Raw genomic sequence first — 72089 nt, 5'->3', positions numbered from 1 at the left:
TGCTTCCAGATGTGCATCGGAAACTACTACTGGTCTTCCAGGGAACGATCAAAGCTTACACTATTTGAGACATTACTACCATTGAGGAATGTGCGCATGGTGACTGTTGTATTAAATCCCGATGCAATTTCTGTGTTTCATCAACACTCTGATAGTCCACAGATTACAGAATGCCTCCAGATGTGCATCAGAAACTACTACTGGTCGTCGAGGGAACGATCAAAGCGTAGACTGTTTGAGACATCACTCCCATGGAGGAAAGTGCGCATGGTGACTGTTGTATTCAATCCCGATGCGATAACTTTGTTTCATCAACACTCTGATAGTCCACAGATTAAAAAATGCTTCCAGATGTGCATCGGAAACTACTACTGGTCTTCCAGGGAACGATCAAAACGTAAACTGTTTGAGAGAATACTCCCAAGGAGGAAAGTGCGCATGGTGACTGTTGTATTCAATCTTTAAGCAATTTCTGTGTTTCATCAACTCTCTGATCATCCACAGATTACAGAATGCCGCCAGATGTGCATCGGAAACTACTGGTCATCCAGGGAACGATGAAAGTGTAGACTGTTTGAGACATTACTCCCATGGAGGAAAGTGTGCATGGTGACTGTTGTATTCAATCCCGATGCAATTTCTGTGTTTCATCAATACTCTGATAGTCCACAGATTACAGAATGCCTCCTGGTGTGCATCGGAAACTTTAACTGGTCTTCCAGCGATCGATCAAAGCGTAAACTGTTTGAGACAATACTCCCATATAGGAAAGTGCGCATGATGACTGTTGTACTCAATCCCGAAGCAATTTCTGTGTTCCTAAACACTCTCATAGTCAACAGATTACAGAATGGCTCCTGATGTGTATCGGAAACTACTACTGGGCGTCCTGGGAACGATCAAAGCGTAGACTGTTTGAGACATTACTCCCATGGAGGAAACTGCGCATGGTGATTGTTGTATTCAATCCCGATGCAATTTCTGTGTTTCATCAACACTCAGATGGTCCACAGATTACAGAAAGCCTCCAGATGTGCATCGGAAACTACTACTGGTCTTCCAGGGAACGAACAAATGGTAGACTCTTTGAGACATCACTCCCACGGAGGAAAGTGCGCATGGTGACTGTTGTATTCAATCCCGATGCAATAACTGTGTTTCATCAACACTTTGATGGTCCACAGATTACAGAATGCCTCCAGATGTGCATCGGAAACTACTACTGGTATTCCAGGGAAATATCAAATCGTATTCTCTTTGAGAAATTACTCCCATGGAGGAAAGGGCGCATGGTGACTGTTGAATTCAATCCAGATGCAATTTCTGTGTTTCATCAACACACTGATAGTCCACAGATTAGAGAATGCCGCCAGATGTGCATCGGAAACTACTACTGGTCTTCCTGGGATCGATCAAAGCGTAGATTGTTAGAGACATTACTCCCATGAAGGGAAGTGCGCATGGTGACTGTTGTATTCAATCCCGATGCAATTTCTGTGTTTCATCAACTCTCTGATCGTCCACAGATTACAGAATGCCTCCAGATGCGCATCGGAAACTACTACTGGTCTTCCAGGGAACGAAGAAAGCGTAGACTCTTTGAGACATTACACCCATGGAGGAAAGTGCCAATGGTGACTGTTGTATTCAATATTTATGCAATTTCTGTGTTTCATCAACTCTCTGATCATCCACAGATTACAGAATGCCTCCAAATGTGTATCGGAAACTACTACTGGTCTTCCAGGGAACGATGAAAGCGTAGACTCTTTGAGACATTACTCCCATGGAGGAAAGTGCGCCTTGTGACTGTTGTATTCAATCCCAATGCAATTTCTGTGTTTCATCAACATTCTTATGGTCTACAGGTTACAGAATGCCTCCTGATGTGCATCGGAAACTACTACTGGTCTTCCAGGGAACGATCAAAGTATAGACTGTTTGAGACATTACTCACATTGAGGAAAGTGCGCATGGTGACTGTTGTATTCAATTCCGATGCAATTTCTGTGTTTCATCAACACTCTGAGAGTAAACAGAATACAGAATGCCTTCAGATGTGCATCGGAAACTACTACTGGTCTTCCATTGAACGATCAATACGTAAACCGTTTGAGACAATACTCCCATGGAGGAAACTGCGCATGGTGATTGTTGTATTCAATCCCGATGCAATTTCTGTGTTTCATCAACACTCAGATGGTCCACAGATTACAGAATGCCTCCAGATGTGTATCGGAAACTACTACTGGTCGTCCTGGGAACGATCAAAGAATAGACTGTTTGAGACATTACTCCAATGGAGGAAACTGCGCATGGTGACTGTTGTTTTCAATCCCGATGCAATTTCTGTGTTTCATCAACACTCTGATGGTCCACAGATTACAGAATGCCACCAGATGTGCATCGGAAACTACTACTGGGCTTCCAGGGAACGATCAAAGCGTAGACTCTTTGAGACATTACTCCCATGGAGGAAAGTGCGCCTTGTGACTGTTGTATTCAATCCCAATGCAATTTCTGTGTTTCATCAACATTCTTATGGTCTACAGGTTACAGAATGCCTCCTGATGTGCATCGGAAACTACTACTGGTCTTCCAGGGAACGATCAAAGCGTAGATTCTTTGAGTAATTACTCCCATGGATGAAAGGGCGCATGGTGACTGTTGAATTCAATCCAGATGCAATTTCTGTGTTTCATCAACACTCTGATAGTCCACAGATTACAGAATGCCTCCAGATGTGCATCGGAAACTACTACTGGTCTTCCAGGGCACCATCAAAGCGTAGACTGTTTGAGACATTACTCCCATGGACTAATGTGCGCATGGTGACTGTTGTATTCAATCCTGATGCAATTTCTGTGTTTCATCAACACTCTGATAGTCCACAGATTACAGAATGCCTCCAGATGTGCATCGGAAACTACTACTGGTCTTTCAGGGAACGATCATTTCGTAGACTGTTTGAGACATCACTAACATGGAGGAAAGTGCGCATGGTGACTGTTGTATTCAATCCCGAAACAATTTCTGTGTTTCATCAACTCTCTGATCATCTACACATTACAGAATGCCTCCAGATGTGCATCGGAAACTACTACTGGTTTTCCAGAGAACGATGAAAGCGTAGACTGCTTGAGACATTACTCCCATGGAGGAATGTGCGCATTTTGACTGTTGTATTCAAACCCGATGCGATTTCTGTGTTTCATCAACACTCTGATTGTCCACAGATTACAGAATGCCTCCAGATGTGTATCGGAAACTACTACTGGTCTTCCTGAGAACGATCAAAGCGGAGACTGTTTGAGACATTACTCCCATGGGGGAAACTGCGCATGGTGACTGTTGTATTCAATTCCGATGCAATTTCTGTGTTTCATCACCACTGCGATGGTACACAGATTACAGAATGCCTCCAGATGTGCATCGAAACTTCTACTGGTCTTCCAGGGAACGATCAAAGCGTAGACACTTTGAGACATACTCCCATGGAGGACAATGCGCATGGTGACTGTTGTATTCAATCCCGAAGCATTTTCTGTGTTCCTAAACACTCTGATAGTCCACAGACTACAGAATGCCTCCAGATGTGTATCGGAAACTACTACTGGTCTTCCTGAGAACGATCAAAGCGTAGACTGTTTGAGACATTACTCCCATGGGGGAAACTGCGCATGGTGACTGTTGTATTCAATTCCGATGCAATTTCTGTGTTTCATCACCACTGCGATGGTACACAGATTACAGAATGCCTCCAGATGTGCATCGGAAACTACTACTGGTCTGCCAGGGAACGTTCAAAGCGTAGTCTCTTTGAGACATTACTCCCATGGAGGAAAGTTCGCATGGTGACTGTTGAATTCAATCCCGATGCAATTTCTGTGTTTCATCAACACTCTGATAGTGCACAGATTACAGAATGGCTCCAGATGTGCATTGGTAACTAGTACTGGTCTTCCAGGGAACGATCAAAGCGTAGGCTGTTAGAGATATTACACGCATTGAGGAAAGTGCGCATGGTGACTGTTGTATTCAATCCCGATGCGATAACTGTGTTTCATCAACACTCGGATAGTCCACAGATTACAGAATGTTTCCAGATGTGCATGGGAAACTACTACTGGTCTTCCAGGGAACGATCATGGCGTAAACTGTTTGAGACAATACTCCCATGGAGGAAAGTGCGCATGGTGAGTGTTGTATTCAAACCCGAAGCAATTTCTGTGTTCCTAAACACTCTGATAGTCCACAGATTACAGAATGCCTCCAGATGTGTATCGGAAACTACTACTGGTCGGCCTGGGAACCATCAAAGCGTAGACTCTTTGAGACATTACTCCCATGGAGGAAAGTGTGCATGGTGACTGTTGTATTCAATCCCGATGCAATTTTGGTTTCATCAACACTCTGATAGTCCACAGAATACAGAATGCCTACGGATGTGCATCGGAAGCTACTACTGGTCTTCCAGGGAACGATCAAAGCGTAGACTCTTTGAGACATTACTCCCATGGAGGAAAGTTCGCATGGTGACTGTTGTATTCAATCCCGATGCAATTTCTGTGTTTCATCAAGACCCTGATAGTCCACAGATTACAGCATGCCTCCAGATGTGCATCGGAAACTACTACTGGTCTTCCAGGGAACGATCAAGCGTAGGCTGTTTGAGACATTACTAGCATTGAGGAAAGTGCACATGGTGAATGTTGAATTCAATCCCGATGCGATAACTTTGTTTCATCAACCCTCTGATAGTCCACAGATTACAGAATGCTTCCAGATGTGCATCGGAAAGTACTACTGGTATTCGAGGGAACGATCAAAGCGCAGACTGTTTGAGACATTACTCCTATGGAGGAAAGTGCGCATGGTGACTGTTGTATTCAATCCCGATGCGATAACTGTGTTTCATCGACTCTCTGATAGTCCACAGATTAAAAAATGCTTCCAGATGTGCATGGGAAACTGCTACTGGTCTTCCAGGGAACGATCAAAGCGTAGACTGTTTGAGACATTACTCCTATGGAGGAAAGTGCGCATGGTGACTGTTGTATTCAATCCCGATGCAATAACTGTGTTTCATCAACACTCTGATAGTCCACAGATTAAAAAATGCTTCAAGATGTGCATCGGAAACTACTACTGGTCTTCCAGGGAACGATCAAAGCTTACACTATTTGAGACATTACTACCATTGAGGAATGTGCGCATGGTGACTGTTGTATTAAATCCCGATGCAATTTCTGTGTTTCATCAACACTCTGATAGTCCACAGATTACAGAATGCCTCCAGAGGTGCATCAGAAACTACTACTGGTCGTCGAGGGAACGATCAAAGCGTAGACTGTTTGAGACATCACTCCCATGGAGGAAAGTGCGCATGGTGACTGTTGTATTCAATCCCGAGGCAATTTCTGTGTTTCATCAACACTCTGAGAGTCCACAGATTACAGAATGCCTCCAGATGTGCATCGGAAACTACTACTGGTCTTCCAGGAAACGAAGAAAGCGTAGACTGTTTGAGACATTACTCCTATGGAGGAAAGTGCGCATGGTGACTGTTGTATTCAATCCCGATGCGATAACTTTGTTTCATCAACACTCTGATAGTCCACAGATTAAAAAATGCTTCCAGATGTGCATCGGAAACTACTACTGGTCTTCCAGGGAACGATCAAAGCGTAAACTGTTTGAGAGAATACTCCCAAGGAGGAAAGTGCGCATGGTGACAGTTGTATTCAATCTTTAAGCAATTTCTGTGTTTCATCAACTCTCTGATCATCCACAGATTACAGAATGCCGCCAGATGTGCATCGGAAACTACTGGTCATCCAGGGAACGATGAAAGTGTAGACTGTTTGAGACATTACTCCCATGGAGGAAAGTGTGCATGGTGACTGTTGTATTCAATCCCGATGCAATTTCTGTGTTTCATCAATACTCTGATAGTCCACAGATTACAGAATGCCTCCTGGTGTGCATCGGAAACTTTAACTGGTCTTCCAGCGATCGATCAAAGCGTAAACTGTTTGAGACAATACTCCCATATAGGAAAGTGCGCATGATGACTGTTGTACTCAATCCCGAAGCAATTTCTGTGTTCCTAAACACTCTCATAGTCAACAGATTACAGAATGGCTCCTGATGTGTATCGGAAACTACTACTGGGCGTCCTGGGAACGATCAAAGCGTAGACTGTTTGAGACATTACTCCCATGGAGGAAACTGCGCATGGTGATTGTTGTATTCAATCCCGATGCAATTTCTGTGTTTCATCAACACTCAGATGGTCCACAGATTACAGAAAGCCTCCAGATGTGCATCGGAAACTACTACTGGTCTTCCAGGGAACGAACAAATGGTAGACTCTTTGAGACATCACTCCCACGGAGGAAAGTGCGCATGGTGACTGTTGTATTCAATCCCGATGCAATAACTGTGTTTCATCAACACTTTGATGGTCCACAGATTACAGAATGCCTCCAGATGTGCATCGGAAACTACTACTGGTATTCCAGGGAAATATCAAATCGTATTCTCTTTGAGAAATTACTCCCATGGAGGAAAGGGCGCATGGTGACTGTTGAATTCAATCCAGATGCAATTTCTGTGTTTCATCAACACACTGATAGTCCACAGATTAGAGAATGCCGCCAGATGTGCATCGGAAACTACTACTGGTCTTCCTGGGATCGATCAAAGCGTAGATTGTTAGAGACATTACTCCCATGAAGGGAAGTGCGCATGGTGACTGTTGTATTCAATCCCGATGCAATTTCTGTGTTTCATCAACTCTCTGATCGTCCACAGATTACAGAATGCCTCCAGATGCGCATCGGAAACTACTACTGGTCTTCCAGGGAACGAAGAAAGCGTAGACTGTTTGAGACATTACACCCATGGAGGAAAGTGCCAATGGTGACTGTTGTATTCAATATTTATGCAATTTCTGTGTTTCATCAACTCTCTGATCATCCACAGATTACAGAATGCCTCCAAATGTGTATCGGAAACTACTACTGGTCTTCCAGGGAACGATGAAAGCGTAGACTCTTTGAGACATTACTCCCATGGAGGAAAGTGCGCCTTGTGACTGTTGTATTCAATCCCAATGCAATTTCTGTGTTTCATCAACATTCTTATGGTCTACAGGTTACAGAATGCCTCCTGATGTGCATCGGAAACTACTACTGGTCTTCCAGGGAACGATCAAAGTATAGACTGTTTGAGACATTACTCACATTGAGGAAAGTGCGCATGGTGACTGTTGTATTCAATTCCGATGCAATTTCTGTGTTTCATCAACACTCTGAGAGTAAACAGAATACAGAATGCCTTCAGATGTGCATCGGAAACTACTACTGGTCTTCCATTGAACGATCAATACGTAAACCGTTTGAGACAATACTCCCATGGAGGAAACTGCGCATGGTGATTGTTGTATTCAATCCCGATGCAATTTCTGTGTTTCATCAACACTCAGATGGTCCACAGATTACAGAATGCCTCCAGATGTGTATCGGAAACTACTACTGGTCGTCCTGGGAACGATCAAAGAATAGACTGTTTGAGACATTACTCCAATGGAGGAAACTGCGCATGGTGACTGTTGTTTTCAATCCCGATGCAATTTCTGTGTTTCATCAACACTCTGATGGTCCACAGATTACAGAATGCCACCAGATGTGCATCGGAAACTACTACTGGGCTTCCAGGGAACGATCAAAGCGTAGACTCTTTGAGACATTACTCCCATGGAGGAAAGTGCGCCTTGTGACTGTTGTATTCAATCCCAATGCAATTTCTGTGTTTCATCAACATTCTTATGGTCTACAGGTTACAGAATGCCTCCTGATGTGCATCGGAAACTACTACTGGTCTTCCAGGGAACGATCAAAGCGTAGATTCTTTGAGTAATTACTCCCATGGATGAAAGGGCGCATGGTGACTGTTGAATTCAATCCAGATGCAATTTCTGTGTTTCATCAACACTCTGATAGTCCACAGATTACAGAATGCCTCCAGATGTGCATCGGAAACTACTACTGGTCTTCCAGGGCACCATCAAAGCGTAGACTGTTTGAGACATTACTCCCATGGACTAATGTGCGCATGGTGACTGTTGTATTCAATCCTGATGCAATTTCTGTGTTTCATCAACACTCTGATAGTCCACAGATTACAGAATGCCTGCAGATGTGCATCGGAAACTACTACTGGTCTTTCAGGGAACGATCATTTCGTAGACTGTTTGAGACATCACTAACATGGAGGAAAGTGCGCATGGTGACTGTTGTATTCAATCCCGAAACAATTTCTGTGTTTCATCAACTCTCTGATCGTCTACACATTACAGAATGCCTCCAGATGTGCATCGGAAACTACTACTGGTTTTCCAGAGAACGATGAAAGCGTAGACTGCTTGAGACATTACCCCCATGGAGGAATGTGCGCATTTTGACTGTTGTATTCAAACCCGATGCGATTTCTGTGTTTCATCAACACTCTGATTGTCCACAGATTACAGAATGCCTCCAGATGTGTATCGGAAACTACTACTGGTCTTCCTGAGAACGATCAAAGCGGAGACTGTTTGAGACATTACTCCCATGGGGGAAACTGCGCATGGTGACTGTTGTATTCAATTCCGATGCAATTTCTGTGTTTCATCACCACTGCGATGGTACACAGATTACAGAATGCCTCCAGATGTGCATCGAAACTTCTACTGGTCTTCCAGGGAACGATCAAAGCGTAGACACTTTGAGACATACTCCCATGGAGGACAATGCGCATGGTGACTGTTGTATTCAATCCCGAAGCATTTTCTGTGTTCCTAAACACTCTGATAGTCCACAGATTACAGAATGCCTCCAGATGTGTATCGGAAACTACTACTGGTCTTCCTGAGAACGATCAAAGCGTAGACTGTTTGAGACATTACTCCCATGGGGGAAACTGCGCATGGTGACTGTTGTATTCAATTCCGATGCAATTTCTGTGTTTCATCACCACTGCGATGGTACACAGATTACAGAATGCCTCCAGATGTGCATCGGAAACTACTACTGGTCTGCCAGGGAACGTTCAAAGCGTAGTCTCTTTGAGACATTACTCCCATGGAGGAAAGTTCGCATGGTGACTGTTGAATTCAATCCCGATGCAATTTCTGTGTTTCATCAACACTCTGATAGTGCACAGATTACAGAATGGCTCCAGATGTGCATTGGTAACTAGTACTGGTCTTCCAGGGAACGATCAAAGCGTAGGCTGTTAGAGATATTACACGCATTGAGGAAAGTGCGCATGGTGACTGTTGTATTCAATCCCGATGCGATAACTGTGTTTCATCAACACTCGGATAGTCCACAGATTACAGAATGTTTCCAGATGTGCATGGGAAACTACTACTGGTCTTCCAGGGAACGATCAAATCGTAGACTGTTTGAGACATTACTCCCATGGAGGAAAGTGCGCATGGTGACTGTTGTATTCAATCCCGATGCAATTTCTGTGTTTCATCAAAACTCTGATAGTGCACAGATTACAGAATGCCTCCAGATGTGCATCGGAAACTACTACTGGTCTTCCAGGGAACGATCATGGCGTAAACTGTTTGAGACAATACTCCCATGGAGGAAAGTGCGCATGGTGAGTGTTGTATTCAAACCCGAAGCAATTTCTGTGTTCCTAAACACTCTGATAGTCCACAGATTACAGAATGCCTCCAGATGTGTATCGGAAACTACTACTGGTCGGCCTGGGAACCATCAAAGCGTAGACTCTTTGAGACATTACTCCCATGGAGGAAAGTGTGCATGGTGACTGTTGTATTCAATCCCGATGCAATTTTGGTTTCATCAACACTCTGATAGTCCACAGAATACAGAATGCCTACGGATGTGCATCGGAAGCTACTACTGGTCTTCCAGGGAACGATCAAAGCGTAGACTCTTTGAGACATTACTCCCATGGAGGAAAGTTCGCATGGTGACTGTTGTATTCAATCCCGATGCAATTTCTGTGTTTCATCAAGACCCTGATAGTCCACAGATTACAGCATGCCTCCAGATGTGCATCGGAAACTACTACTGGTCTTCCAGGGAACGATCAAGCGTAGGCTGTTTGAGACATTACTAGCATTGAGGAAAGTGCACATGGTGAATGTTGAATTCAATCCCGATGCGATAACTTTGTTTCATCAACCCTCTGATAGTCCACAGATTACAGAATGCTTCCAGATGTGCATCGGAAAGTACTACTGGTATTCGAGGGAACGATCAAAGCGCAGACTGTTTGAGACATTACTCCTATGGAGGAAAGTGCGCATGGTGACTGTTGTATTCAATCCCGATGCGATAACTGTGTTTCATCGACTCTCTGATAGTCCACAGATTAAAAAATGCTTCCAGATGTGCATGGGAAACTGCTACTGGTCTTCCAGGGAACGATCAAAGCGTAGACTGTTTGAGACATTACTCCTATGGAGGAAAGTGCGCATGGTGACTGTTGTATTCAATCCCGATGCAATAACTGTGTTTCATCAACACTCTGATAGTCCACAGATTAAAAAATGCTTCAAGATGTGCATCGGAAACTACTACTGGTCTTCCAGGGAACGATCAAAGCTTACACTATTTGAGACATTACTACCATTGAGGAATGTGCGCATGGTGACTGTTGTATTAAATCCCGATGCAATTTCTGTGTTTCATCAACACTCTGATAGTCCACAGATTACAGAATGCCTCCAGATGTGCATCAGAAACTACTACTGGTCGTCGAGGGAACGATCAAAGCGTAGACTGTTTGAGACATCACTCCCATGGAGGAAAGTGCGCATGGTGACTGTTGTATTCAATCCCGAGGCAATTTCTGTGTTTCATCAACACTCTGAGAGTCCACAGATTACAGAATGCCTCCAGATGTGCATCGGAAACTACTACTGGTCTTCCAGGAAACGAAGAAAGCGTAGACTGTTTGAGACATTACTCCTATGGAGGAAAGTGCGCATGGTGACTGTTGTATTCAATCCCGATGCGATAACTTTGTTTCATCAACACTCTGATAGTCCACAGATTAAAAAATGCTTCCAGATGTGCATCGGAAACTTCTACTGGTCTTCCAGGGAACGATCAAAGCGTAAACTGTTTGAGAGAATACTCCCAAGGAGGAAAGTGCGCATGGTGACAGTTGTATTCAATCTTTAAGCAATTTCTGTGTTTCATCAACTCTCTGATCATCCACAGATTACAGAATGCCGCCAGATGTGCATCGGAAAATACTGGTCATCCAGGGAACGATGAAAGTGTAGACTGTTTGAGACATTACTCCCATGGAGGAAAGTGTGCATGGTGACTGTTGTATTCAATCCCGATGCAATTTCTGTGTTTCATCAATACTCTGATAGTCCACAGATTACAGAATGCCTCCTGGTGTGCATCGGAAACTTTAACTGGTCTTCCAGCGATCGATCAAAGCGTAAACTGTTTGAGACAATACTCCCATATAGGAAAGTGCGCATGATGACTGTTGTACTCAATCCCGAAGCAATTTCTGTGTTCCTAAACACTCTCATTGTCAACAGATTACAGAATGGCTCCTGATGTGTATCGGAAACTACTACTGGGCGTCCTGGGAACGATCAAAGCGTAGACTGTTTGAGACATTACTCCCATGGAGGAAACTGCGCATGGTGATTGTTGTATTCAATCCCGATGCAATTTCTGTGTTTCATCAACACTCAGATGGTCCACAGATTACAGAAAGCCTCCAGATGTGCATCGGAAACTACTACTGGTCTTCCAGGGAACGAACAAATGGTAGACTCTTTGAGACATCACTCCCACGGAGGAAAGTGCGCATGGTGACTGTTGTATTCAATCCCGATGCAATAACTGTGTTTCATCAACACTTTGATGGTCCACAGATTACAGAATGCCTCCAGATGTGCATCGGAAACTACTACTGGTATTCCAGGGAAATATCAAATCGTATTCTCTTTGAGAAATTACTCCCATGGAGGAAAGGGCGCATGGTGACTGTTGAATTCAATCCAGATGCAATTTCTGTGTTTCATCAACACTCTGATAGTCCACAGATTAGAGAATGCCGCCAGATGTGCATCGGAAACTACTACTGGTCTTCCTGGGATCGATCAAAGCGTAGATTGTTAGAGACATTACTCCCATGAAGGGAAGTGCGCATGGTGACTGTTGTATTCAATCCCGATGCAATTTCTGTGTTTCATCAACTCTCTGATCGTCCACAGATTACAGAATGCCTCCAGATGCGCATCGGAAACTACTACTGGTCTTCCAGGGAACGAAGAAAGCGTAGACTGTTTGAGACATTACACCCATGGAGGAAAGTGCCAATGGTGACTGTTGTATTCAATATTTATGCAATTTCTGTGTTTCATCAACTCTCTGATCATCCACAGATTACAGAATGCCTCCAAATGTGTATCGGAAACTACTACTGGTCTTCCAGGGAACGATGAAAGCGTAGACTCTTTGAGACATTACTCCCATGGAGGAAAGTGCGCCTTGTGACTGTTGTATTCAATCCCAATGCAATTTCTGTGTTTCATCAACATTCTTATGGTCTACAGGTTACAGAATGCCTCCTGATGTGCATCGGAAACTACTACTGGTCTTCCAGGGAACGATCAAAGTATAGACTGTTTGAGACATTACTCACATTGAGGAAAGTGCGCATGGTGACTGTTGTATTCAATTCCGATGCAATTTCTGTGTTTCATCAACACTCTGAGAGTAAACAGAATACAGAATTCCTTCAGATGTGCATCGGAAACTACTACTGGTCTTCCATTGAACGATCAATACGTAAACCGTTTGAGACAATACTCCCATGGAGGAAACTGCGCATGGTGATTGTTGTATTCAATCCCGATGCAATTTCTGTGTTTCATCAGCACTCAGATGGTCCACAGATTACAGAATGCCTCCAGATGTGTATCGGAAACTACTACTGGTCGTCCTGGGAACGATCAAAGAATAGACTGTTTGAGACATTACTCCAATGGAGGAAACTGCGCATGGTGACTGTTGTTTTCAATCCCGATGCAATTTCTGTGTTTCATCAACACTCTGATGGTCCACAGATTACAGAATGCCACCAGATGTGCATCGGAAACTACTACTGGGCTTCCAGGGAACGATCAAAGCGTAGACTCTTTGAGACATTACTCCCATTGAGGAAAGTGCGCCTTGTGACTGTTGTATTCAATCCCAATGCAATTTCTGTGTTTCATCAACATTCTTATGGTCTACAGGTTACAGAATGCCTCCTGATGTGCATCGGATACTACTACTGGTCTTCCAGGGAACGATCAAAGCGTAAATTCTTTGAGTAATTACTCCCATGGATGAAAGGGCGCATGGTGACTGTTAATTCAATCCAGATGCAATTTCTGTGTTTCATCAACACTCTGATAGTCCACAGATTACAGAATGCCTCCAGATGTGCATCGGAAACTACTACTGGTCTTCCAGGGCACCATCAAAGCGTAGACTGTTTGAGACATTACTCCCATGGACTAATGTGCGCATGGTGACTGTTGTATTCAATCCTGATGCAATTTCTGTGTTTCATCAACACTCTGATAGTCCACAGATTACAGAATGCCTCCAGATGTGCATCGGAAACTACTACTGGTCTTTCAGGGAACGATCATTTCGTAGACTGTTTGAGACATCACTAACATGGAGGAAAGTGCGCATGGTGACTGTTGTATTCAATCCCGAAACAATTTCTGTGTTTCATCAACTCTCTGATCGTCTACACATTACAGAATGCCTCCAGATGTGCATCGGAAACTACTACTGGTTTTCCAGAGAACGATGAAAGCGTAGACTGCTTGAGACATTACTCCCATGGAGGAAAGTGCGCATTTTGACTGTTGTATTCAAACCCGATGCGATTTCTGTGTTTCATCAACACTCTGATTGTCCACAGATTACAGAATGCCTCCAGATTTGCATCGTAAACTACTACTGGTATTCCAGGGAACGATGAAAGCGTAGACTGTTTGAGACATTACTCCCATGGAGGAAAGTGTGCATGGTGACTGTTGTATTCAATCCCGATGCAATTTCTGTGTTTCATCAATACTCTGATAGTCCACAGTTTACAGAATGCCCCCTGGTGTGCATCGGAAACTTTAACTGGTCTTTCAGCGATCGATCAAAGCGTAAACTGTATGAGACAATACTCCCATGGAGGAAAGTCCGCATGATGACTGTTGTATTCAATCCCGAAGCAATTTCTTTGATCCTAAACACTCTCATAGTCAACAGATTACAGAATGGCTCCAAATGTGTATCGGAAACTACTACTGGGCGTCCTGGGAACGATCAAAGCGTAGACTGTTTGAGACATTACTCCCATGGAGGAAACTGCGCATGGTGATTGTTGGATTCAATCCCGATGCAATTTCTGTGTTTCATCAACACTCTGATGGTCCACAGATTACAGAATGCCTCCAGATGTGCATCGGAAACTACTACTGGTCTTCCAGGGAACGAACAAATGGTAGACTCTTTGAGACATTACTCCCACGGAGGAAAGTGCGCATGGTGACTGTTGTATTCAATCCCGATGCAATATCTGTGTTTCATCAACACTTTGATGGTCCACAGATTACAGAATGCCTCCAGATGTGCATCGGAAACTACTACTGGTATTCCAGGGAAAGATCAAATCGTATTCTCTTTGAGAAATTACTCCCATGGAGGAAAGGGCGCATGGTGACTGTTGAATTCAATCCAGATGCAATTTCTGTGTTTCATCAACACTCTGATAGTCCACAGATTAGAGAATGCCGCCAGATGTGCATCGGAAACTATTACTGGTCTTCCTGGGATCGATCAAAGCGTAGATTGTTAGAGACATTACTCCCATGAAGGGAAGTGCGCATGGTGACTGTTGTATTCAATCCCGATACACTTTCTGTGTTTCATCAACTCTCTGATCGTCCACAGATTACAGAATGCCTCCAGATGCGCATCGGAAACTACTACTGGTCTTCCAGGAAACGAAGAAAGCGTAGACTGTTTGAGACATTACTCCCATGGAGGAAAGTGCCAATGGTGACTGTTGTATTCAATCTTTATGCAATTTCTGTGTTTCATCAACACTCAGATGGTCCACAGATTACAGAAAGCCTCCAAATGTGTATCGGAAACTACTACTGGTCTTCCAGGGAACGATGAAAGCGTAGACTGTTTGAGACATTACTCCCGTGGAGGAAAGTGTGCATGGTGACTGTTGTATTCAACCCCGATGCAATTTCTGTGTTTCATCAATACTCTGATAGTCCACAGATTACAGAATGCCTCCAGATGTGCATCGGAAACTTTTGCTGGTCTTCCAGGGAACGATCAAAGCGTAGACTGTTTGAGGCATTACACCCATGGAGGAAAGTGCGCATGGTGGCAGTTGTATTCTATCCCGAGGCAATTTCTGTGTTTCATCAACACTCTGATAGTCCACAGATTACAGAATGCCTCCAGATGTGCATCGGAAACTACTACTGGTCTTCCAGGGAACGATCAAAGTATAGACTGTTTGACACATTACTCACATTGAGGAAAGTGCGCATGGTGACTGTTGTATTCAATTCCGATGCAATTTCTGTGTTTCATCAACACTCTGAGAGTAAACAGAATACAGAATGCCTCCAGATGTGCATCGGAAACTACTACTGGTCTTCCATTGAACGATCAAAGCGTAAACCGTTTGAGACAATACTCCCATGGAGGAGAGTGCGCATGGTGACTGTTGTATTCAATCCCGAAGCAATTTCTGTGTTCCAAAACACTCTCATAGTCCACAGATTACAGAATGCCTCCAGATGTGTATCGGAAACTACTACTGGTCGTCCTGGGAACGATCAAAGAATAGACTGTTTGAGACATTACTCCCATGGAGGAAACTGCGCATGGTGACTGTTGCTTTCAATCCCGATGCAATTTCTGTGTTTCATCAACACTCTGATGGTCCACAGATTACAGAATGCCACCAGATGTGCATCGGAAACTACTACTGGGCTTCCAGGGAACGATCAAAGCGTAGACTCTTTGAGACATTACTCCCATGGAGGAAAGTGCGCCTTGTGACTGTTGTATTCAATCCCAATGCAATTTCTGTGTTTCATCAACATTCTTATGGTCTACAGGTTACAGAATGCCTCCTGATGTGCATCGGAAACTACTACTGGTCTTCCAGGGAACGAACAAAGCGTAGTTTCTTTGAGTAATTACTCCCATGGATGAAAGGGCGCATGGTGACTGTTGAATTCAATCCAGATGCAATTTCTGTGTTTCATCAACACTCTGATAGTCCACAGATTACAGAATTGCTCCAGATGTGCATCTAAAATTACTACTTATCTTTCAGGGAGCGATCAAAGCGTAGGCTGTTTGAGATATTACCCGCATGGAGGAAAGTGCGCTTTGTGACTGTTGTATTCAATCCCGATGCGATAACTGTGTTTCACCAACACTCTGATAGTAAACAGATTAAGGAATGCTTCCAGACGTGCATCGGAAACTACTACTGGTCTACCAGGGAACGATCAAAGCGTAGACTGTTTGAGACATTACTCCCATGTAGGGAAGTTCGCATGGTGACCGTTGTATTCAATCCCGATGCAATTTCTGGGTCTCATCAACACTCTGATAGTCCACAGATTACAGAATGCTTCCAGATGTGCATCGGAAACTACTACTGGCCTTCCAGGGCATCATCAAAGCGTAGACTGTTTGAAACATTACTCCCATGGAGGAATGTGCGCATGGTGACTGTTGTATTCAATCCTGATGCAATTCTGTGTTTCATCAACACTCTGATAGTCCACAGATTACAGAATGCCTCCAGATGTGCATCGGAAACTACTACTGGTCTTTCAGGGAACGATCATTTCGTAGACTGTTTGAAACATCACTAACATGGAGGAAAGTGCGCATGGTGACTGTTGTATTCAATCCCGATGCAATTTCTGTGTTTCATCAACTCTCTGATCGTCTACACATTACAGAATGCCTCCAGATGTGCATCGGAAACTACTACTGGTTTTCCAGAGAACGATGAAAGCGTAGACTGTTTGAGACATTACTCCCATGGAGGAAAGTGCGCATTTTGACTGTTGTATTCAAACCCGATGCGATTTCTGTGTTTCATCAACACTCTGATAGTCCACAGATTACAGAATGCCTCCAGATTTGCATCGGAAACTACTACTGGTCTTCCAGGGAACGATCAAAGAGTAGACTGTTTGAGACTTTACTCCCATGGAGGAAAGTTCGCATGGTGACTGTTGTATTCAATCCCGAGGCAATTTCTGTGTTTCATCAACACTTTGAAGGTCCACAGATTACAGAATGCCTCCAGATATGCATCGGAAGCTACTACTGGTCTTCCAGGGAACGATCAAAGCGTAGACTGTTAGAGACTTACTCCCATGGAGCAAAGTGCGCATGGTGACTGTGGTAATCTATTGCGATGCAATTTCTGTGTTTCATGAACACTCAGATAGTCCACAGATTACAGAATGCCTCCAGATGTGTATCGAAAACTACTATTGGTCTTCCAGCGAACGATCAAAACGTAGACTGTTTGAGACATTACTCCAATTCAAGAAAGTGCGCATGGTGACTGTTGTATTCAATCCCGAAGCAAATTCTTTGTTCCTAAACACTCTGATAATCCACAGATTACAGAATGCCTCCAGATGTGTATCGGAAACTACTACTGGTCTTCCTGGGAACGATCAAGGAGCAGACTGTTTGAGACATTACTCCTATGGAGGAAACTGCGCATGGTGACTGTTGTATTCACTCCCGATGCAATATCTGTGTTTCATCAACACTCTGATAGTCCACAGATTACAGAATGCTTCCAGATGTGCATCGGAAACTACTACTCGTCTTTCTGGGAACGATCAAAGCGTAGACTGTTTGAGACATTACTCCCATAGAGGAAAGTGCGCATGGTGACTGTTGTATTCAATCCGGATGCTATATCTGTGTTTCATCAACACTCTGATAGTCCACAGATTACAGAATGCTTCCAGATGTGAATGGGAAACTACTACTGGTCATGCAGGGAACGATCAAAGCGTAGACTGCTTGAGACATTACTCCCATGGAGGAAAGTGTGCATGGTGACTGTTGTATTCAATCCCCATGAAATTTCTGTGTTTCATCAACACTCTGATAGTCGAAAGATTACAGAATGCCTCCAGATGTGCATCGGAAACTACTACTGCTCTTCCAGGGAACGATCAAAGCGTAGACTGTTTGAGACATTACTCCTATGGAGGAAAGTGCGCATGGTGACTGTTGTATTCACTCCCGATGCAATATCTGCGTTTCATCAACACTCTGATTATCCACAGAATACACAATGGCTCCAGATGTGCATCGGAAACTACTACTGGTCTTCCTGGGAACGATCAAAGCGCAGACTGTTTGTGACATTACTCCCATGGAGGAAAGTGTGCATAGTGACTGTTGTATTCAATCCCGAGGCAATTTTGGTGTCATCAACACTCTGATAGTCCACAGAATACAGAATGCCTCGAGATGTGCATCGGAAACTACTACTAGTCTTCCAGGGAACGATCAAAGCGTAGGCTGTTTGAGACATTACTCCCATGAAGGAAAGTGCGCATGGTGCCTGTTGTATTCAATCCCGAAGCAATTTCTGTGTTCCTAAACACTCTGATAGTCCACAGATTACAGAATGCCTCCAGATGTGTATCGGAAACTACTACTGGTCTTCCTGGGAACGATCAAGGCGCAGACAGTTTGAGACATTACTCCTATGGAGGAAACTGCGCATGGTACTGTTGTATTCTCTCCCGATGCAATATCTGTGTTACATCAATACTCTGATCGTCTACACATTACAGAATGCCTCCAGATGTGCATCGGAAACTACTACTGGTCTTCCAGGGAACGATCAAAGCGTAGTCTCTTTGAGACATTACTCCTATGGAGGAAAGTGCGCATGGAGACTGTTGTATTCAATCCGGATGCAATATCTGTGTTTCATCAACACTCTGATAGTCCACAGATTACAGAATGCTTCTAGATGTGCATGGGAAACTACTACTGGTCATCCAGGGAACGATCAAAGCGCAGACTGTTTGAGACATTACTCCCACGGAGGAAAGTGCGCATGGTGACTGTTGTATTCAATCCCGATGCAATTTCTGTGTTTCATCAAAAATCTGATAGTGCACAGATTACAAAATGCCTCCAGATGTGCATCGGAAACTACTACTGGTCTTCCAGGGAACGATCAAAGCGCAGACTGTTTGAGACATTACTCCCATGGAGGAAAGTGCGCATGGTGACTGTTTTATTCAATCTCGATGCAATTTCTGTGTTTCATCAACACTCTGATAGTCCACAGGTTACAGAATGCCTCCTGGTGTGCATCGGAAACTTTAACTGGTCTTCCAGCGATCGATCAAAGCGTAAACTGTTTGAGAGAATACTCCCAAGGAGGAAAGTGCGCATGGTGACTGTTGTATTCAATCTTTAAGCAATTTCTGTGTTTCATCAACTCTCTGATCATCCACAGATTACAGAATGCCGCCAGATGTGCATCGGAAACTACTGGTCATCCAGGGAACGATGAAAGTGTAGACTGTTTGAGACATTACTCCCATGGAGGAAAGTGTGCATGGTGACTGTTGTATTCAATCCCGATGCAATTTCTGTGTTTCATCAATACTCTGATAGTCCACAGATTACAGAATGCCTCCTGGTGTGCATTGGAAACTTTAACTGGTCTTCCAGCGATCGATCAAAGCGTAAACTTTTTGAGACAATACTCCCATATAGGAAAGTGCGCATGATGACTGTTGTATTCAATCCCGAAGCAATTTCTGTGTTCCTAAACACTCTCATAGTCAACAGATTACAGAATGGCTCCTGATGTGTATCGGAAACTACTACTGGGCGTCCTGGGAACGATCAAAGCGTAGACAGTTTGAGACATTACTCCCATGGAGGAAACTGCGCATGGTGATTGTTGTATTCAATCCCGATGCAATTTCTGTGTTTCATCAACACTCTGATGGTCCACAGATTACAGAATGCCTCCAGATGCGCATCGGAAACTACTACTGGTTTTCCAGGGAACGAAGAAAGCGTAGACTGTTTGAGACATTACACCCATGGAGGAAAGTGCCAATGGTTACTGTTGTATTCAATCTTTATGCAATTTCTGTGTTTCATCAACTCTCTGATCATCCACAGATTACAGAATGCCTCCAAATGTGTATCGGAAACTACTACTGGTCTTCCAGGGAACGATGAAAGCGTAGACTGTTTGAGACATTACTCCCGTGGAGGAAAGTGTGCATGATGACTGTTGTATTCAACCCCGATGCAATTTCTGTGTTTCATCAATACTCTGATAGTCCACAGATTACGGAATGCCTCCAGATGTGCATCGGAAACTTTTGCTGGTCTTCCAGGGAACGATCAAAGCGTAGACTGTTTGAGGCATTACACCCATGGAGGAAAGTGCGCATGGTGGCAGTTGTATTCTATCCCGAGGCAATTTCTGTGTTTCATCAACACTCTGATAGTCCACAGATTACAGAATGCCTCCAGATGTGCATCGGAAACTACTACTGGTCTTCCAGGGAACGATCAAAGTATAGACTGTTTGAGACATTACTCACATTGAGGAAGTGCGCATGGTGACTGTTGTATTCAATTCCGATGCAATTTCTGTGTTTCATCAATACTCTGATAGTCCACAGAATACAGAATGCCTCCAGATGTGCATCGGAAACTACTACTGGTCTTCCATTGAACGATCAAAGCGTAAACCGTTTGAGACAATACTCCCATGGAGGAAACTGCGCATGGTGATTGTTGTATTCAATCCCGATGCAATTTCTGTGTTTCATCAACACTCAGATGGTCCACTGATTACAGAATGCCTCCAGATATGTATCGGAAACTACTACTGGTCGTCCTGGGAACGATCAAAGAATAGACTGTTTGAGACATTACTCCAATGGAGGAAACTGCGCATGGTGACTGTTGTTTTCAATCCCGATGCAATTTCTGTGTTTCATCAACACTCTGATGGTCCACAGATTACAGAATGCCACCAGATGTGCATCGGAAACTACTACTGGGCTTCCAGGGAACGATCAAAGCGTAGACTCTTTGAGACATTACTCCCATGGAGGAAAGTGCGCCTTGTGACTGTTGTATTCTATCCCAATGCAATTTCTGTGTTTCATCAACATTCTTATGGTCTACAGGTTACAGAATGCCTCCTGATGTGCATCGGAAACTACTACTGGTCTTCCAGGGAACGATCAAAGCGTAGATTCTTTGAGTAATTACTCCCATGGATGAAAGGGCGCATGGTGGCTGTTGAATTCAATCCAGATGCAATTTCTGTGTTTCATCAACACTCTGATAGTCCACAGATTACAGAATGGCTCCAGATGTGCATCGGAAATTACTACTTATCTTTCAGGGAGCGATCAAAGCGTAGGCTGTTTGAGATATTACCCGCATGGAGGAAAGTGCGCTTTGTGACTGTTGTATTCAATCCCGATGCGATAACTGTGTTTCACCAACACTCTGATAGTAAACAGATTAAGGAATGCTTACAGACGTGCATCGGAAACTACTACTGGTCTTCCAGGGAACGATCAAAGCGTAGACTGTTTGAGACATTACTCCCATGTAGGGAATTGCGCATGGTGACCGTTGTATTCAATCCCGATGCAATTTCTGGGTCTCATCAACACTCTGATAGTCCACAGATTACAGAATGCTTCCAGATGTGCATCGGAAACTACTACTGGTCTTCCAGGGCACCATCAAAGCGTAGACTGTTTGAGACATTACTCCCATGGAGGAATGTGCGCATGGTGACTGTTGTATTCAATCCTGATGCAATTTCTGTGTTTCATCAACACTCTGATAGTCCACAGATTACAGAATGCTTCTAGATGTGCATGGGAAACTACTACTGGTCATCCAGGGAACGATCAAAGCGCAGACTGTTTGAGACATTACTCCCACGGAGGAAAGTGCGCATGGTGACTGTTGTATTCAATCCCGATGCAATTTCTGTGTTTCATCAAAAATCTGATAGTGCACAGATTACAGAATGCCTCCAGATGTGCATCGGAAACTACTACTGGTCTTCCAGGGAACGATCAAAGCGCAGACTGTTTGAGACATTACTCCCATGGAGGAAAGTGCGCATGGTGACTGTTTTATTCAATCTCGATGCAATTTCTGTGTTTCATCAACACTCTGATAGTCCACAGGTTACAGAATGCCTCCTGGTGTGCATCGGAAACTTTAACTGGTCTTCCAGCGATCGATCAAAGCGTAAACTGTTTGAGAGAATACTCCCAAGGAGGAAAGTGCGCATGGTGACTGTTGTATTCAATCTTTAAGCAATTTCTGTGTTTCATCAACTCTCTGATCATCCACAGATTACAGAATGCCGCCAGATGTGCATCGGAAACTACTGGTCATCCAGGGAACGATGAAAGTGTAGACTGTTTGAGACATTACTCCCATGGCGGAAAGTGTGCATGGTGACTGTTGTATTCAATCCCGATGCAATTTCTGTGTTTCATCAATACTCTGATAGTCCACAGATTACAGAATGCCTTCTGGTGTGCATTGGAAACTTTAACTGGTCTTCCAGCGATCGATCAAAGCGTAAACTGTTTGAGACAATACTCCCATATAGGAAAGTGCGCATGATGACTGTTGTATTCAATCCCGAAGCAATTTCTGTGTTCCTAAACACTCTCATAGTCACAGATTACAGAATGGCTCCTGATGTGTATCGGAAACTACTACTGGGCGTCCTGGGAACGATCAAAGCGTAGACTGTTTGAGACATTACTCCCATGGAGGAAACTGCGCATGGTGATTGTTGTATTCAATCCCGATGCAATTTCTGTGTTTCATCAACACTCTGATGGTCCACAGATTACAGAATGCCTCCAGATGCGCATCGGAAACTACTACTGGTTTTCCAGGGAACGAAGAAAGCGTAGACTGTTTGAGACATTACACCCATGGAGGAAAGTGCCAATGGTGACTGTTGTATTCAATCTTTATGCAATTTCTGTGTTTCATCAACTCTCTGATCATCCACAGATTACAGAATGCCTCCAAATGTGTATCGGAAACTACTACTGGTCTTCCAGGGAACGATGAAAGCGTAGACTGTTTGAGACATTACTCCCGTGGAGGAAAGTGTGCATGATGACTGTTGTAATCAACCCCGATGCAATTTCTGTGTTTCATCAATACTCTGATAGTCCACAGATTACAGAATGCCTCCAGATGTGCATCGGAAACTTTTGCTGGTCTTCCAGGGAACGATCAAAGCGTAGACTGTTTGAGGCATTACACCCATGGAGGAAAGTGCGCATGGTGGCAGTTGTATTCTATCCCGAGGCAATTTCTGTGTTTCATCAACACTCTGATAGTCCACAGATTACAGAATGCCTCCAGATGTGCATCGGAAACTACTACTGGTCTTCCAGGGAACGATCAAAGTATAGACTGTTTGTGACATTACTCACATTGAGGAAGTGCGCATGGTGACTGTTGTATTTAATTCCGATGCAATTTCTGTGTTTCATCAATACTCTGATAGTCCACAGAATACAGAATGCCTCCAGATGTGCATCGGAAACTACTACTGGTCTTCCATTGAACGATCAAAGCGTAAACCGTTTGAGACAATACTCCCATGGAGGAAACTGCGCATGGTGATTGTTGTATTCAATCCCGATGCAATTTCTGTGTTTCATCAACACTCAGATGGTCCACAGATTACAGAATGCCTCCAGATATGTATCGGAAACTACTACTGGTCGTCCTGGGAACGATCAAAGAATAGACTGTTTGAGACATTACTCCAATGGAGGAAACTGCGCATGGTGACTGTTGTTTTCAATCCCGATGCAATTTCTGTGTTTCATCAACACTCTGATGGTCCACAGATTACAGAATGCCACCAGATGTGCATCGGAAACTACTACTGGGCTTCCAGGGAACGATCAAAGCGTAGACTCTTTGAGACATTACTCCCATGGAGGAAAGTGCGCCTTGTGACTGTTGTATTCTATCCCAATGCAATTTCTGTGTTTCATCAACATTCTTATGGTCTACAGGTTACAGAATGCCTCCTGATGTGCATCGGAAACTACTACTGGTCTTCCAGGGAACGATCAAAGCGTAGATTCTTTGAGTAATTGCTCCCATGGATGAAAGGGCGCATGGTGGCTGTTGAATTCAATCCAGATGCAATTTCTGTGTTTCATCAACACTCTGATAGTCCACAGATTACAGAATGGCTCCAGATGTGCATCGGAAATTACTACTTATCTTTCAGGGAGCGATCAAAGCGTAGGCTGTTTGAGATATTACCCGCATGGAGGAAAGTGCGCTTTGTGACTGTTGTATTCAATCCCGATGCGATAACTGTGTTTCACCAACACTCTGATAGTAAACAGATTAAGGAATGCTTCCAGATGTGCATCGGAAACTACTACTGGTCTTCCAGGGAACGATCAAAGCGTAGACTGTTTGAGACATTACTCCCATGTAGGGAATTGCGCATGGTGACCGTTGTATTCAATCCCGATGCAATTTCTGGGTCTCATCAACACTCTGATAGTCCACAGATTACAGAATGCTTCCAGATGTGCATCGGAAACTACTACTGGTCTTCCAGGGCACCATCAAAGCGTAGACTGTTTGAGACATTACTCCCATGGAGGAATGTGCGCATGGTGACTGTTGTATTCAATCCTGATGCAATTTCTGTGTTTCATCAACACTCTGATAGTCCACAGATTACAGAATGCCTCCAGATGTGCATCGGAAACTACTACTGGTCTTTCAGGGAACGATCATTTCGTAGACTGTTTGAGACATCACTAACATGGAGGAAAGTGCGCATGGTGACTGTTGTATTCAATCCCGATGCAATTTCTGTGTTTCATCAACTCCCTGATCGTCTACACATTACAGAATGCCTCCAGATGTGCATCGGAAACTACTACTGGTTTTCCAGAGAACAATGAAAGCGTAGACTGTTTGAGACATTACTCCCATGGAGGAAAGTGCGCATTTTGACTGTTGTATTCAAACCCGATGCGATTTCTGGGTTTCATCAACACTCTGATAGTCCACAGATTACAGAATGCCTCCAGATTTGCATCGGAAACTACTACTGGTCTTCCAGGGAACAATGAAAGCGTAGACTGTTTGAGACATTACTCCCATGGAGGAAAGTGTGCATGGTGACTGTTGTATTCAATCCCGATGCAATTTCTGTGTTTCATCAACTCTCTGATCGTCCACAGATTACAGAATGCCTCCAGATGCGCAACGGAAACTACTACTGGTCTTCCAGGGAACGAAGAAAGCGTAGACTGTTTGAGACATTACTCCCATGGAGGAAAGTGCCAATGGTGACTGTTGTATTCAATCTTTATGCAATTTCTGTGTTTCCTCAACTCTCTGATCATCCACAGATTACAGAATGCCTCCAAATGTGTATCGGAAACTACTACTGGTCTTCCAGGAAACTATGAAAGCGTAGACTGTTTGAGACATTACTCCCGTGGAGGAAAGTGTGCATGGTGACTGTTGTATTCAACCCCGATGCAATTTCTGTGTTTCATCAATACTCTGATAGTCCACAGATTACAGAATGCATCCAGATGTGCATCGGAAACTTTTGCTGGTCTTCCAGGGAACGATCAAAGCGTAGACTGTTTGAGGCATTACACCCATGGAGGAAAGTGCGCATGGTGGCAGTTGTATTCTATCCCGAGGCAATTTCTGTGTTTCATCAACACTCTGATAGTCCACAGATTACAGAATGCCTCCAGATGTGCATCGGAAACTACTACTGGTCTTCCAGGGAACGATCAAAGTATAGACTGTTTGACACATTACTCACATTGAGGAAAGTGCGCATGGTGACTGTTGTATTCAATTCCGATGCAATTTCTGTGTTTCATCAACACTCTGAGAGTAAACAGAATACAGAATGCCTCCAGATGTGCATCGGAAACTACTACTGGTCTTGCATTGAACGATCAAAGCGTAAACCGTTTGAGACAATACTCCCATGGAGGAGAGTGCGCATGGTGACTGTTGTATTCAATCCCGAAGCAATTTCTGTGTTCCAAAACACTCTCATAGTCCACAGATTACAGAATGCCTCCAGATGTGTATCGGAAACTACTACTGGTCGTCCTGGGAAAGATCAAAGAATAGACTGTTTAAAACATTACTCCCATGGAGGAAACTGCGCATGGTGACTGTTGTTTTCAATCCCGATGCAATTTCTGTGTTTCATCAACACTCTGATGGTCCACAGATTACAGAATGCCACCAGATGTGCATCGGAAACTACTACTGGGCTTCCAGGGAACGATCAAAGCGTAGACTCTTTGAGACATTACTCCCATGGAGGAAGTGCGCCTTGTGACTGTTGTATTCAATCCCAATGCAATTTCTGTGTTTCATCAACATTCTTATGGTCTACAGGTTACAGAATGCCTCCTGATGTGCATCGGAAACTACTACTGGTCTTCCAGGGAACGATCAAAGCGTAGTTTCTTTGAGTAATTACTCCCATGGATGAAAGGGCGCATGGTGACTGTTGAATTCAATCCAGATGCAATTTCTGTGTTTCATCAACACTCTGATAGTCCACAGATTACAGAATGGCTCCAGATGTGCATCGGAAATTACTACTTATCTTTCAGGGAGCGATCAAAGCGTAGGCTGTTTGAGATATTACCCGCATGGAGGAAAGTGCGCTTTGTGACTGTTGTATTCAATCCCGATGCGATAACTGTGTTTCACCAACACTCTGATAGTAAACAGATTAAGGAATGCTTCCAGACGTGCATCGGAAACTACTACTGGTCTTCCAGGGAACGATCAAAGCGTAGACTGTTTGAGACATTACTCCCATGTAGGGAAGTGCGCATGGTGACCGTTGTATTCAATACCGATGCAATTTCTGGGTCTCATCAACACTCTGATAGTCCACAGATTACAGAATGCTTCCAGATGTGCATCGGAAACTACTACTGGTCTTCCAGGGCATCATCAAAGCGTAGACTGTTTGAGACATTACTCCCATGGAGGAATGTGAGCATGGTGACTGTTGTATTCAATCCTGATGCAATTTCTGTGTTTCATCAACACTCTGATAGTCCACAGATTACAGAATGCCTCCAGATGTGCATCGGAAACTACTACTGGTCTTTCAGGGAACGATCATTTCGTAGACTGTTTGAAAGATCATTAACACAGAGGAAAGTGCGCATGGTGACTGTTGTATTCAATCCCGATGCAATTTCTGTGTTTCATCAACTCTCTGATCGTCTACACATTACAGAATGCCTCCAGATGTGCATCGGAAACTACTACTGGTTTTCCAGAGAACGATGAAAGCGTAGACTGTTTGAGACATTACTCCCATGGAGGAAAGTGCGCATTTTGACTGTTGTATTCAAACCCGATGCGATTTCTGTGTTTCATCAACACTCTGATAGTCCACAGATTACAGAATGCCTCCAGATTTGCATCGGAAACTACTACTGGTCTTCCAGGGAACGATCAAAGAGTAGACTGTTTGAGACTTTACTCCCATGGAGGAAAGATCGCATGGTGACTGTTGTATTCAATCCCGAGGCAATTTCTGTGTTTCATCAACACTTTGAAGGTCCACAGATTACAGAATGCCTCCAGATATGCATCGGAAGCTACTACTGGTCTTCCAGGGAACGATCAAAGCGTAGACTGTTAGAGAATTACTCCCATGGAGCAAAGTGCGCATGGTGACTGTGGTAATCAATTCCGATGCAATTTCTGTGTTTCATGAACACTGAGATAGTCCACAGATTACAGAATGCCTCCAGATGTGTATCGAAAACTACTATTGGTCTTCCAGCGAACGATCAAAACGTAGACTGTTTGAGACATTACTCCCATTCAAGAAAGTGCGCATGGTGACTGTTGTATTCAATCCCGAAGCAAATTCTTTGTTCCTAAACACTCTGATAATCCATAGATTACAGAATGCCTCCAGATGTGTATCGGAAACTACTACTGGTCTTCCTGGGAACGATCAAGGAGCAGACTGTTTGAGACATTACTCCTATGGAGGAAACTGCGCATGGTGACTGTTGTATTCACTCCCGATGCAATATCTGAGTTTCATCAACACTCTGATAGTCCACAGATTACAGAATGCTTCCAGATGTGCATCGGAAACTACTACTCGTCTTTCTGGGAACGATCAAAGCGTAGACTGTTTGAGACATTACTCCCATGGAGGAAAGTGCGGATGGTGACTGTTGTATTCAATCCGGATGCAATATCTGTGTTTCATCAACACTCTGATAGTCCACAGATTACAGAATGCTTCCAGATGTGAATGGGAAACTACTACTGGTCATGCAGGGAACGATCAAAGCGTAGACTGCTTGAGACATTACTCCCATGGAGGAAAGTGTGCATGGTGACTGTTGTATTCAATCCCCATGAAATTTCTGTGTTTCATCAACACTCTGATAGTCGAAAGATTACAGAATGCCTCCAGATGTGCATCGGAAACTACTACTGCTCTTCCAGGGAACGATCAAAGCGTAGACTGTTTGAGACATTACTCCTATGGAGGAAAGTGCGCATGGTGACTGTTGTATTCACTCCCGATGCAATATCTGCGTTTCATCAACACTCTGATTATCCACAGAATACACAATGGCTCCAGATGTGCATCGGAAACTACTACTGGTCTTCCTGGGAACGATCAAAGCGCAGACTGTTTGTGACATTACTCCCATGGAGGAAAGTGTGCATAGTGACTGTTGTATTCAATCCCGAGGCAATTTTGGTGTGATCAACACTCTGATAGTCCACAGAATACAGAATGCCTCTAGATGTGCATCGGAAACTACTACTGGTCTTCCAGGGAACGATCAAAGCGTAGGCTGTTTGAGACATTACTCCCATGAAGGAAAGTGCGCATGGTGCCTGTTGTATTCAATCCCGAAGCAATTTCTGTGTTCCTAAACACTCTGATAGTCCACAGATTACAGAATGCCTCCAGATGTGCATCGGAAACTACTACTGGTCTTCCTGGGAACGATCAAGGCGCAGACTGTTTGAGGCATTACTCCTATGGAGGAAACTGCGCATTGGGACTGTTGTATTCACTCCCGATGCAATATCTGTGTTTCATCAACACTCTGATAGTCCACAGATTACAGAATGCTTACAGATGTGCTTCGGAAACTACTACTGGTCTTCCAGGGAACGATCAAAGCGTAGTCTCTTGGAGACATTACTCCTATGGAGGAAAGTGCGCATGGTGACTGTTGTATTCAATCCGGATGCAATATCTGTGTTTCATCAACACTCTGATAGTCCACAGATTACAGAATGCTTCTAGATGTGCATGGGAAACTACTACTGGTCATCCAGGGATCGATCAAAGCGCAGACTGTTTGAGACATTACTCCCACGGAGGAAAGTGCGCATGGTGACTGTTGTATTCAATCCCGATGTAATTTCTGTGTTTCATCAAAACTCTGATAGTGCACAGATTACAGAATGCCTCCAGATGTGCATCGGAAACTACTACTGGTCTTCCAGGGAACGATCAAAGCGCAGACTGTTTGAGACATTACTCCCATGGAGGAAAGTGCGCATGGTGACTGTTTTATTCAATCTCGATGCAATTTCTGTGTTTCATCAACACTCTGATAGTCCACAGATTACAGGATGCCTCCAGATGTGCATTCGAAACTACTACTGGTCTTCCTGGGTCGATCAAAGCATAGATTGTTTGAGACATTACTCCCATGAAGGAAAGTGCGCATGGTGACTGTTGTATTCAATCCCGATGCAATTTCTGTGTTTCATCAACACTCTAATAGTCCACAGATTATAGAATGCCTCCAGATGTGCAACGGAAACTACTACTGGTCTTCCAAGGAGCGATCAAAGCGTAAACTGCTTGAGACATTACCCCATGGAGGAAAGTGCGCATGGTGACTGTTGTATTCAATCCCGATGCAATATCTTTGTTTCATCAACTCTCTGATAGTCCACAGATTACAGAATGCCTCCAGATGTGCATCGGAAATTACTACTGGTCTTCCAGGGAACGATCAAAGCGTAAACTGTTTGTGACATTACTCCCATGGAGGAAAGTGCGCATGGTGACTGTTGTATTCACTCCCGATGCAATATCTGTGTTTCATCAACACTCTGATTATCCACAGAATACACAATGGCTACAGATGTGCTTCGGAAACTACTACTGGTCTTCCTGAGAACGATCAAAGCGTAGACTGTTTGAGACATTACTCCCATGGAGGTAACTGCGCATGGTGACTGTTGTATTCAATCCCGATGCAATTTCTGTGTTTCATCAACACTCTGATGGTACACAGATTACAGAATGCTTCCAGATGTGCAGCGGAAACTACTCCTGGTCTGCCAGGGAACGTTCAAAGCGTAGTCTCTTTGAGACATTAGTCCCATGGAGGAAAGTGCGCATGGTGACTGTTGTATTCAATCCCGAGGCAATATCTGTGTTTCATCAACACTCTGATAGTCCACAGATTACAGAATGCCTCCAGATGTGCATCGGAAACTACTACTGGTCTTCCAGGGAACGATCAAAGTATAGACTGTTTGACACATTACTCACATTGAGGAAAGTGCGCATGGTGACTGTTGTATTCAATTCCGATGCAATTTCTGTGTTTCATCAACACTCTGAGAGTAAACAGAATACAGAATGCCTCCAGATGTGCATCGGAAACTACTACTGGTCTTCCATTGAACGATCAAAGCGTAAACCGTTTGAGACAATACTCCCATGGAGGAGAGTGCGCATGGTGACTGTTGTATTCAATCCCGAAGCAATTTCTGTGTTCCAAAACACTCTCATAGTCCACAGATTACAGAATGCCTCCAGATGTGTATGATAAACTACTACTGGTCGTCCTGGGAACGATCAAAGAATAGACTGTTTGAGACATTACACCCATGGAGTAAAGTGCGCATTCAATCCCGATGCAATTTCTGTGTTTCATCAACACTCTGATGGTCCACAGATTACAGAATGCCACCAGATGTGCATCGGAAACTACTACTGGGATTCCAGGGAACGATCAAAGCGTAGACTCTTTGAGACATTACTCCCATGGAGGAAAGTGCGCCTTGTGACTGTTGTATTCAATCCCAATGCAATTTCTGTGTTTCATCAACATTCTTATGGTCTACAGGTTACAGAATGCCTCCTGATGTGCATCGGAAACTACTACTGGTCTTCCAGGGAACGATCAAAGCGTAGTTTCTTTGAGTAATTACTCCCATGGATGAAAGGGCGCATGGTGACTGTTGAATTCAATCCAGATGCAATTTCTGTGTTTCATCAACACTCTGATAGTCCACAGATTACAGAATGGCTCCAGATGTGCATCGGAAATTACTACTTATCTTTCAGGGAGCGATCAAAGCGTAGGCTGTTTGAGATATTACCCGCATGGAGGAAAGTGCGCTTTGTGACTGTTGTATTCAATCCCGATGCGATAACTGTGTTTCACCAACACTCTGATAGTCAACAGATTAAGGAATGCTTCCAGACGTGCATCGGAAACTACTACTGGTCTTCCAGGGAACGATCAAAGCGTAGACTGTTTGAGACATTACTCCCATGTAGGGAAGTGCGCATGGTGACCGTTGTATTCAATCCCGATGCAATTTCTGGGTCTCATCAACACTCTGATAGTCCACAGATTACAGAATGCTTCCAGATGTGCATCGGAAACTACTACTGGTCTTCCAGGGCATCATCAAAGCGTAGACTGTTTGAGACATTACTCCCATGGAGGAAAGTGCGCATTTTGACTGTTGTATTCAAACCCGATGCGATTTCTGTGTTTCATCAACACTCTGATAGTCCACAGATTACAGAATGCCTCCAGATTTGCATCGGAAACTACTACTGGTCTTCCAGGGAACGATCAAAGAGTAGACTGTTTGAGACTTTACTCCCATGGAGGAAAGTTCGCATGGTGACTGTTGTATTCAATCCCGAGGCAATTTCTGTGTTTCATCAACACTTTGAAGGTCCACAGATTACAGAATGCCTCCAGATATGCATCGGAAGCTACTACTGGTCTTCCATGGAACGATCAAAGCGTAGACTGTTAGAGAATTACTCCCATGGAGCAAAGTGCGCATGGTGACTGTGGTAATCAATTCCGATGCAATTTCTGTGTTTCATCAACACTCTGATAGTCCACAGATTATAGAATGCTTCCAGATGTGAATGGGTAACTACTACTGGTCATGCAGGGAACGATCAAAGCGTAGACTGCTTGAGACATTACTCCCATGGAGGAAAGTGTGCATGGTGACTGTTGTATTCAATCCCCATGAAATTTCTGTGTTTCATCAACACTCTGATAGTCGAAAGATTACAGAATGCCTCCAGATGTGCATCGGAAACTACTACTGCTCTTCCAGGGAACGATCAAAGCGTAGACTGTTTGAGACATTACTCCAATGGAGGAAAGTGCGCATGGTGACTGTTGTATTCACTCCCGATGCAATATCTGCGTTTCATCAACACTCTGATTATCCACAGAATACACAATGGCTCCAGATGTGCATCGGAAACTACTACTGGTCTTCCTGGGAACGATCAAAGCGCAGACTGTTTGTGACATTACTCCCATGGAGGAAAGTGTGCATAGTGACTGTTGTATTCAATCCCGAGGCAATTTTGGTGTCATCAACACTCTGATAGTCCACAGAATACAGATTGCCTCCAGATGTGTACCGGAAACTACTACTGGTCTTCCTGGGAACGATCAAGGCGCAGACTGTTTGAGACATTACTCCTATGGAGGAAACTGCGCATTGGGACTGTTGTATTCACTCCCGATGCAATATCTGTGTTTCATCAACACTCTGATAGTCCACAGATTACAGAATGCTTACAGATGTGCTTCGGAAACTACTACTGGTCTTCCAGGGAACGATCAAAGCGTAGTCTCTTTGAGACATTACTCCTATGGAGGAAAGTGCGCATGGTGACTGTTGTATTCATTCCGGATGCAATATCTGTGTTTCATCAACACTCTGATAGTCCACAGATTACAGAATGCTTCTAGATGTGCATGGGAAAGTACTACTGGTCATCCAGGGAACGATCAAAGCGCAGACTGTTTGAGACATTACTCCCACGGAGGAAAGTGCTTATGGTGACTGTTGTATTCAATCCCGATGCAATTTCTGTGTTTCATCAAAACTCTGATAGTGCACAGATTACAGAATGCCTCCAGATGTGCATCGGAAACTACTACTGGTCTTCCAGGGAACGATCAAAGCGCAGACTGTTTGAGACATTACTCCCATGGAGGAAAGTGCGCATGGTGACTGTTGTATTCAATCCCGATGCAATTTCTGTGTTTCATCAACACTCTAATAGTCCACAGATTATAGAATGCCTCCAGATGTGCAACGGAAACTACTACTGGTCTTCCAAGGAGCGATCAAAGCGTAAACTGCTTGAGACATTACCCCATGGAGGAAAGTGCGCATGGTGACTGTTGTATTCAATCCCGATGCAATATCTGTGTTTCGTCAACTCTCTGATAGTCCACAGATTACAGAATGCCTCCAGATGTGCATCGGAAATTACTACTGGTCTTCCAGGGAACGATCAAAGCGTAAACTGTTTGAGACATTACTCCCATGGAGGAAAGTGCGCATGGTGACTGTTGTATTCAATCCCGATGCAATTTCTGTGTTTCATCAACTCTCTGATCATCCACAGATTACAGAATGCCTCAGATGTGCATCGGAAACTACTACTGGTCTTCCAGGGAACGATGAAAGCGTAGACTGTTTGAGACATTACTCCCATGGAGGGAAGTGTGCATGGTGACTGTTGAATTCAATCCCCATGAAATTTCTGTGTTTCGTCAACACTCTGATAGTCGACAGATTACAGAATGCCTCCAGATGTGCATCGGAAACTACTACTGCTCTTCCAGGGAACGATCAAAGCGTAGACTGTTTGAGACATTACTCCTATGGAGGAAAGTGCACATGCTGACTGTTGTATTCACTCCCGATGCAATATCTGTGTTTCATCAACACTCTGATTATCCACAGAATACACAATGGCTCCAGATGTGCTTCGGAAACTACTACTGGTCTTCCTGAGAACGATCAAAGCGTAGACTGTTTGAGACATTACTCCCATGGAGGTAACTGCGCATGGTGACTGTTGTATTCAATCCCGATGCAATATCTGTGTTTAATCAACACTCTGATGGTACACAGATTACAGAATGCTTCCAGATGTGCAGCGGAAACTACTCCTGGTCTGCCAGGGAACGTTCAAAGCGTAGTCTCTTTGAGACATTAGTCCCATGGAGGAAAGTGCGCATGGTGACTATTGTATTCAATCCCGATGCGATAACTGTGTTTCATCAACACTCGGATAGTCCACAGATTACAGAATGCTTCCAGATGTCATGGGAAACTACTACTGGTCATCCAGGGAACGGTCAAAGCGTAGACTGCTTGAGACATTACTCCCATGCAGGAAAGTGCGCATGGTGACTGTTGTATTCAATCCCGATGCAATTTCTGTGTTTCATCAAAACTCTGATAGTGCACAGATTACAGAATGCCTCCAGATGTGCATCGGAAACTACTACTGGTCTTCCAGGGAACGATGAAAGCGTAGACTGTTTGAGACATTACTCCCATGGAGGAAAATGTGCATGGTGACTGTTGTACTCAATCTCGATGCATTTCCTGTGTTTCATCAACACTCTGATAGTCCACAGATTACAGAATGCCTCCAGATGTGCATCGAAAACTACTACTGGTCTTCCAGGGAACGATGAAAGCGTAGACTGTTTGAGACATTACTCCCATGGAGGAAAGTTTGCATGGTGACTGTTATATTCAATCCCCATGAAATTTTCTGTGTTTCATCAACACTCTGATAGTCGACAGATTACATAATGCCTCCAGATGTGCATCGGAAACTTATACTGGTCTTCCAGGGAACGATCAAAGCGTAGACTGTTGAGACATTACACCCATGGAGTAAAGTGCGCATTCAATCCCGAGGCAATTTCTGTGTTTCATCAACACTCTGATAGTCCACAGATTACAGAATGCCTCCAGATGTGCATCGGAAACTACTACTGGTCTTCCAGGGAACGATCAAAGCGTAGACTGTTTGAGACATTACACCCATGGAGGAAAGTGCGCATGGTGACTGTTGTGTTCAATCTCGATGCAGTTTCTGTGTTTCATTAACACTCTGATAGCCCACAGATTACAGAATGCCTCCAGATGTGCATTCGAAACTACTACTGGTCTTCCTGGGATCGATCAAAGCGTAGATTGTTTGAGACATTACTCCCATGAAGGAAAGTGCGCATGGTGACTGTTGTATTCAATCCCGATGCAATTTCTGTGTTTCATCAACACTCTAATAGTCCACAGATTATAGAATGCCTCCAGATGTGCAACGGAAACTACTACTGGTCTTCCAAGGAACGATCAAAGCGTAAACTGCTTGAGACATTACCCCATGGAGGAAAGTGCGCATGGTGACTGTTGTATTCAATCCCAATGCAATATCTGTGTTTCATCAACTCTCTGATAGTCTACAGATTACAGAATGCCTCCAGATGTGCATCGGAAATTACTACTGGTCTTCCAGGGAACGATCAAAGCGTAAACTGTTTGAGACATTACTCCCATGGAGGAAAGTGCGCATGGTGACTGTTGTATTCAATCCCGATGCAATTTCTGTGTTTCATCAACTCTCTGATAATCCACAGATTACAGAATGGGTCCAGATGTGCATCGGAAACTACTACTGGTCTTCCAGGGAACGATGAAAGCGTAGACTGTTTGAGACATTACTCCCATGGAGGGAAGTGTGCATGGTGACTGTTGAATTCAATCCCCATGAAATTTCTGTGTTTCGTCAACACTCTGATAGTCGACAGAATACAGAATGCCTCCAGATGTGCATCGGAAACTACTACTGCTCTTCCAGGGAACGATCAAAGCGTAGACTGTTTGAGACATTACTCCTATGGAGGAAAGTGCACATGCTGACTGTTGTATTCACTCCCGATGCAATATCTGTGTTTCATCAACACTCTGATTATCCACAGAATACACATTGGCTCCAGATGTGCATCGGAAAGTACTACTGGTCTTCCCGGGAACGATCAAAGTGCAGACTGTTTGAGACATTACTCCCATGGAGGAAAGTGTGCATGGTGACTGTTGTATTCAATCCCGATGCAATTTTGGTATCATCGACACTCTGATTGTCAACAAAATACAGAATGCCTCCAGATGTGCATCGGAGACTACTACTGGTCTTCCAGGGAACGATCAAAGCGTAGACTCTTTGAGACATTACTCCCATGGAGAAAAGTGCGCATGGTGCCTGTTGTATTCAATCCCGAAGCAATTTCTGTGTTCCTAAACACTCTGATAGTCCACAGATTACAGAATGCCTCCAGATGTGTATCGGAAACTACTACTGGTCTTCCTGAGAACGATCAATGCGTAGACTGTTTGAGACATTACTCCCATGGAGGCAACTGCGCATGGTGACTGTTGTATTCAATCCCGATGCAATTTCTGTGTTTCATCAACACTCTGATGGTACACAGATTACAGAATGCTTCCAGATGTGCAGCGGAAACAACTCCTGGTCTGCCAGGGAACGTTCAAACCGTAGTCTCTTTGAGACATTAGTCCCGTGGAGGAAAGTGCGCATGGTGACTGTTGTATTCAATCCCGATGCGATAACTGTGTTTCATCAACACTCGGATAGTCCACAGATTACAGAATGCTATCAGATGTCATGGGAAACTACTACTGGTCATCCAGGGAACGGTCAAAGCGTAGACTGCTTGAGACATTACTCCCATGCAGGAAAGTGCGCATGGTGACTGTTGTATTCAATCCCGATGCAATTTCTGTGTTTCATCAAAACTCTGATAGTGCACAGATTACAGAATGCCTCCAGATGTGCATCGGAAACTACTACTGGTCTTCCAGGGTACGATGAAAGCGTAGACTGTTTGGGACATTACTCCCATGGAGGAAAGTGTGCATGGTGACTGTTGTACTCAATCTCGATGCATTTCCTGTTTTTCATCAACACTCTGATAGTCCACAGATTACAGAATGCCTCCAGATGTGCATCGAAAACTACTACTGGTCTTCCAGGGAACGATGAAAGCGTAGACTGTTTGAGACATTACTCCCATGGAGGAAAGTTTGCATGGTGACTGTTGTATTCAATCCCCATGAAATTTCTGTGTTTCATCAACACTCTGATAGTCGACAGATTACATAATGCCTCCAGATGTGCATCGGAAACTTATACTGGTCTTCTAGGGAACGATCAAAGCGTAGACTGTTGAGACATTACACCCATGGAGTAAAGTGCGCATTCAATCCCGAGGCAATTTCTGTGTTTCGTCAACACTCTGATAGTCCACGATTACAGAATGCCTCCAGATGTGCATCGGAAACTACTACTGGTCTTCCAGGGAACGGTCAAAGCGTAGACTGTTTGAGACATTACTCCCATGGAGGGAAGTGCGCATGGTGTTTGTTGTATTCAATCCCGATGCAATTTCTGTGTTTCATCAACACTCTAATAGTCCACAGATTATAGAATGCCTCCAAATGTGCAACGGAAACTACTACTGGTCTTCCAAGGAGCGATCAAAGCGTAAACTGCTTGAGACATTACCACATGGAGGGAAGTGGGCATGGTGACTGTTGAATTCAATCCCGATGCAATATCTGTGTTTCATCAACACTCTGATAGTCCACAGATTACAGAATGCCTCCAGATGTGCATCGGAAATTACTACTGGTCTTCTAGGGAACGATCAAAACGTAAACTGTTTGAGACATTACTCCCATGGAGGAAAGTGCGCATGGTGACTGTTGCATTCAATCCCGATGCAATTTCTGTGTTTCATCAACTCTCTGATCATCCACAGATTACAGAATGCCTCCAGATGTGCATCGGAAACTACTACTGGTATTCCAGGGAACGATGAAAGCGTAGACTGTTTGAGACATTACTCCCATGGAGGAAAGTGTGCATGGTGACTGTTGTATTCAATCCCCATGAAATATCTGTGTTTCATCAACAATCTGATAGTCGACAGATTACAGAATGCCTCCAGATGTGCATCGGAAACTACTACTGCTCTTCCAGGGAACGATCAAAGCGTAGACTGTTTGAGACATTACTCCTATGGAGGAAAGTGCACGTGGTGACTGTTGTATTCACTCCCGATGCAATATCTGTGTTTCAGCAACACTCTGATTATCCACAGAATACACAATGGCTCCAGATGTGCATCGGAAACTACTACTGGTCTTCCTGGGAACGACCAAAGCGCAGACTGTTTGAGACATTACTCCCATGGAGGAAAGTGCGCATGGTGACTGTTGTATTCAATCCCGATGCAATTTTGGTATCATCAACACTCTAATTGTCCACAGAATACAGAATGCCTCCAGATGTGCATCGGAAACTACTACTGGTCTTCCAGGGAACGATCAAAGCGTAGACTCTTTGAGACATTACTCCCATGGAGGAAAGTGCGCATGGTGCCTGTTGTATTCAATCCCGAAGCAATTTCTGTGTTTCTAAACACTCTGATAGTCCACAGATTACAGAATGCCTCCAGATGAGTATCGGAAACTACTACTGGTCTTCCTGAGAACGATCAAAGCGTAGACTGTTTGAGACATTACTCCCATGGAGGTAACTGCGCATGGTGACTGTTGTATTCAATCCCGATGCAATTTCTGTGTTTCATCAACACTCTGATGGTACACAGATTACAGAATGCCTCCAGATGTGCAGCGGAAACTACTCCTGGTCTGCCAGGGAACGTTCAAAGCGTAGTCTCTTTGAGACATTACTCCCATGGAGGAAAGTGCGCATGGTGACTGTTGTATTCAATCCCGATGCGATAACTGTGTTTCATCAACACTCGGATAGTCCACAGATTACAGAATGCTTCCAGATGTGCATGGGAAACTACTACTGGTCATCCAGGGAACGATCAAAGCGTAGACTGCTTGAGACATTACTCCCATGGAGGAAAGTGCACATGGTGACTATTGTATTCAATCCCGATGCAATTTCTGTGTTTCATCAAAACTCTGATAGTGCACCGATTACAGAATGCCTCCAGATGAGCATCGGAAACACTACTGGTCTTCCAGGGAACGATGAAAGCGTAGACTGTTTGAGACATTACTCCCATGGAGGAAAGTGTGCATGGTGACTGTTGTATTTAATCTCGATGCAATTCCAGTGTTTCATCAACACTCTGATAGTCCACAGAATACAGAATGCCTCCAGATGTGCATCGGAAACTACTACTGGTCTTCCAGGGAACGATGAAAGCGTAGACTGTTTGAAACATTACTCCCATGGAGGAAAGAGTGCATGGTGACTGTTGTATTCAATCCCCATGAAATTTCTGTGTTTCATCAACACTCTGATAGTCGACAGATTACAGAATGCCTCCAGATGTGCATCGGAAACTTATACTGGTCTTCATGGGAACGATCAAAGCGTAGACTGTTTGAGACATTACTCCCATGGAGGAAAGTGCGCATGGTGACTGTTGTATTCAATCCCGATGCAATTTTGGTATCATCAACACTCTAATTGTCCACAGAATACAGAATGCCTCCAGATGTTCATCGGAAACTACTACTGGTCTTCCAGGGAACGATCAAAGCGTAGACTCTTTGAGACATTACTCCCATGGAGGAAAGTGCGCATGGTGCCTGTTGTATTCAATCCCGAAGCAATTTCTGTGTTTCTAAACACTCTGATAGTCCACAGATTACAGAATGCCTCCAGATGTGTATCGGAAACTACTACTGGTCTTCCTGAGAACGATCAAAGCGTAGACTGTTTGAGACATTACTCCCATGGAGGTAACTGCGCATGGTGACTGTTGTATTCAATCCCGATGCAATTTCTGTGTTTCATCAACACTCTGATGGTACACAGATTACAGAATGCCTCCAGATGTGCAGCGGTAACTACTCCTGGTCTGCCAGGGAACGTTCAAAGCGTAGTCTCTTTGAGACATTACTCCCATGGAGGAAAGTGCGCATGGTGACTGTTGTATTCAATCCCGATGCGATAACTGTGTTTCATCAACACTCGGATAGTCCACAGATTACAGAATGCTTCCAGATGTGCATGGGAAACTACTACTGGTCATCCAGGGAACGATCAAAGCGTAGACTGCTTGAGACATTACTCCCATGGAGGAAAGTGCGCATGGTGACTGTTGTATTCAATCCCTATGCAATTTCTGTGTTTCATCAAAACTCTGATAGTGCACCGATTACAGAATGCCTCCAGATGAGCATCGGAAACTACTACTGGTCTTCCAGGGAACGATGAAAGCGTAGACCGTTTGAGACATTACTCCCATGGAGGAAAGTGTGCATGGTGACTGTTGTATTTAATCTCGATTCAATTGCTGTGTTTCATCAACACTCTGTTAGTCCACATATTACAGAATGCCTCCAGATGTGCATCGGAAACTTATACTGGTCTTCATGGGAACGATCAAAGCGTAGACTGTTGAGACATTACACCCATGGAGTAAAGTGCGCATGGTGACTGTTGTATTCAATCCCGAGGCAATTTCTGTGTTTCATCAACACTCTGATAGTCCACAGATTACAGAATGCCTCCAGATGTGCATCGGAAACTACTACTGGTCTTCCAGGGAACGATCAAAGCGTAGACTGTTTGAGACATTACTCCCATGAAGGAAAGTGCGCATGGTGTTTGTTGTATTCAATCCCGATGCAATTTCTGTGTTTCATCAACACTCTAATAGTCCACAGATTATAGAATGCCTCCAAAAGTGCAACGGAAACTACTACTGGTCTTCCAAGGAGCGATCAAAGCGTAAACTGCTTGAGACATTACCACATGGAGGGAAGTGGGCATGGTGACTGTTGTATTCTATCCCGATGCAATATCTGTGTTTCATCAACACTCTGATAGTCCACAGATTACAGAATGCCTCCAGATGTGCATCGGAAATTACTACTGGTCTTCTAGGGAACGATCAAAACGTAAACTGTTTGAGACATTACTCCCATGGAGGAAAGTGCGCATGGTGACTGTTGCATTCAATCCCGATGCAATTTCTGTGTTTCATCAACTCTCTGATCATCCACAGATTACAGAATGCCTAGAGATGTGCATCGGAAACTACTACTGGTATTCCAGGGAACGATGAAAGCGTAGACTGTTTGAGACATTACTCCCATGGAGGAAAGTGTGCATGGTGACTGTTGTATTTAATCCCCATGAAATATCTGTGTTTCATCAACACTCTGATAGTCGACAGATTACAGAATGCCTCCAGATGTGCATCGGAAACTACTACTGCTCTTCCAGGGAACGATCAAAGCGTAGACTGTTTGAGACATTACTCCTATGGAGGAAAGTGCACGTGGTGACTGTTGTATTCACTCCCGATGCAATATCTGTGTTTCATCAACTCTCTGATTATCCACAGAATACACAATGGCTCCAGATGGCATCGGAAACTACTACTGGTCTTCCTGGGAACGACCAAAGCGCAGACTGTTTGAGACATTACTCCCATGGAGGAAAGTGTGCATGGTGACTGTTGTATTCAATCCCGATGCAATTTTGGTATCATCAACACTCTAATTGTCCACAGAATACAGAATGCCTCCAGATGTGCATCGGAAACTACTACTGGTCTTCCAGGGAACGATCAAAGCGGAGACTGCTTGAGACATTACTCCCATGGAGGAAAGTGCGCATGCTGACTGTTGTATTCAATCCCGATGCAATTTCTGTGTTTCATCAAAACTCTGATAGTGCACCGATTAGAGAATGCCTCCAGATGAGCATCGGAAACTACTACTGGTCTTCCAGGGAACGATGAAAGCGTAGACTGTTTGAGACATTACTCCCATGGAGGGAAGTGGGCATGGTGACTGTTGTATTCTATCCCGATGCAATATCTGTGTTTCATCAACACTCTGATAGTCCACAGATTACAGAATGCCTCCAGATGTGCATCGGAAATTACTACTGGTCTTCTAGGGAACGATCAAAACGTAAACTGTTTGAGACATTACTCCCATGGAGGAAAGTGCGCATGCTGACTGTTGTATTCAATCCCGATGCAATTTCTGTGTTTCATCAAAACTCTGATAGTGCACCGATTAGAGAATGCCTCCAGATGTGCATCGGAAACTACTACTGGTATTCCAGGGAACGATGAAAGCGTAGACTGTTTGAGACATTACTCCCATGGAGGAAAGTGTGCATGGTGACTGTTGTATTTAATCCCCATGAAATATCTGTGTTTCATCAACACTCTGATAGTCGACAGATTACAGAATGCCTCCAGATTTGCATCGGAAACTTATACTGGTTTTCCAGGGAACGATCAAAGTGTAGACTGTTTGAGAATTACTCCCATGGAGGAAAGTGCGCATGGTGACTGTTGTATTCGATCCCGATGCAATAACTGTGTTTCATCGACACTCTGATAGTCCACAGGTTACAGAATGCCTCCAGATGTGCACCGGAAACTACTACTGGTTTTCCAGGGAACGATCAAAGTGTAGACTGTTTGAGAATTACTCCCATGGAGGAAAGTGCGCATGGTGACTGTTGTATTCGATCCCGATGCAATAACTGTGTTTCATCGACACTCTGATAGTCCACAGATTAAAAAATGCTTCCAGATGTGCATCGGAAACTACTACTGGTCTTCCAGGGAACGATCAAAGCGTAGACTGTTTGAGACATTACTCCTATGGAGGAAAGTGCACATGGTGACTGTTGTATTCTATCCCGATGCAATTTCTGTGTTTCATCAACACTCTGATTATCCACAGAATACACAATGGCTCCAGATGTGCATCGGAAACTACTACTGGTCTTCCAGGGAACGATGAAAGCGTAGACTGTTTGAGACATTACTCCCATGGAGGAAAGTGTGCATGGTGACTGTTGTATTCAATCCCCGTGAAATTTGTGTGTTTCATCAACACTCTGATAGTCGACAGATTACAGAATGCCTCCAGATGTGCATCGGAAACTTATACTGGTCTTCATGGAAACGATCAAAGCGTAGACTGTTTGAGACATTACTCCCATGGAGGAAAGTTTGCATGGTGACTGTTGTATTCAATCCCCATGAAATTTCTGTGTTTCATCAACACTCTGATTTTCGACAGATTACATAATGCCTCCAGATGTGCATCGGAAACTTATACTGGTCTTCTAGGGAACGATCAAAGCGTAGACTGTTGAGACATTACACCCATGGAGTAAAGTGCGCATTCAATCCCGAGGCAATTTCTGTGTTTCGTCAACACTCTGATAGTCCACGATTACAGAATGCCTCCAGATGTGCATCGGAAACTACTACTGGTCTTCCAGGGAACGATCAAAGCGTAGACTGTTTGAGACATTACTCCCATGGAGGGAAGTGCGCATGGTGTTTGTTGTATTCAATCCCGATGCAATTTCTGTGTTTCATCAACACTCTAATAGTCCACAGATTATAGAATGCCTCCAAATGTGCAACGGAAACTACTACTGGTCTTCCAAGGAGCGATCAAAGCGTAAACTGCTTGAGACATTACCACATGGAGGGAAGTGGGCATGGTGACTGTTGAATTCAATCCCGATGCAATATCTGTGTTTCATCAACACTCTGATAGTCCACAGATTACAGAATGCCTCCAGATGTGCATCGGAAATTACTACTGGTCTTCTAGGGAACGATCAAAACGTAAACTGTTTGAGACATTACTCCCATGGAGGAAAGTGCGCATGGTGACTGTTGCATTCAATCCCGATGCAATTTCTGTGTTTCATCAACTCTCTGATCATCCACAGATTACAGAATGCCTCCAGATGTGCATCGGAAACTACTACTGGTATTCCAGGGAACGATGAAAGCGTAGACTGTTTGAGACATTACTCCCATGGAGGAAAGTGTGCATGGTGACTGTTGTATTCAATCCCCATGAAATATCTGTGTTTCATCAACAATCTGATAGTCGACAGATTACAGAATGCCTCCAGATGTGCATCGGAAACTACTACTGCTCTTCCAGGGAACGATCAAAGCGTAGACTGTTTGAGACATTACTCCTATGGAGGAAAGTGCACGTGGTGACTGTTGTATTCACTCCCGATGCAATATCTGTGTTTCAGCAACACTCTGATTATCCACAGAATACACAATGGCTCCAGATGTGCATCGGAAACTACTACTGGTCTTCCTGGGAACGACCAAAGCGCAGACTGTTTGAGACATTACTCCCATGGAGGAAAGTGCGCATGGTGACTGTTGTATTCAATCCCGATGCAATTTTGGTATCATCAACACTCTAATTGTCCACAGAATACAGAATGCCTCCAGATGTTTATCGGAAACTACTACTGGTCTTCCAGGGAACGATCAAAGCGTAGACTCTTTGAGACATTACTCCCATGGAGGAAAGTGCGCATGGTGCCTGTTGTATTCAATCCCGAAGCAATTTCTGTGTTTCTAAACACTCTGATAGTCCACAGATTACAGAATGCCTCCAGATGAGTATCGGAAACTACTACTGGTCTTCCTGAGAACGATCAAAGCGTAGACTGTTTGAGACATTACTCCCATGGAGGTAACTGCGCATGGTGACTGTTGTATTCAATCCCGATGCAATTTCTGTGTTTCATCAACACTCTGATGGTACACAGATTACAGAATGCCTCCAGATGTGCAGCGGAAACTACTCCTGGTCTGCCAGGGAACGTTCAAAGCGTAGTCTCTTTGAGACATTACTCCCATGGAGGAAAGTGCGCATGGTGACTGTTGTATTCAATCCCGATGCGATAACTGTGTTTCATCAACACTCGGATAGTCCACAGATTACAGAATGCTTCCAGATGTGCATGGGAAACTACTACTGGTCATCCAGGGAACGATCAAAGCGTAGACTGCTTGAGACATTACTCCCATGGAGGAAAGTGCGCATGGTGACTATTGTATTCAATCCCGATGCAATTTCTGTGTTTCATCAAAACTCTGATAGTGCACCGATTACAGAATGCCTCCAGATGAGCATCGGAAACACTACTGGTCTTCCAGGGAACGATGAAAGCGTAGACTGTTTGAGACATTACTCCCATGGAGGAAAGTGTGCATGGTGACTGTTGTATTTAATCTCGATGCAATTCCAGTGTTTCATCAACACTCTGATAGTCCACAGAATACAGAATGCCTCCAGATGTGCATCGGAAACTACTACTGGTCTTCCAGGGAACGATGAAAGCGTAGACTGTTTGAGACATTACTCCCATGGAGGAAAGAGTGCATGGTGACTGTTGTATTCAATCCCCATGAAATTTCTGTGTTTCATCAACACTCTGATAGTCGACAGATTACAGAATGCCTCCAGATGTGCATCGGAAACTTATACTGGTCTTCATGGGAACGATCAAAGCGTAGACTGTTTGAGACATTACTCCCATGGAGGAAAGTGCGCATGGTGACTGTTGTATTCAATCCCGATGCAATTTTGGTATCATCAACACTCTAATTGTCCACAGAATACAGAATGCCTCCAGATGTTCATCGGAAACTACTACTGGTCTTCCAGGGAACGATCAAAGCGTAGACTCTTTGAGACATTACTCCCATGGAGGAAAGTGCGCATGGTGCCTGTTGTATTCAATCCCGAAGCAATTTCTGCGTTTCTAAACACTCTGATAGTCCACAGATTACAGAATGCCTCCAGATGGGTATCGGAAACTACTACTGGTCTTCCTGAGAACGATCAAAGCGTAGACTGTTTGAGACATTACTAACATGGAGGTAACTGCGCATGGTGACTGTTGTATTCAATCCCGATGCAATTTCTGTGTTTCATCAACACTCTGATGGTACACAGATTACAGAATGCCTCCAGATGTGCAGCGGTAACTACTCCTGGTCTGAAAGGGAACGTTCAAAGCGTAGTCTCTTTGAGACATTACTCCCATGGAGGAAAGTGCGCATGGTGACTGTTGTATTCAATCCCGATGCGATAACTGTGTTTCATCAACACTCGGATAGTCCACAGATTACAGAATGCTTCCAGATGTGCATGGGAAACTACTACTGGTCATCCAGGGAACGATCAAAGCGTAGTCTGCTTGAGACATTACTCCCATGGAGGAAAGTGCGCATGGTGACTGTTGTATTCAATCCCTATGCAATTTCTGTGTTTCATCAAAACTCTGATAGTGCACCGATTACAGAATGCCTCCAGATGAGCATCGGAAACTACTACTGGTCTTCCAGGGAACGATGAAAGCGTAGACCGTTTGAGACATTACTCCCATGGAGGAAAGTGTGCATGGTGACTGTTGTATTTAATCTCGATTCAATTGCTGTGTTTCATCAACACTCTGTTAGTCCACATATTACAGAATGCCTCCAGATGTGCATCGGAAACTTATACTGGTCTTCATGGGAACGATCAAAGCGTAGACTGTTGAGACATTACACCCATGGAGTAAAGTGCGCATGGTGACTGTTGTATTCAATCCCGAGGCAATTTCTGTGTTTCATCAACACTCTGATAGTCCACAGATTACAGAATGCCTCCAGATGTGCATCGGAAACTACTACTGGTCTTCCAGGGAACGATCAAAGCGTAGACTGTTTGAGACATTACTCCCATGGAGGAAAGTGCGCATGGTGACTGTTGTGTTCAATCTCGATGCAATTTCTATGTTTCATCAACACTCTGATAGCCCACAGATTACAGAATGCCTCCAGATGTGCATTCGAAACTACTACTGGTCTTCCTGGGATCGATCAAAGCGTAGATTGTTTGAGACATTACTCCCATGAAGGAAAGTGCGCATGGTGTTTGTTGTATTCAATCCCGATGCAATTTCTGTGTTTCATCAACACTCTAATAGTCCACAGATTATAGAATGCCTCCAAAAGTGCAACGGAAACTACTACTGGTCTTCCAAGGAGCGATCAAAGCGTAAACTGCTTGAGACATTACCACATGGAGGGAAGTGGGCATGGTGACTGTTGTATTCTATCCCGATGCAATATCTGTGTTTCATCAACACTCTGATAGTCCACAGATTACAGAATGCCTCCAGATGTGCATCGGAAATTACTACTGGTCTTCTAGGGAACGATCAAAACGTAAACTGTTTGAGACATTACTCCCATGGAGGAAAGTGCGCATGGTGACTGTTGCATTCAATCCCGATGCAATTTCTGTGTTTCATCAACTCTCTGATCATCCACAGATTACAGAATGCCTCCAGATGTGCATCGGAAACTACTACTGGTATTCCAGGGAACGATGAAAGCGTAGACTGTTTGAGACATTACTCCCATGGAGGAAAGTGTGCATGGTGACTGTTGTATTTAATCCCCATGAAATATCTGTGTTTCATCAACACTCTGATAGTCGACAGATTACAGAATGCCTCCAGATGTGCATCGGAAACTACTACTGCTCTTCCAGGGAACGATCAAAGCGTAGACTGTTTGAGACATTACTCCTATGGAGGAAAGTGCACGTGGTGACTGTTGTATTCACTCCCGATGCAATATCTGTGTTTCATCAACTCTCTGATTATCCACAGAATACACAATGGCTCCAGATGGCATCGGAAACTACTACTGGTCTTCCTGGGAACGACCAAAGCGCAGACTGTTTGAGACATTACTCCCATGGAGGAAAGTGTGCATGGTGACTGTTGTATTCAATCCCGATGCAATTTTGGTATCATCAACACTCTAATTGTCCACAGAATACAGAATGCCTCCAGATGTGCATCGGAAACTACTACTGGTCTTCCAGGGAACGATCAAAGCGGAGACTGCTTGAGACATTACTCCCATGGAGGAAAGTGCGCATGCTGACTGTTGTATTCAATCCCGATGCAATTTCTGTGTTTCATCAAAACTCTGATAGTGCACCGATTAGAGAATGCCTCCAGATGAGCATCGGAAACTACTACTGGTCTTCCAGGGAACGATGAAAGCGTAGACTGTTTGAGACATTACTCCCATGGAGGGAAGTGGGCATGGTGACTGTTGTATTCTATCCCGATGCAATATCTGTGTTTCATCAACACTCTGATAGTCCACAGATTACAGAATGCCTCCAGATGTGCATCGGAAATTACTACTGGTCTTCTAGGGAACGATCAAAACGTAAACTGTTTGAGACATTACTCCCATGGAGGAAAGTGCGCATGCTGACTGTTGTATTCAATCCCGATGCAATTTCTGTGTTTCATCAAAACTCTGATAGTGCACCGATTAGAGAATGCCTCCAGATGTGCATCGGAAACTACTACTGGTCTTCCAGGGAACGATGAAAGCGTAGACTGTTTGAGACATTACTCCCATGGAGGAAAGTGTGCATGGTGACTGTTGTATTTAATCCCCATGAAATATCTGTGTTTCATCAACACTCTGATAGTCGACAGATTACAGAATGCCTCCAGATTTGCATCGGAAACTTATACTGGTTTTCCAGGGAACGATCAAAGTGTAGACTGTTTGAGAATTACTCCCATGGAGGAAAGTGCGCATGGTGACTGTTGTATTCGATCCCGATGCAATAACTGTGTTTCATCGACACTCTGATAGTCCACAGGTTACAGAATGCCTCCAGATGTGCATCGGAAACTACTACTGGTTTTCCAGGGAACGATCAAAGTGTAGACTGTTTGAGAATTACTCCCATGGAGGAAAGTGCGCATGGTGACTGTTGTATTCGATCCCGATGCAATAACTGTGTTTCATCGACACTCTGATAGTCCACAGATTAAAAAATGCTTCCAGATGTGCATCGGAAACTACTACTGGTCTTCCAGGGAACGATCAAAGCGTAGACTGTTTGAGACATTACTCCTATGGAGGAAAGTGCACATGGTGACTGTTGTATTCTATCCCGATGCAATTTCTGTGTTTCATCAACACTCTGATTATCCACAGAATACACAATGGCTCCAGATGTGCATCGGAAACTACTACTGGTCTTCCAGGGAACGATGAAAGCGTAGACTGTTTGAGACATTACTCCCATGGAGGAAAGTGTGCATGGTGACTGTTGTATTCAATCCCCGTGAAATTTGTGTGTTTCATCAACACTCTGATAGTCGACAGATTACAGAATGCCTCCAGATGTGCATCGGAAACTTATACTGGTCTTCATGGAAAAGATCAAAGCGTAGACTGTTTGAGACATTACTCCCATGGAGGTAACTGCGCATGGTGACTGTTGTATTCAATCCCGATGCAATTTCTGGGTTTCATCAACTCTCTGATGGTACACAGATTACAGAATGCCTCCAGATGTGCAGCGGAAACAACTCCTGGTCTGCCAGGAAACGTTCAAAGCGTAGTCTCTTTGAGACATTACTCCCATGGAGGAAAGTGCGCATGGTGACTGTTGTATTCAATCCCGATGCGATAACTGTGTTTCATCAACACTCGGATAGTCCACAGATTACAGAATGCTTCCAGATGTGCATGGGAAACTACTACTGGTCATCCAGGGAACGATCAAAGCGTAGACTGCTTGAGACATTACCCCCATGGAGGAAAGTGCGCATGGTGACTGTTGTATTCAATCCCGATGCAATTTCTGTGTTTCATCAAAACTCTGATAGTGCACAGATTACAGAATACCTCCAGATGAGCATCGGAAACTACTACTGGTCTTCCAGGGAACGATGAAAGCGTAGACTGTTTGAGACATTACTCCCATGGAGGAAAGTGTGCATGGTGACTGTTGTACTCAATCTCGATGCAATTCCTGTGTTTCATCAACACTCTGATAGTCCACAGATTACAGAATGCCTCCAGATGTGCATCGGAAACTACTACTGGTCTTCCATTGAACGATGAAAGCGTAGACTGTTTGGGACATTACTCCCATGGAGGAAAGTGTGCATGGTGACTGTTGTACACAATCTCGATGCATTTCCTGTGTTTCATCAACACTCTGATAGTCCACAGATTACAGAATGCCTCCAGATGTGCATCGAAAACTGCTACTGGTCTTCCAGGGAACGATGAAAGCGTAGACTGTTTGAGACATTACTCCCATGGAGGAAAGTTTGCATGGTGACTGTTGTATTCAATCCCCATGAAATTTCTGTGTTTCATCAACACTCTGATAGTCGACAGATTACATAATGCCTCCAGATGTGCATCGGAAACTTATACTGGTCTTCCAGGGAACGATCAAAGCGTAGACTGTTGAGACATTACACCCATGGAGTAAAGTGCGCATTCAATCCCGAGGCAATTTCTGTGTTTCATCAACACTCTGATAGTCCACAGATTACAGAATGCCTCCAGATGTGCATCGGAAACTACTACTGGTCTTCCAGGGAACGATCAAAGCGTAGACTGTTTGAGACATTACTCCCATGGAGGAAAGTGCGCATGGTGACTGTTGTGTTCAATCTCGATGCAATTTCTGTGTTTCATCAACACTCTGATAGCCCACAGATTACAGAATGCCTCCAGATGTGCATTCGAAACTACTACTGGTCTTCCTGGGATCGATCAAAGCGTAGATTGTTTGAGACATTACTCCCATGAAGGAAAGTGCGCATGGTGTTTGTTGTATTCAATCCCGATGCAATTTCTGTGTTTCATCAACACTCTAATAGTCCACAGATTATAGAATGCCTCCAAATGTGCAACGGAAACTACTACTGGTCTTCCAAGGAGCGATCAAAGCGTAAACTGCTTGAGACATTACCACATGGAGGGAAGTGGGCATGGTGACTGTTGAATTCAATCCCGATGCAATATCTGTGTTCCATCAACACTCTGATAGTCCACAGATTACAGAATGCCTCCAGATGTGCATCGGAAATTACTACTGGTCTTCTAGGGAACGATCAAAACGTAAACTGTTTGAGACATTACTCCCATGGAGGAAAGTGCGCATGGTGACTGTTGCATTCAATCCCGATGCAATTTCTGTGTTTCATCAACTCTCTGATCATCCACAGATTACAGAATGCCTCCAGATGTGCATCGGAAACTACTACTGGTATTCCAGGGAACGATGAAAGCGTAGACTGTTTGAGACATTACTCCCATGGAGGAAAGTGTGCATGGTGACTGTTGTATTCAATCCCCATGAAATATCTGTGTTTCATCAACAATCTGATAGTCGACAGATTACAGAATGCCTCCAGGTGTGCATCGGAAACTACTACTGCTCTTCCAAGGGAACGATCAAAGCGTAGACTGTTTGAGACATTACTCCTATGGAGGAAAGTTCACGTGGTGACTGTTGTATTCACTCCCGATGCAATATCTGTGTTTCAGCAACACTATGATTATCCACAGAATACACAATGGCTCCAGATGTGCATCGGAAACTACTACTGGTCTTAATGGGAACGACCAAAGCGCAAACTGTTTGAGACATTACTCCCATGGAGGAAAGTGCGCATGGTGACTGTTGTATTCAATCCCGATGCAATTTTGGTATCATCAACACTCTAATTGTCCACAGAATACAGAATGCCTCCAGATGTTTATCGGAAACTACTACTGGTCTTCCAGGGAACGATCAAAGCGTAGACTCTTTGAGACATTACTCCCATGGAGGAAAGTGCGCATGGTGCCTGTTGTATTCAATCCCGAAGCAATTTCTGTGTTTCTAAACACTCTGATAGTCCACAGATTACAGAATGCCTCCAGATGTGTATCGGAAACTACTACTGGTCTTCCTGAGAACGATCAAAGCGTAGACTGTTTGAGACATTACTCCCATGGAGGTAACTGCGCATGGTGACTGTTGTATTCAATCCCGATGCAATTTCTGTGTTTCATCAACACTCTGATGGTACACAGATTACAGAATGCCTCCAGATGTGCAGCGGAAACTACTCCTGGTCTGCCAGGGAACGTTCAAAGCGTAGTCTCTTTGAGACATTACTCCCATGGAGGAAAGTGCGCATGGTGACTGTTGTATTCAATCCCGATGCGATAACTGTGTTTCATCAACACTCGGATAGTCCACAGATTACAGAATGCTTCCAGATGTGCATGGGAAACTACTACTGGTCATCCAGGGAACGATCAAAGCGTAGACTGCTTGAGACATTACTCCCATGGAGGAAAGTGCGCATGGTGACTATTGTATTCAATCCCGATGCAATTTCTGTGTTTCATCAAAACTCTGATAGTGCACCGATTACAGAATGCCTCCAGATGAGCATCGGAAACACTACTGGTCTTCCAGGGAACGATGAAAGCGTAGACTGTTTGAGACATTACTCCCATGGAGGAAAGTGTGCATGGTGACTGTTGTATTTAATCTCGATGCAATTCCAGTGTTTCATCAACACTCTGATAGTCCACAGAATACAGAATGCCTCCAGATGTGCATCGGAAACTACTACTGGTCTTCCAGGGAACGATGAAAGCGTAGACTGTTTGAGACATTACTCCCATGGAGGAAAGAGTGCATGGTGACTGTTGTATTCAATCCCCATGAAATTTCTGTGTTTCATCAACACTCTGATAGTCGACAGATTACAGAATGCCTCCAGATGTGCATAGGAAACTTATACTGGTCTTCATGGGAACGATCAAAGCGTAGACTGTTTGAGACATTACTCTTATGGAGGAAAGTGCACATGGTGACTGTTGTATTCTATCCCGATGCAATTTCTGTGTTTCATCAACTCTCTGATCACCCACAGATCACAGAATGCCTCCAGATGTGCATCGGAAACTAATACTGGTCTTCCAGGGAACGATGAAAGCGTAGACTGTTTGAGACATTACTCCTATGGAGGAAAGTGCACATGGTGACTGTTGTATTCACTCCCGATGCAACATCTGTGTTTCATCAACACTCTGATTATCCACAGAATACACAATGGCTCCAGATGAGCATCGGAAACTACTACTGGTCTTCCTGGGAACGACCAAAGCGCAGACTGTTTGAGACATTACTCCCATTGAGGAAAGTGCGCATGGTGACTGTTGTATTCAATCCCGATGCAATTTTGGTATCATCAACACTCTAATTTTTCACAGAATACAGAATGCCTCCAGATGTTCATCGGAAACTACTACTGGTCTTCCAGGGAACGATCAAAGCGTAGACTCTTTGAGACATTACTCCCATGGAGGAAAGTGCACATGGTGCCTGTTGTATTCAATCCCGAAGCAATTTCTGTGTTTCTAAACACTCTGATAGTCCACAGATTACAGAATGCCTCCAGATGTGTATCGGAAACTACTACTGGTCTTCCTGAGAACGATCAAAGCGTAGACTGTTTGAGACATTACTCCCATGGAGGTAACTGCGCATGGTGACTGTTGTACTCAATCCCGATGCAATTTCTGTGTTTCATCAACACTCTGATGGTACACAGATTACAGAATGCCTCCAGATGTGCAGCGGAAACTACTCCTGGTCTGCCAGGGAACGTTCAAAGCGTAGTCTCTTTGAGACATTACTCCCATGGAGGAAAGTGCGCATGGTGACTGTTGTATTCAATCCCGATGCGATAACTGTGTTTCATCAACACTCGGATAGTCCACAGATTACAGAATGCTTCCAGATGTGCATGGGAAACTACTACTGGTCATCCAGGGAACGATCAAAGCGTAGACTGCTTGAGACATTACTCCCATGGAGGAAAGTGCGCATGGTGACTGTTGTATTCAATCCCTATGCAATTTCTGTGTTTCATCAAAACTCTGATAGTGCACCGATTACAGAATGCCTCCAGATGAGCATCGGAAACTACTACTGGTCTTCCAGGGAACGATGAAAGCGTAGACCGTTTGAGACATTACTCCCATGGAGGAAAGTGTGCATGGTGACTGTTGTATTTAATCTCGATTCAATTGCTGTGTTTCATCAACACTCTGTTAGTCCACAGATTACAGAATGCCTCCAGATGTGCATCGGAAACTACTACTGGTCTTCCAGGGAACGATGAAAGCGTAGACTGTTTGAGACATTACTCCCATGGAGGAAAGAGTGCATGGTGACTGTTGTATTCAATCCCCATGAAATTTCTGTGTTTCATCAACACTCTGATAGTCGACAGATTACAGAATGCCTCCAGATGTGCATCGGAAACTTATACTGGTCTTCATGGGAACGATCAAAGCGTAGACTGTTGAGACACTACACCCATGGAGTAAAGTGCGCATGGTGACTGTTGTATTCAATCCCGAGGCAATTTCTGTGTTTCATCAACACTCTGATAGTCCACAGATTACAGAATGCCTCCAGATGTGCATCGGAAACTACTACTGGTCTTCCAGGGAACGATCAAAGCGTAGACTGTTTGAGACATTACTCCCAGGGAGGAAAGTGCGCATGGTGACTGTTGTGTTCAATCTCGATGCAATTTCTATGTTTCATCAACACTCTGATAGCCCACAGATTACAGAATGCCTCCAGATGTGCATTCGAAACTACTACTGGTCTTCCTGGGATCGATCAAAGCGTAGATTGTTTGAGACATTACTCCCATGAAGGAGAGTGCGCATGGTGTTTGTTGTATTCAATCCCGATGCCATTTCTGTGTTTCATCAACACTCTAATAGTCCACAGATTATAGAATGCCTCCAAAAGTGCAACGGAAACTACTACTGGTCTTCCAAGGAGCGATCAAAGCGTAAACTGCTTGAGACATTACCACATGGAGGGAAGTGGGCATGGTGACTGTTGTATTCTATCCCGATGCAATATCTGTGTTTCATCAACACTCTGATAGTCCACAGATTACAGAATGCCTCCAGATGTGCATCGGAAATTACTACTGGTCTTCTAGGGAACGATCAAAACGTAAACTGTTTGAGACATTACTCCCATGGAGGAAAGTGCGCATGGTGACTGTTGCATTCAATCCCGATGCAATTTTTGTGTTTCATCAACTCTCTGATCATCCACAGATTACAGAATGCCTCCAGATGTGCATCGGAAACTACTACTGGTATTCCAGGGAACGATGAAAGCGTAGACTGTTTGAGACATTACTCCCATGGAGGAAAGTGTGCATGGTGACTGTTGTATTTAATCCCCATGAAATATCTGTGTTTCATCAACACTCTGATAGTCGACAGATTACAGAATGCCTCCAGATGTGCATCGGAAACTACTACTGCTCTTCCAGGGAACGATCAAAGCGTAGACTGTTTGAGACATTACTCCTATGGAGGAAAGTGCACGTGGTGACTGTTGTATTCACTCCCGATGCAATATCTGTGTTTCATCAACTCTCTGATTATCCACAGAATACACAATGGCTCCAGATGGCATCGGAAACTACTACTGGTCTTCCTGGGAACGACCAAAGCGCAGACTGTTTGAGACATTACTCCCATGGAGGAAAGTGTGCATGGTGACTGTTGTATTCAATCCCGATGCAATTTTGGTATCATCAACACTCTAATTGTCCACAGAATACAGAATGCCTCCAGATGTGCATCGGAAACTACTACTGGTCTTCCAGGGAACGATCAAAGCGTAGACTGCTTGAGACATTACTCCCATGGAGGAAAGTGCGCATGCTGACTGTTGTATTCAATCCCGATGCAATTTCTGTGTTTCATCAAAACTCTGATAGTGCACCGATTAGAGAATGCCTCCAGATGAGCATCGGAAACTACTACTGGTCTTCCAGGGAACGATGAAAGCGTAGACTGTTTGAGACATTACTCCCATGGAGGAAAGTGTGCATGGTGACTGTTGTACTCAATCTCGATGCAATTCCTGTGTTTCATCAACACTCTGATAGTCCACAGATTACAGAATGCCTCCAGATGTGCATCGGAAACTACTACTGGTCTTCCAGGGAACGATGAAAGCGTAGACTGTTTGAGACATTACTCCCATGGAGGAAAGAGTGCAAGGTGACTGTTGTATTCAATCCCCATGAAATTTCTGTGTTTCATCAACACTCTGATAGTCGACAGATTACAGAATGCCTCCAGATTTGCATCGGAAACTTATACTGGTCTTCATGGGAACGATCAAAGCGTAGACTGTTGAGACATTACACCCATGGAGTAAAGTGCGCATGGTGACTGTTGTATTCAATCCCGAGGCAATTTCTGTGTTTCATCAACACTCTGATAGTCCACAGGTTACAGAATGCCTCCAGATGTGCATCGGAAACTACTACTGGTTTTCCAGGGAACGATCAAAGTGTAGACTGTTTGAGAATTACTCCCATGGAGGAAAGTGCGCATGGTGACTGTTGTATTCGATCCCGATGCAATAACTGTGTTTCATCGACACTCTGATAGTCCACAGATTAAAAAATGCTTCCAGATGTGCATCGGAAACTACTACTGGTCTTCCAGGGAACGATCAAAGCGTAGACTGTTTGAGACATTACTCCTATGGAGGAAAGTGCACATGGTGACTGTTGTATTCTATCCCGATGCAATTTCTGTGTTTCATCAACTCTCTGATCATCCACAGATTACAGAATGCCTCCAGATGTGCATCGGAAACTAATACTGGTCTTCCAGGGAACGATCAAAGCGTAGACTGTTTGAGACATTACTCCCATGGAGGAAAGTGGGCATGGTGACTGTTGTATTCAATCCCGATGCAATTTGTGTGTTTCATCAACTCTCTGATAGTCCACAGATTACAGAATGCCTCCAGATGATTATCGGAAACTACTACTGGTCTTTCAGGGAACGATGAAAGCGTAGACTGTTTGAGACATTACTCCCATGGAGGAAAGTGTGCATGGTGACTGTTGTATTCAATCCCGATGCAATTTTGGTATCATCAACACTCTAATTGTCCACAGAATACAGAATGCCTCCAGATGTGCATCGGAAACTACTACTGGTCTTCCAGGGAACGATCAGAGCGTAGACTCTTTGAGACATTACTCCCATGGAGGAAAGTGCGCATGGTGCCTGTTGTATTCAATCCCGACGCAATTTCTGTGTTCCTAAACACTCTGATATTCCACAGATTACAGAATGCCTCCAGATGTGTATCGGAAACTACAACTGGTCTTCCTGAGAACGATCAAAGCGTAGACTGTTTGAGACAATACTCCCATGGAGGTAACTGCGCATGATGACTGTTGTATTCAATCCCGATGCAATTTCTGTGTTTCATCAGCACTCTGATGGTACGCAGATTTCAGAATGCCTCCAGATGTGCAGTGGAAACTACTCCTGGTCTGCCAGGGAACGTTCAAAGCGTAGTCTCTTTGAGACATTACTCCCATGGAGGAAAGTGCGCATGGTGACTGTTGTGTTCATTCCCGATGCGATAACTGTGTTTCATCAACACTCGGATAGTCCACAGTTTACAGAATGCTTCCAGATGTGCATGGGAAACTACTACTGGTCTTCCAGGGAACGATCAAAGCGTAGACTGCTTGAGACATTACTCCCATGGAGGAAAGTGCGCATGGTGACTGTTGTATTCAATCCCGATGCAATTTCTGTGTTTCATCAAAACTTTGATAGTGCACAGATTACAGAATGCATCCAGATGTGCATCGGAAACTACTACTGGTCTTCCAGGGAACGATCAAAGCGTAGACTGTTTGAGACATTACTCCCATGGAGGAAAGTGGGCATGGTGACTGTTGTATTCAATCCCGATGCAATTTGTGTGTTTCATCAACTCTCTGATAGTCCACAGATTACAGAATGCCTCCAGATGATTATCGGAAACTACTACTGGTCTTTCAGGGAACGATGAAAGCGTAGACTGTTTGAGACATTACTCCCATGGAGGAAAGTGTGCATGGTGACTGTTGTACTCAATCTCGATGCAATTCCTGTGTTTCATCAACACACTGATAGTCCACAGATTACAGAATGCCTCCAGATGTGCATCGGAAACTACTACTGGTCTTCCAGGGAACGATGAAAGCGTAGACTGTTTGAGACATTACTCCCATGGAGGAAAGAGTGCATGGCGACAGTTGTATTCAATCCCCATGAAATTTCTGTGTTTCATCAACACTCTGATAGTCCACAGATTACAGAATGCCTCCAGATGTGCATCTGAAACTTATACTGGTCTTCATGGGAACGATCAAAGCTTAGACTGTTGAGACATTACACCCATGGAGTAAAGTGCGCATGGTGACTGTTGTATTCAATCCCGAGGCAATTTCGGTGTTTCATCAACACTCTGATAGTCCACAGGTTACAGAATGCCTCCAGATGTGCATCGGAAACTACTACTGGTTTTCCAGGGAACGATCAAAGTGTAGACTGTTTGAGAATTATTCCCATGGAGGAAAGTGCGCATGGTGACTGTTGTATTCGATCCCGATGCAATAACTGTGTTTCATCGACACTCTGATAGTCCACAGATTAAAAAATGCTTCCAGATGTGCATCGGAAACTACTACTGGTCTTCCAGGGAACGATCAAAGCGTAGACTGTTTGAGACATTACTCCTATGGAGGAAAGTGCACATGGTGACTGTTGTATTCTATCCCGATGCAATTTCTGTGTTTCATCAACTCTCTGATCATCCACAGATTACAGAATGCCTCCAGATGTGCATCGGAAACTAATACTGGTCGTCCAGGGAACGATGAAAGCGTAGACTGTTTGAGACATTACTCCCATGGAGGAAAGTGTGCATGGTGACTGCTGTATTCAATCCCCATGAAATTTCTGTGTTTCATCAAGACTCTGATAGTCGACAGATTACAGAATGCCTCCAGATGTGCATCGGAAACTACTACTGCTCTTCCAGGGAACGATCAAAGCGTAGACTGTTTGAGACATTACTCCTATGGAGGAAAGTGCACATGGTGACTGTTGTATTCACTCCCGATGCAACATCTGTGTTTCATCAACACTCTGATTATCCACAGAATACACAATGACTCCAGATGTGCATCGGAAACTACTACTGGTCTTCCTGAGAACGATCAAAGCGTAGACTCTTTGAGACATTACTCCCATGGAGGAAAGTGCGCATGGTGCCTGTTGTATTCAATCCCGACGCAATTTCTGTGTTCCTAAACACTCTGATATTCCACAGATTACAGAATGCCTCCAGATGTGTATCGGAAACTACAACTGGTCTTCCTGAGAACGATCAAAGCGTAGACTGTTTGAGACAATACTCCCATGGAGGTAACTGCGCATGGTGACTGTTGTATTCAATCCCGATGCAATTTCTGTGTTTCATCAGCACTCTGATGGTACGCAGATTTCAGAATGCCTCCAGATGTGCAGTGGAAACTACTCCTGGTCTGCCAGGGTACGTTCAAAGCGTAGTCTCTTTGAGACATTACTCCCATGGAGGAAAGTGCGCATGGTGACTGTTGTGTTCAATCCCGATGCGATAACTGTGTTTCATCAACACTCGGATAGTCCACAGATTACAGAATGCTTCCAGATGTGCATGGGAAACTACTACTGGTCTTCCAGGGAACGATCAAAGCGTAGACTGCTTGAGACATTACTCCCATGGAGGAAAGTGCGCTTGGTGACTGTTGTATTCAATCCCGATGCAATTTCTGTGTTTCATCAAAACTTTGATAGTGCACAGATTACAGAATGCATCCAGATGTGCATCGGAAACTACTACTGGTCTTCCAGGGAACGATCAAAGCGTAGACTGTTTGAGACATTACTCCCATGGAGGAAAGTGTGCATGGTGACTGTTGTATTCAATCCCGATGCAATTTCTGTGTTTCATCAACTCTCTGATAGTCCACAGATTACAGAATGCCTCCAGATGATTATCGGAAACTACTACTGGTCTTTCAGGGAACGATGAAAGCGTAGACTGTTTGAGACATTACTCCCATGGAGGAAAGTGTGCATGGTGACTGTTGTACTCAATCTCGATGCAATTCCTGTGTTTCATCAACACACTGATAGTCCACAGATTACAGAATGCCTCCAGATGTGCATCGGAAACTACTACTGGTCTTCCAGGGAACGATGAAAGCGTAGACTGTTTGAGACATTACTCCCATGGAGGAAAGAGTGCATGGCGACTGTTGTATTCAATCCCCATGAAATTTCTGTGTTTCATCAACACTCTGATAGTCCACAGATTACAGAATGCCTCCAGATGTGCATCTGAAACTTATACTGGTCTTCATGGGAACGATCAAAGCGTAGACTGTTGAGACATTACACCCATGGAGTAAAGTGCGCATGGTGACTGTTGTATTCAATCCCGAGGCAATTTCTGTGTTTCATCAACACTCTGATAGTCCACAGGTTACAGAATGCCTCCAGATGTGCATCGGAAACTACTACTGGTTTTCCAGGGAACGATCAAAGTGTAGACTGTTTGAGAATTACTCCCATGGAGGAAAGTGCGCATGGTGACTGTTGTATTCGATCCCGATGCAATAACTGTGTTTCATCGACACTCTGATAGTCCACAGATTAAAAAATGCTTCCAGATGTGCATCGGAAACTACTACTGGTCTTCCAGGGAACGATCAAAGCGTAGACTGTTTGAGACATTACTCCTATGGAGGAAAGTGCACATGGTGACTGTTGTATTCTATCCCGATGCAATTTCTGTGTTTCATCAACTCTCTGATCATCCACAGATTACAGAATGCCTCCAGATGTGCATCGGAAACTAATACTGGTCTTCCAGGGAACGATGAAAGCGTAGACTGTTTGAGACATTACTCCCATGGAGGAAAGTGTGCATGGTGACTGCTGTATTCAATCCCCATGAAATTTCTGTGTTTCATCAAGACTCTGATAGTCGACAGATTACAGAATGCCTCCAGATGTGCATCGGAAACTACTACTGCTCTTCCAGGGAACGATCAAAGCGTAGACTGTTTGAGACATTACTCCTATGGAGGAAAGTGCACATGGTGACTGTTGTATTCACTCCCGATGCAACATCTGTGTTTCATCAACACTCTGATTATCCACAGAATACACAATGGCTCCAGATGTGCATCGGAAACTACTACTGGTCTTCCTGGGAACGATCAAAGCGTAGACTCTTTGAGACATTACTCCCATGGAGGAAAGTGCGCATGGTGCCTGTTGTATTCAATCCCGACGCAATTTCTGTGTTCCTAAACACTCTGATATTCCACAGATTACAGAATGCCTCCAGATGTGTATCGGAAACTACAACTGGTCTTCCTGAGAACGATCAAAGCGTAGACTGTTTGAGACAATACGCCCATGGAGGTAACTGCGCATGGTGACTGTTGTATTCAATCCCGATGCAATTTCTGTGTTTCATCAGCACTCTGATGGTACGCAGATTTCAGAATGCCTCCAGATGTGCAGTGGAAACTACTCCTGGTCTGCCAGGGAACGTTCAAAGCGTAGTCTCTTTGAGACATTACTCCCATGGAGGAAAGTGCGCATGGTGACTGTTGTGTTCAATCCCGATGCGATAACTGTGTTTCATCAACACTCGGATAGTCCACAGATTACAGAATGCTTCCAGATGTGCATGGGAAACTACTACTGGTCTTCCAGGGAACGATCAAAGCGTAGACTGCTTGAGACATTACTCCCATGGAGGAAAGTGCGCTTGGTGACTGTTGTATTCAATCCCGATGCAATTTCTGTGTTTCATCAAAACTTTGATAGTGCACAGATTACAGTATGCATCCAGATGTGCATCGGAAACTACTACTGGTCTTCCAGGGAACGATCAAAGCGTAGACTGTTTGAGACATTACTCCCATGGAGGAAAGTGTGCATGGTGACTGTTGTATTCAATCCCGATGCAATTTTGGTATCATCAACACTCTAATTGTCCACAGAATACAGAATGCCTCCAGATGTGCATCGGAAACTACTACTGGTCTTCCAGGGAACGATCAAAGCGTAGACTCTTTGAGACATTACTCCCATGGAGGAAAGTGCGCATGGTGCCTGTTGTATTCAATCCCGACGCAATTTCTGTGTTCCTAAACACTCTGATATTCCACAGATTACAGAATGCCTCCAGATGTGTATCGGAAACTACAACTGGTCTTCCTGAGAACGATCAAAGCGTAGACTGTTTGAGACAATACTCCCATGGAGGTAACTGCGCATGGTGACTGTTGTATTCAATCCCGATGCAATTTCTGTGTTTCATCAGCACTCTGATGGTACGCAGGTTTCAGAATGCCTCCAGATGTGCAGTGGAAACTACTCCTGGTCTGCCAGGGTACGTTCAAAGCGTAGTCTCTTTGAGACATTACTCCCATGGAGGAAAGTGCGCATGGTGACTGTTGTGTTCAATCCCGATGCGATAACTGTGTTTCATCAACACTCGGATAGTCCACAGATTACAGAATGCTTCCAGATGTGCATGGGAAACTACTACTGGTCTTCCAGGGAACGATCAAAGCGTAGACTGCTTGAGACATTACTCCCATGGAGGAAAGTGCGCATGGTGACTGTTGTATTCAATCCCGATGCAATTTCTGTGTTTCATCAAAACTATGATAGTGCACAGATTACAGAATGCATCCAGATGTGCATCGGAAACTACTACTGGTCTTCCAGGGAACGATCAAAGCGTAGACTGTTTGAGACATTACTCCCATGGAGGAAAGTGGGCATGGTGACTGTTGTATTCAATCCCGATGCAATTTCTGTGTTTCATCAACTCTCTGATAGTCCACAGATTACAGAATGCCTCCAGATGATTATCGGAAACTACTACTGGTCTTTCAGGGAACGATGAAAGCGTAGACTGTTTGAGACATTACTCCCATGGAGGAAAGTGTGCATGGTGACTGTTGTACTCAATCTCGATGCAATTCCTGTGTTTCATCAACACACTGATAGTCCACAGATTACAGAATGCCTCCAGATGTGCATCGGAAACTACTACTGGTCTTCCAGGGAACGATGAAAGCGTAGACTGTTTGAGACATTACTCCCATGGAGGAAAGAGTGCATGGCGACTGTTGTATTCAATCCCCATGAAATTTCTGTGTTTCATCAACACTCTGATAGTCCACAGATTACAGAATGCCTCCAGATGTGCATCTGAAACTTATACTGGTCTTCATGGGAACGATCAAAACGTAGACTGTTGAGACATTACACCCATGGAGTTAAGTGCGCATGGTGACTGTTGTATTCAATCCCGAGGCAATTTCGGTGTTTCATCAACACTCTGATAGTCCACAGGTTACAGAATGCCTCCAGATGTGCATCGGAAACTACTACTGGTTTTCCAGGGAACGATCAAAGTGTAGACTGTTTGAGAATTACTCCCATGGAGGAAAGTGCGCATGGTGACTGTTGTATTCGATCCCGATGCAATAACTGTGTTTCATCGACACTCTGATAGTCCACAGATTAAAAAATGCTTCCAGATGTGCATCGGAAACTACTACTGGTCTTCCAGGGAACGATCAAAGCGTAGACTGTTTGAGACATTACTCCTATGGAGGAAAGTGCACATGGTGACTGTTGTATTCTATCCCGATGCAATTTCTGTGTTTCATCAACTCTCTGATCATCCACAGATTACAGAATGCCTCCAGATGTGCATCGGAAACTAATACTGGTCTTCCAGGGAACGATGAAAGCGTAGACTGTTTGAGACTTTACTCCCATGGAGGAAAGTGTGCATGGTGACTGCTGTATTCAATCCCCATGAAATTTCTGTGTTTCATCAAGACTCTGATAGTCGACAGATTACAGAATGCCTCCAGATGTGCATCGGAAACTACTACTGCTCTTCCAGGGAACGATCAAAGCGTAGACTGTTTGAGACATTACTCCTATGGAGGAAAGTGCACATGGTGACTGTTGTATTCACTCCCGATGCAACATCTGTGTTTCATCAACACTCTGATTATCCACAGAATACACAATGCCTCCAGATGTGCATCGGAAACTACAACTGGTCTTCCTGAGAACGATCAAAGCGTAGACTGTTTGAGACAATACTCCCATGGAGGTAACTGCGCATGGTGACTGTTGTATTCAATCCCGATGCAATTTCTGTGTTTCATCAGCACTCTGATGGTACGCAGATTTCAGAATGCCTCCAGATGTGCAGTGGAAACTACTCCTGGTCTGCCAGGGAACGTTCAAAGCGTAGTCTCATTGAGACATTACTCCCATGGAGGAAAGTGCGCATGGTGACTGTTGTGTTCAATCCCGATGCGATAACTGTGTTTCATCAACACTCGGATAGTCCACAGATTACAGAATGCTTCCAGATGTGCATGGGAAACTACTACTGGTCTTCCTGGGAACGATCAAAGCGTAGACTGCTTGAGACATTACTCCCATGGAGGAAAGTGCGCATGGTGACTGTTGTATTCAATCCCGATGCAATTTCTGTGTTTCATCAAAACTTTGATAGTGCACAGATTACAGAATGCATCCAGATGTGCATCGGAAACTACTACTGGTCTTCCAGGGATCGATCAAAGCGTAGACTGTCTGAGACATTACTCCCATGGAGGAAAGTGGGCATGGTAACTGTTGTATTCAATCCCGATGCAATTTCTGTGTTTCACCAACTCTCTGATAGTCCACAGATTACAGAATGCCTCCAGATGATTATCGGAAACTACTACTGGTCTTTCAGGGAACGATGAAAGCGTAGACTGTTTGAGACATTACTCCCATGGAGGAAAGTGTGCATGGTGACTGTTGTACTCAATCTCGATGCAATTCGTGTGTTTCATCAACACATTGATAGTCCACAGATTACAGAATGCCTCCAGATGTGCATCGGAAACTACTACTGGTCTTCCAGGGAACGATGAAAGCGTAGACTGTTTGAGACATTACTCCCATGGAGGAAAGTGTGCATGGCGACTGTTGTATTCAATCCCCATGAAATTTGTGTGTTTCATCAACACTCTGATAGTCGACAGATTACAGAATGCCTCCAGATGTGCATCGGAAACTTATACTGGTCTTCATGGGAACGATCAAAGCGTAGACTGTTGAGACATTACACCCATGGAGTAAAGTGCGCATGGTGACTGTTGTATTCAATCCCGAGGCAATTTCAGTGTTTCATCAACACTCTGATAGTCCACAGGTTACAGAATGCCTCCAGATGTGTTTCGGAAACTACTACTGGTTTTCCAGGGAACGATCAAATTGTAGACTGTTTGAGAATTACTCCCATGGAGGAAAGTGCGCATGGTGACTGTTGTATTCGACCCCGATGCAATAACTGTGTTTCATCGACACTCTGATAGTCCACAGATTAAAAAATGCTTCCAGATGTGCATCGGAAGCTACTACTGGTCTTCCAGGGAACGATCAAAGCGTAGACTCTTTGAGACATTACTCCTATGGAGGAAAGTGCACATGGTGACTGTTGTATTCAATCCCGATGCGATAACTGTGTTTCATCAACACTCTGATAGTCTACAGATTAAAAAATGCTTCCAAATGTGCATCGGAAACTACTACTGGTCTTCCAGGGAACGATAAAAGCGTAGACTGTTTGAGACATTACTCCTATGGAGGAAAGTGCGCATGGTGACTGTTGTATTCAATCCCGATGCGATAACTATGTTTCATCGACACTCTGATAGTCCACAGATTAAAAAATGCTTCCAGATGTGCATCGGAAACTACTAATGGTCTTCCAGGGAACTATCAAAGCGTAGTCTCTTTGAGAAATTACTCCCATGGAGGAAAGGGCGCATGGTGACTGTTGTATTTAATCCCGAGGCGATAACTGTGTTTCATCAACACTCTGATAGTCCACAGATTACAGAATGCCACCAGATGTGCATCGGAATTTACTACTGGTCTTCCAGGGTACTATCAAAGCGTAGACTGTTTGAGACATTACTCCCGGGAGGAAAGTGCGCGTGGTGACTGTTGTATTCAATCCCGATGCAATTTCTGTGTTTCATCAACACTCTGATGGTCCACAGATTTCAGAATGCCACCAGATGTGCATCGGAATCTAATACTGGTCTTCCAGGGAACGATCAAAGCGTAGACTGTTTGAGACATTACTCCCATGGAGGAAAGTGCGCATGGTGACTGTTGTATTCAATCCAGATGCAATTTCTGTGTTTCATCAACACTCTGATATTCCACAGATTACAGAATGCCTCCAGTTGTGCATCGGAAACAACTTCTGGTCTTCCAGGGAGCGATCAAAGCGTAGACACTTTGAGATACTACTCCCATGGAGGAAAGTACGAATGGGGACTGTTCCATTCAATCCCGATGCAATTTCTGTGTTTCATCAACACTCTGATAGTGCACAGATTACAGAATGCCTCCAGATGTGCATCGGAAACTACTACTGGTCTTCCAGGGGACGATCTGAGCGTAAACTCTTTGAGACATTGCTCAGATGGAGGAAAGTGCGCGTGGTGACTGTTGTATTCAATCCCGATGCAACATCTGTGTTTCATCAACACTCTGATTATCCAAAGAATACATAATGGCTCCAGATGTGCATCGGAAACTACTACTGGTCTTCCTGGGAACGATCAAAGCGCAGATTGTTTGAGACATTACTCCCATGGAGGAAAGTGTGCATGGTGACTGTTGTATTCAATCCCGATGCAATTTTGGTATCATCAACACTCTAATTGTCCACAGAATACAGAATGCCTCCAGATGTGCATCGGAAACTACTACTGGTCTTCCAGGGAACGATCAAAGCGTAGACTCTTTGAGACATTACTCCCATGGAGGAAAGTGCGCATGGTGCCTGTTGCATTCAATCCCGACGCAATTTCTGTGTTCCTAAACACTCTGATATTCCACAGATTACAGAATGCCTCCAGATGTGTATCGGAAACTACAACTGGTCTTCCAGAGAACGATCAAAGCGTAGACTGTTTGAGACAATACTCCCATGGAGGTAACTGCGCATGGTGACTGTTGTATTCAATCCCGATGCAATTTCTGTGTTTCATCAGCACTCTGATGGTACGCAGATTTCAGAATGCCTCCATATGTGCAGTGGAAACTACTCCTGGTCTGCCAGGGAACGTTCAAAGCGTAGTCTCTTTGAGACATTACTCCCATGGAGGAAAGTGCGCATGGTGACTGTTGTATTCAATCCTGATGCGATAACTGTGTTTCATCAACACTCGGATAGTCCACAGATTACAGAATGCTTCCAGATGTGCATGGGAAACTACTACTGGTCTTCCAGGGAACGATCAAAGCGTAGACTGCTTGAGACATTACTCCCATGGAGGAAAGTGCGCATGGTCACTGTTGTATTCAATCCCGATGCAATTTCTGTGTTTCATCAAAACTCTGATAGTGCACAGATTACAGAATGCATCCAGATGTGCATCGGAAACTACTACTGGTCTTCCAGGGAACGATCAAAGCGTAGACTGTTTGAGACATTACTCCCATGGAGGAAAGTGGGCATGGTGACTGTTGTATTCAATCCCGATGCAATTTCTGTGTTTCATCAACTCTCTGATAGTCCACAGATTACAGAATGCCTCCAGATGAGCATCGGAAACTACTACTGGTCTTTCAGGGAACGATGAAAGCGTAGACTGTTTGAGACATTACTCCCATGGAGGAAAGTGTGCATGGTGACTGTTGTACTCAATCTCGATGCAATTCCTGTGTTTCATCAACACACTGACAGTCCACAGATTACAGAATGCCTCCAGATGTGCATCGGAAACTACTACTGGTCTTCCAGGGAACGATGAAAGCGTAGACTGTTTGAGACATTACTCCCATGGAGGAAAGTGTGCATGGTGACTGTTGTATTCAATCCCCATGAAATTTGTGTGTTTCATCAACACTCTGATAGTCGACAGATTACAGAATGCCTCCAGATGTGCATCGGAAACTTATACTGGTCTTCATGGGAACGATCAAAGCGTAGACCGTTGAGACATTACACCCATGGAGTAAAGTGCGCGTGGTGACTGTTGTATTCAATCCCGAGGCAATTTCAGTGTTTCATCAACACTCTGATAGTCCACTGGTTACAGAATGCCTCCAGATGTGTTTCGGAAACTACTACTGGTTTTGCAGGGAACGATCAAAGTGTAGACTGTTTGAGAATTACTCCCATGGAGGAAAGTGCGCATGGTGACTGTTGTATTCGACCCCGATGCAATAACTGTGTTTCATCGACACTCTGATAGTCCACAGATTAAAAAATGCTTCCGGATGTGCATCGGAAGCTACTACTGGTCTTCCAGGGAACGATCAAAGCGTAGACTGTTTGAGACATTACTCCTATGGAGGAAAGTGCACATGGTGACTGTTGTATTCAATCCCGATGCGATAACTGTGTTTCATCAACACTCTGATAGTCTACAGATTAAAAAATGCTTCCAAATGTGCATCGGAAACTACTACTGGTCTTCCAGGGAACGATCAAAGCGTAGACTGTTTGAGACATTACTCCTATGGAGGAAAGTGCGCATGGTGACTGTTGTATTCAATCCCGATGCGATAACTATGTTTCATCGACACTCTGATAGTCCACAGATTAAAAAATGCTTCCAGATGTGCATCGGAAACTACTACTGGTCTTCCAGGGAACTATCAAATCGTAGTCTCTTTGAGAAATTACTCCCATGGAGGAAAGGGCGCATGGTGACTGTTGTATTTAATAACGAGGCGGTAACTGTGTTTCATCAACACTCTGATAGTCCACAGATTACAGAATGCCACCAGACGTGCATCGGAAACTATTACTGGTCTTCCAGGGTACTATCAAAGCGTAGACTGTTTGAGACATTACTCCCGGGAGGAAAGTGCGCGTGGTGACTGTTGTATTCAATCCCGATGCAATTTCTGTGTTTCATCAACACTCTGATGGTCCACAGATTTCAGAATGCCACCAGATGTGCATCGGAATCTAATACTGGTCTTCCAGGGAACTATCAAAGCGTAGACTGTTTGAGACATTACTCCCATGGAGGAAAGTGCGCATGGTGACTGTTGTATTCAATCCCGATGCAATTTCTGTGTTTCATCAACACTCTGATATTCCACAGATTACAGAATGCCTCCTGTTGTGCATCGGAAACAACTTCTGGTCTTCCAGGGAGCGATCAAAGCGTAGACACTTTGACATACTACTCCCATGGAGGAAAGTACGAATTGGGACTGTTCTATTAATCCCGATGCAATTTCTGTGTTTCATCAACACTCTGATAGTCCACAGATTACAGAATGCGTCCAGATGTGCATGGGAAACTACTACTGGTCTTCCAGGGAACGATCAAAGCGTAGTCTCTTTGAGACATTACTCCCATGGAGGAAAGTGCGCATGGTGACTGTTGTATTCACTCCCGATGCAAAAACTGTGTTTCATCAACACTCTGATAGTCCACAGATTACAGAATGTGTCCAGATGTGCATCGGAAACTACTACTGGTCTTCCAGGGAACGATCAAAGCGTAGACTGTTTGAGACATCACTCCCATGGAGAAAAGTGCGCATGGTGACTGTTGTATTCAATCTCGATGCAATTTCTGTGTTTCATCAACACTCTGATAGTCCACAGATTACAGAATGCCTCCAGATGTAAATCGGAAACTGCTACATGTCTTCCAGGTTACGATCAAAACGTAGACTGTTTAAGACATTACTCCAATGGAGGAAAGTGTGCATGGTGACTGTTGTATTCAATCCCGAGGCAATTTCTGTGTTTCATCAACACTTTGAAGGTCCACTGATTACAGAATGCCTCCAAATATGCATCGGAAACTACTACTGGACTTCCAGGGAAAGATCAAAACGTAGACTGTTTGAGAATTACTCCCATGGTGGAAAGTGCGCATGGTGACTGTTGTACTCAATTCCGATACAATTTCTGTGTTTCGTGAACACCCTGATAGTCCACAGATTACAGAATGCCTAGAGATGTACATCGGAAACTACTACTGCTCTTCCAGGGAACGATCAAAGCGTACACTGTTTGAGACATTACTCCTATGGAGGAAAGTGCGCATGGTGACTGTTGTATTCACTCCCGATGCAATATCTGTGTTTCATCAACACTCTGATTGTCCGCAGAATACACAATGGCTCCAGATGTGCATCGGAAACTACTACTGGTCTTCCTGGGAACGATCAAAGCGCAGACTGTTTGAGACATTACTCCGATGGAGTAAAGTGTGCATGGTGACTGTTGTATTGAATCCCGATGCAATTTTGGTTTCATCAACACTCTGATAGTCCACAGAATACAGCATGCCTCCAGATGTGCATCGGAAACTACTACTGGTCTTCCAGGGAACGATCAAAGCGTAGGCTGTTTGAGATATTACTCGCATTGAGGAATGTGCGCATGGTGACTGTTGTATTCAATCCCGATGCGATAACTGTGTTTCATCGACACTCTGATAGTCTACAGATTAAAAAATGCTTCCAAATGTGCATCGGAAACTACTACTGGTCTTCCAGGGAACGATCAAACCGTAGACTGTTTGAGACATTACTCCTATGGAGGAAAGTGCGCATGGTGACTGTTGTATTCAATCCCGATGCGATAACTATGTTTCATCGACACTCTGATAGTCCACAGATTAAAAAATGCTTCCAGATGTGCATCGGAAACTACTACTGGTCTTCCAGGGAACTATCAAAGCGTAGTCTCTTTGAGAAATTACTCCCATGGAGGAAAGGGCGCATGGTGACTGTTGTATTTAATCCCGAGGCGGTAACTGTGTTTCATCAACACTCTGATAGTCCACAGATTACAGAATGCCACCAGACGTGCATCGGAAACTATTACTGGTCTTCCAGGGTACTATCAAAGCGTAGACTGTTTGAGACATTACTCCCGGGAGGAAAGTGCGCGTGGTGACTGTTGTATTCAATCCTGATGCAATTTCTGTGTTTCATCAACACTCTGATGGTCCACAGATTTCAGAATGCCACCAGATGTGCATCGGAATCTAATACTGGTCTTCCAGGGAACTATCAAAGCGTAGACTGTTTGAGACATTACTCCCATGGAGGAAAGTGCGCATGGTGACTGTTGTATTCAATCCCGATGCAATTTCTGTGTTTCATCAACACTCTGATATTCCACAGATTACAGAATGCCTCCAGTTGTGGATCGGAAACAACTTCTGGTCTTCCAGGGAGCGATCAAAGCGTAGACACTTTGACATACTACTCCCATGGAGGAAAGTACGAATGGGGACTGTTCTATTAATCCCGATGCAATTTCTGTGTTTCATCAACACTCTGATAGTGCACAGATTACAGAATGCCTCCAGATGTGCATCGGAAACTACTACTGGTCTTCCAGGGGACGATCTGAGCGTAAACTCTTTGAGACATTGCTCAGATGGAGGAAAGTGCGCATGGTGACTGTTGTATTGAATCCGGATGCAATATCTGTGTTTCATCAACACTCTGATAGTCCACAGATTACAGAATGCGTCCAGATGTGCATCGGAAACTACTACTGGTCTTCCAGGGAACGATCAAAGCGTAGACTGTTTGAGACATCACTCCCATGGAGAAAAGTGCGCATGGTGACTGTTGTATTCAATCTCGATGCAATTTCTGTGTTTCATCAACACTCTGATAGTCCACAGATTACAGAATGCCTCCAGATGTAAATCGCAAACTGCTACATGTCTTCCAGGGTACGATCAAAACGTAGACTGTTTAAGACATTACTCCAATGGAGGAAAGTGTGCATGGTGACTGTTGTATTCAATCCCGAGGCAATTTCTGTGTTTCATCAACACTTTGAAGGTCCACTGATTACAGGATGCCTCCAAATATGCATCGGAAACTACTACTGGACTTCCAGGGAAAGATCAAAACGTAGACTGTTTGAGAATTACTCCCATGGTGGAAAGTGCGCATGGTGACTGTTGTACTCAATTCCGATACAATTTCTGTGTTTCGTGAA

The sequence above is a fragment of the Schistocerca gregaria genome, chromosome 5 (genome assembly GCF_023897955.1).
Source record: "Schistocerca gregaria isolate iqSchGreg1 chromosome 5, iqSchGreg1.2, whole genome shotgun sequence".
Lineage (NCBI taxonomy): Eukaryota > Metazoa > Arthropoda > Insecta > Orthoptera > Acrididae > Schistocerca > Schistocerca gregaria.
This window is presented reverse-complemented; position numbering follows the sequence as displayed.